Source organism: Zingiber officinale, chromosome 3A (genome assembly GCF_018446385.1).
Source record: "Zingiber officinale cultivar Zhangliang chromosome 3A, Zo_v1.1, whole genome shotgun sequence".
Lineage (NCBI taxonomy): Eukaryota > Viridiplantae > Streptophyta > Magnoliopsida > Zingiberales > Zingiberaceae > Zingiber > Zingiber officinale.
This window is the reverse complement of record NC_055990.1, coordinates 39080442-39152530: the sequence shown is the minus strand read 5'-3', so window position 1 is coordinate 39152530 and position 72089 is coordinate 39080442. Positions and strand designations below refer to the sequence as shown.

General features: G+C 37.9%; 2 protein-coding genes across 2 annotated transcripts; both read right to left on the bottom strand.

Moving 5' to 3' along the window:
- Nucleotides 1-29627: 29627 nt before the first annotated feature.
- Nucleotides 29628-31992, bottom strand: LOC122051759 (disease resistance protein RGA2-like). The gene is made up of 3 exons (XM_042613022.1): nt 30129-31992; nt 29906-29965; nt 29628-29818 (listed from the first exon to the last, which is right to left on the bottom strand). Exons 1-3 carry the CDS (start codon nt 31648-31650, stop codon nt 29811-29813), a joined length of 1590 nt encoding a protein of 529 aa, XP_042468956.1. The 5' UTR covers nt 31651-31992; the 3' UTR covers nt 29628-29810.
- LOC122050363 (putative disease resistance protein RGA4) lies at nt 31977-33419 on the bottom strand. The gene has a single exon (XM_042611270.1). It carries the CDS (start codon nt 33417-33419, stop codon nt 31977-31979), a length of 1443 nt encoding a protein of 480 aa, XP_042467204.1.
- Nucleotides 33420-72089: the final 38670 nt, after the last annotated feature.

Here is a 72089-nt window from a genome sequence, read left to right as displayed (position 1 = left end):
AATTTGAAGAAACCCAAGGACAAACTCAACTTCAACCTATTGAAAATAATAATTCTGAAGAAACCAATCAATCCCTAGACTATGAAGAAGATGAACACACTCAAGAAAATCAACCCCCTAGAACTATAAGAGTCAACCCTAACCATCCAACTGATCAAATAATTGGTGACCCAGACCTAAGGTTTCAGACCAGATCATCCTTTAGGAACCTAAGTCAAATTTCCCTGATTTCAAAAATTAAACCCAAAACTGTAGCTGAATCCCTACTTGATCCAGATTGGATCATCGCTATGCAAGAAGAACTAGCTCAATTTGAGCGTAATGAAGTTTGGGATCTAGTACCACCACCTAAAGATAAGAAAATAATAGAAACAAAATGAGTATTTAGAAACAAATTAAGTGAAACTGGGGAAATTACTAGGAATAAGGCTAGGCTAGTTGCCAAAGGTTTCAGTCAAGTTAAAGGACTTGACTACGATGAGACCTATGCCCTAGTAGCCAGATTAGAATCCATTAGAATGTTACTAAGTTATGCAGCCCATAAGGAATTCAAACTATATCAAATGGATGTTAAGTCTGCTTTTCTCAATGGACTAATAAAAGAAAAAGTTTATGTAGGTCAGCCTCCTGGGTTTGAAAATCTAGAACACCCTGATTATGTCTTTAAGTTAAAGAAAGCATTATATGGACTTAAACAAGCACCCAGGGCATGGTATGAAAGGCTAACATCTTACTTAACATCCAAAGGATTCAACCAAGGTCAAATTGACCCAACCTTGTTTGTTAAATTACTAAATAACGACATATTTATAGCACAAATATATGTAGATGATATAATATTTGATTCAACTAACTCAGACTTTTTAGAAGAATTTATTAACCTAATGGAACAAGAATTTGAAATAAGCTTAGTAGGAAATTGACCTATTTCCTAGGATTACAAATCAAACAAACAAATGAAGGAAATTACATTTATCAACACAAATACACTAAAGAATTACTTAAAAAATTTGGAATGGAAAATACAAAAGAAATAAAAATACCTATGGCAGTAAACACAATCTTAGACAATGACCCAAATGGAAAACCAGTGGATCTAAGGTATTATAGAAGTGCAATAGGTAGTCTACTTTACTTAACCTGATATTTTATTTGCAGTTAGTATGTGTGCTAGATACCAAACCTGTGCTAAAGAATCCCATTTGACTCAAGTCAAAAGAATTTTTAGATATCTTAAGGGAACAACAAATGTAGGAATTTGGTATCCTAGGACCAATAACTTTGAATTAATAGGGTATTCTGACTCAGATTATGCTGGGTGCAAATTAGACCGCAAAAGCACAAGTGGTGGATGCCAACTACTAGGCCCATCACTTGTTAGCTGGTTTAGTAGAAAACAACACTGTGTTGCACTATCTACAACTAAGTCAGAATACATAGCCATACGAGAATGTGTAGCCCAATTATTATGGATGATGCACACTTTAAAAGATTTCAACTTAAAAATCACAAATGTAAAAGTTTTAATTGGCAATATTAGCTCAATCAATTTAACAAAAAAATTCAGTGCATCATTCAAGAACCAAACACATTGAAATCAGACACCACTTTATCAGGGATCATGTTACTAAGGGTGACATTGAGCTCAAATACATTGAGTCCAAGTCAAACTTAGCTGACATATTCACCAAACCACTCCCTGAAAGTGAATTTAGCAATTTGCGTAGAAAACTAGGAATGTGCCTAGTAGACTAGGATTTTCGAATTTCAAAAATATTTTTAAAAATGATTGTTTTCAAATTATAGGTTAAACATGTTTCATTTTCAAAACTTTCCTATTTTTAGATTTTTAAAAATATTTTTAGCCTTAGACTAGTTCAAAATCCTTAGAAAGCATGTACCCATAGGACTAGTTTTTGAGCATCTCACCAAAACCCTAGGCTTACCTTGCTTGTGTTTGACGAACATAGAAAGGGGTGAGATGTATAGGTCACTTGCCTAAGACTTAAGATGCTTATTTCTGTGCATCGATATAAGTCTGGGCGTTAAATACAAAATATACATTAATCAAGTTAAGTTTGAACTTAACTTGACTAACCAAGTGAAAGCTGCTATCTTCTGATAGAAAGTCAGTAACTAACTGGTTAGACATTTGATTTAATGTCAGGTTCAGGGGGAGAAATAAAACTAATTCAGTTTTTCAAATTGAATTTTAAACTTAATTTTGAAAATCAAAGTTTAAAAATCAATCTTCAAAATCAACTTATTTAAAATTGTCAATTTTTTTTAAAATCAACTCAAAATTGTTTGTTTTAAATCACAAACTTTTTATCCTTTTTTACTTAGTCTTTGAAAACTGAACTTTTCAAGTATTTTAAACCATGGTTTTGAAACTAGTACTTTTGAACTTTGAAAATTTGATTTTGGAAAAAGAATTTTACAAAATTATTTTGAAAACTCCTTCATTTTAAAAATTATTTTAAAAGTGTGATCTTACTTTACCAAAATTAGTTTTACCAAACTCCTTTGAAAACTAAAAGTAAAGTTCAAAATCATTTTTCTTAATGTTTAACTTCACTTTGAAAATTATCCTGAATCTAGTTCTGAAAAATTAGGTTTAACTTAATTTTGCTAATTTGATTTGCAAAAACTTAGTGTTGAAAATTATTTTTTTGAAAGTGATGTTTGCAAACTTAAAAATTTTTCAAAGTTACTAAGTTATTAATCAGCTATTTTTGAAGACTTAGCTTTTTCAAGGATTTAAGAAATAAAGGTAAAACTATCTTTTAATTTTAAACTCCCCTAGGTTAACTTAACATTATTTTCTACTTTGTCTGAAGTATGTATTTATGCTTACTTGACATTAGTTCTTTTGATGAATGACAAAGGGGGAGGGTTAGGTGGTTAAGTTAGCTAAGTTAGCTAAACCAATTTGAAAACACAAAACTTAACTTAAAAACCATTTACTCATTTTACTTGTTTTTTCTTGCATCTGTTTCACTAACTTAACCAGGTTGTCATTCCATCAAAAAGGGAGAGATTGTTGGTGCGGGTAGCACTAACGGTCTAACTCAGGTTTTGATGAATGACAAATCAGGTTAAGTTAGTTTGTTGTTGTCTAACACTTTGATCAAGTGTGCAGGAGAAGTCTAGCTAGGTCAACGGGCTGACCGGATAACTGGCACGAAGTCCAAGCGGGTCGACGGGCTGACCGGACGCTTAGGCACGAAGTCCAAGCGGGTCGACGGGTTGACCGGACGCTTAGGCACGAAGTCCAGCTAGGTCGACGGGCTGACCGGATAGCCGGCACGAAGTCCAGACGGGTCGACGAGCTGACCGGATGTCTGGCAAGTAAGTAAGGTAAGTCACTGGAGGGGAGTGACTGCAAGGACGCGTTCCCGGGAAGGGAACATTAGGCGTCGATCCGGCTTAGATCCATTTCGGATATCTAAGTCGATATCGTGACTAGATTCCGGTCTCGGAAAGATGGAATCTAAGTCATACTCTTTTCTATTAAATCATATTACTTTGTTGAACTTTAATTGTGCTAACAATCTGTTTTACAGGATATATATATTTGCCTCGGACTAACTCTATTTTATAGGAGAATGAGTTTTCTGGAAATAGGAGGTCCGGGCACCCGGAAGGGATCCGGGCGCCCGGAGGTCCAGGCGCCCGGAAGCAAATATTATCCATGCCGAGTCGTCGCCACGTGGAGTTCGCTGATTCGACTTGCCACGTCGCACCAAGGCGCCCGGAAGGGATCCAGGCGCCCGGAGCAGCATATAAAAGAAGCCCCAGGGGTGGAGCTTCAACATCAATTCAGAACTCTCAGATTGCTTGCTCTGCTATTTTGCGCTCCAATGATGCTAACGAAGCTCCGACAACGCGCTCTTGTCCTTGTAGTTTTCCTTCTGTTGGTATAGCTTTGTTTTACTTTTTATTAGCATTTCTTGTACTGTCTGTGTAATTATTATTTCGAATTGCTAGTAAATTGCCCAACGAAAGTACTCACGGAGTACGGGCCTTCGAGTAGGAGTCGTCACAGGCTCCGAACGAAGTAAAAACACCGTGTTCATTTGTCTATTTTTTTTAATTCCGCCGCGCTTATACTCGTTATTTTTTGAATCGATATTCACCCCCCCTCTATCGAGCTCTCACGATCCAACACTTTCTTCATGCTATTCCACCAATTAGGAATGCCTCAAGTCTCGATACATGCGGGTCCCGCTTGGGTGGATAGCAAATCGAGAGTGATGAGTCTTTTGAAGTAACTCCTCCCTGACCGGGTGAGATGAAGGTACTGTTGGTTGCTACTCGGAATATCATACCGGTTCCCCTGTAAAAATTTTTTTGTATAAGTCTTGAACCTTTCCTAACAACCTATTGTGTTCTTTAGAAATTAAATTTGGAATCACAAATAGAACTTAACATTATTGATTCCAAATTCAACTTAGATGTTCTTAGAGGTTTAGACATGGATCACAAACGATGCTTAACATTATTAATCCAAATCCACCTATGTTACAAATTTGATTAAATATTTATTTCAGAGATCGGCTTCTAGGTTAAACATGGCGAGACACTAGGCCTTCTTGGGTATGGGATCATCCACCACTTCCTAGACAAAGTCTTTCAACGAAATTCAATATTTAATCTCCTTATAGTAACCCTAGGTTTAACCATTAAGAACAATCGAATCACAAGATCAAAAAGCAAAAGAAATACAAAATCGAAACATAAATTCGATAATCTAGAATCGTTAGCCTCTTATGTTTGGTATTTCAAAATCCATACAAAGAAAAATTAGTATGATGCGGAACAACACAACTAGTTATACCTTTCTTTGTAAACAAAAACCTCTTGATCTTTTATTGTATTCCTCTCCTTCTCTTGGACGTCGTGTGGGCGACGATCTACCAACAAGAAATCCACCTAAGCCTTCTTCTCTTTCTCTAAGCTTCGGCCAGTAAAGGGATCTAAACAAGAGAGCCTCCTTTCTCTTCTTCTTCTCCTCCTAGTAACCGACCACCAAGACTCCTAGAAGAATAGATGCCGCCGACCACAAAGTGGAAATCAAAGGAGAAGAGAGAAAAGGAGAGGGTCGACCACCAAAAGAAAAGAGAGAGGAACAATAGAATAGAGTTATATCTCATGAATGCACCCTCCCCCTCTCTTTTATAATCCTTAGTGAATCCAAAAAAGGAAAGTTTTATAACAAAAATAAAACTTCCTTTAATTACTCTATATTGGCCGGCCACCTCTTGCAAAACCAAACAAGGAAAGATTTTAAACAAAAATTAAAATCTCTCTCTTAAAATATCCCTTTTGTGGTTAGCTATAAAAGAAATGTTTTATAAATTAAAATCTCTCTCTTTTAAATCCTTTTATAAATATCTATAAAAGATAAGATTTAAAAATAAAACTCCTTTTATATCATGGTTACAAAAAAAAAGAAGTTTTGTCAAACAAGTTAAAATCTTTCTTTCATATTATAGATAATTACAAATAAGGAAAGATATCTAATCTCTTTTTTAATCCTTTGTAGAAAATCTATAAAAAGAAATATTTTAAAATTTAAAACTCTCTTTTAAAACCATGTGGATGAAAACATAAAAGGAAAGATTTTATTAAAATTTTATTTTTAATAAAATCTCTCTTCCCTTTCACACTTGGCCAACCCCTTGCTTGGGCACCAAGCAAGGCTTGGCCGGCCCTAGCTCAAGCACCAAGCTTGGCTTGGCTGGCCCCTTGCTTGGGCTCCAAGCAAGGATAGGGGTCGGCCCCTAGCATGGGCTAAGAGGCTAGGCTTTGGGTGGATATACGGCTTTATATAAGAGGCTACAATAGAGACCGAGAGGAGGAATTGATTATGGTCTCTCATTGAACTTGATCTTCCCATGTTCACCCTGAACACCCAACTTAAGTTCATCAATAATAACTCATACCACTAAAGAGCTATCATTGAACTACCGCACCAATCCCAAATTACATTTTGGGCTCCTTCTTATCATGAGTCCGTTAGTCTCCCTGTGTTTAAGATATTGAATGCCTACTAATTAAATGAGTTACTGACAACTCATTTAATTAATATCTAGCTCCAAAAGTAGTACCACTCAACCTTATTGTCATGTCGGACTAAGTCCACCTGCAAGGTTTACATGACAATCCTTATGAGCTCCTCAAGGGGACATCATCAACCTAGATTTCTAAGACACAGTTTCATTCTATAATCAACAACACACCATATAAATAATATCATTTCCCAACTTATCGGGCCTATTGATTTAACGAACTAAATCACACCCTTTGATAAATTAAAGAAATAAATATTAAGTATATGTGCTTGTTATTATATCATGATTAAGAGTACACACTTCCATAATAACAGAGCTATTGTTCTTTTATATAGTCAGTATAAAGAAAACTACCTCAAATGGTCATGCTCAATACATTCAGAGTGTACTAGTGTAATTTTCTAGTCAAGATAAACTAATATCAAATTACACTACGACTATTCCAATGGTTTATTCCTATCCATCTTAGTCGTGAGCTGCTATTTATAATTTATAAGGAACTGATAACATGATCCTCTGTGTGTGACACCATACACTATGTTATCTACAATATAAATTAATTAAACAACTACACTTAGCATATACATGTAGACATTTGACCAATGTGATTCTTTATTTCAAAAATAAATGTTTACAAAAAGCTAGACTTTTAGTATACACTCTAACAATCTCCCACTTATACTAAAAGACTATGTTGTCATAAACGTTACCATACATCTGATTCTCATTCCTTCAATATGCCGATCAAAAGCTTTCGCTGGAAGAACATTAGTGAAAGGATCTACCAGGTTATCTGCTGATGCAATCTTGGTGACAACAAATTCTCCTCGCTTTACGATGTCTCGTATCAGGTGGTACTTATGCTCTATGTGTTTACTCGCCTTATGGGCTCGTGATTCCTTTGAGTCTGTTACTGCAGCGCTATTATCACAATAAATTGTGATGATTTTGGGCAAACCAGGAATCACATCTAATTCAATTAGGAAGTTCCTAAACCATACAGCTTCTTTGGCAGCCTCAAAGGCTGCCACATACTCAGCTTCCATGGTTGAGTTTGAAACGCATTTCTACTTAACACTCCTCCATGCAATGGCTTCACCTCCTAAAGTAAACACATAGCCTGATGTAGACTTACTATTGTCCCTATCTGATTGGAAGTTAGAATCTGTGTAACCCACAGGGAGCAAATCATCTGCTTGGTAAACCATCATATAATCTTTAGTCCTTCTTAGGTAGTTTAATATATGCTTTACAGTAGTCCAATGTCCTTGTCCAGGGTTACTTTGATATCTGCTAACCATGCCCACGGTAAAACAGATATCTGGTATCGTGCACAACATAGCATACATTAGGCTTCCTACAACTGAAGCATAAGGAATTGCTTTCATTTCTTCTATCTCTTTTGATGTCTTCAGAGACATCTCTTTAGATAAAGATACTCCATGCCTAAAAGGTAGAAAATCTTTCTTGGAGTCTTGCATGCTAAAACGAGCTAGGATTGTATCGATATATAAAGCTTGGGATAAGCACAACATTCTTTTCTTGCGATCCCTTATTTCTTTGATCCCGAGAATATGTGCACATTCTCCTAAGTCCTTCATATCGAATTGCTTAGACAACCATACCCTTACTTCCAACAACACTTTGATATTGTTTCCAACTAACAAAATGTCGTCTACGTATAGTACAAAAAAATACCACTACGTTTCCGTTACACTTCTTGTATACACAAGACTCATCCGGACACTGAATAAATCCATACGACTGGATTACTTCATTAAACTGGATGTTCCAAGACCTTGAAGCTTGCTTCAGTCCATAAATAGACCGATTTAGCTTACAAACTAGATGCTCTTTGCCCTTTGTTATGAACCCCTCTGGTTGCTTCATATGGATGTTCTCTTCAAGACTTCTGTTAAGGAAAGATGTCTTGACATCCATTTGCCAAACCTCATAATCCATATGAGCGGTAATAGATAAGAGTATCCGGATAGACTTAAGCATGGTCACTGGCGAAAAGGTTTCCTCATAATCGATTCCCTCTTTCTGAGTGTACCCCTTCGTAACAAGCCTTGCTTTGAAGGTTTCCACCTTCCTATCTATCTCTCTTTTCCTTTTGTAGATCCACTTACATCCAACGACTTTTATACCATTTGGTGGTTCTACAAGCTCTCAGACTTTATTAGAGTACATAGATTATATTTCATAATTCATCGCTCTTTGCCAAGATACTACATCTTTATCTTGGAGTGTTTCATCATATGTCTGGGGATCAGGTTCATGTTCACCAGGGATCAAGTCCGATGACTCTCCCAAAAGCATGAATCTCTTAGGTTGCCTCATAACTCTCCCACTACGACGAGGCATTGTCTGTAACTGTGCATCATTTGTGACACGTGTTGCAGTTTCTTGTGATATTTCATCTTGTATTGTTGGTACTAGACTAGACGTGCCCTCTCTAATTTCTTCTAGAACAATTTTACTCATGGGCTTATGGTTCATTACATAATATTCCTTTAAAAATCGAGCATTGGTGCTAACAATGATCTTCTGATTTTTAGGATTATAAAACAAACCACCTTTCGTTCCCTTAGGATATCCTACAAATAGACAAACTTCTGTACGTGATTCCAACTTGTAGTATCTTCTTTTAGTACATGTGATGGACTACCCCATATCCGAATATGACTCAGACTAGGCTTACGCCCGTTCCACAATTCTATGAGAGTAGATGGTACTGATTTAGAAGGTACCATATTCAGAATGTACACTGCTGTTTCCAGAGCATATCCCCAAAATGAATTTGGTAATTATGAATAACTTATCATCAATCTAACCATTTTCATAAGAGTCATATTCCTTCATTCTGCCACACCATTCTGTTGGGGTGTACTAGGTGCAGACAATTGGGATTGAATCCCGGCCTCTAATAAGTAATTCCTAAACTCTCCAAAGAGGTATTTGCCACCACGATCAGATCGTAGTGTCTTGGTACTTTTACCATGTCGTTTCTCCACATCAGCCTGGTACTCTTTGAACTTATCAAAGCATTCAGACTTGCAGTGCATCAAGTAAATGTATCCATATCTCAAATAGTCGTCTATGAAAGAGATAAAATATTCGAAACCATCTCTTGCCTGGATAGACATAGGACCACATAAATAAGAATGAATCAGTTCTAACACATTTTTGGCTCTATACCCTTTGGCCTTAAAAGGTCTCTTGGTTATTTTACCTTCTAAGTAAGATTCACAAGTTGGAAAGTTTTCCAACACTAATGAACCCAAGAGTCCATCGGTTATAAGCCTTTGAATCCTACTCAAGTTAATATGACAAAGCCTTAGATGCCAAAGATATGTTTGGTTCATATTTGAAGGTTCCTTTCTTTTATTAGAATTAAAAGATGTGTTGTTAATTTCCATTTGTTACTTTGTGGGAGAAATTAGATTTAGAGTATACAAATTTCCTACTAATGTATCAGAACAGATAATAACTCTATTTTTCTTGACAACCACTTTGTCATCAAAAGAAACAGTATATCTATCCAAAAATAGTTTAAAAACTGAAATTAAATTCTTTCTAAAACTTGGTACATAAAGACAATTTCTCAAAATCAAAATCCTATTCTTATCAAATGATAAGTAGATGTCTCTCACTGCAATAGCCACCACTTTCATAACATTGCCCATGTAGACTGTTATCTCTCCCTCATATAGTTGTTGGGTTTCCTGGAACCCCTACAATGTATTGCAGACATGATCAATGTGTTGGTGGGGTTAGCACTAACGGTCTAACTCAAGTTTTGATGAATGACAAAGTAAGTTAATTTAGTTTTGTGGTTATCTAACACTCTGATCAAGTGTGCAAGAGAAGTCCAGATAGGTTGATGGGCTGACCTGATGTCTAGCACGAAGCCTAGCTAGGTCGATAGTGGACAATATCATGCAAATGTGGAGATATCTAAATTCTTTTCGATCCTACAAGTGGTATCAGAGCCTGGACTGCCAGAAGGTTTAACCACCGACTGCGCACAATAGCCATGGTCTGATTAAGCCATGTGGGTATAATATTACCTTGAACAAAGAAAGTGGGAGCTCCTATCTTCGAATTAAGAAGACCAGACACCAGATAAGAAAATCCTAGTAGGTCGGATGGACCGAAGGGCAGGAAGACCTGGTGGGTCGAAGGATCGGACTTGGGAAGCATGTGGTCCTTTGTTTGAGGGGGGGGGGGGGATTGTTGGATTTGCAAAATTGCAAACATAGTCCCACATTGTAAAACACATGGGAAAGATCATGAGTTTATAAAGAGAAAAAATATCTCCATTGACATGAGGTCTTTTGGGGAGAGCCTAAGAGCAAAGTCATGAGGGTCTAGGCTCAAAGTGGACAATATCATGCAAATGTGGAGATATCTAAATTCTTTTCGATCCATTAATTAGTATCAGAGCCAAGTTTTTGTTTCATCATTTTCATTGGCTATAAAGTTTGAATTTTTCGTCGATTTATTGTTTGTATGTTAGATTAAGTTTTCCTAGTATAATACAATTATTTGATCCTCGAAATTTTTTGTATAGAAAATCTAGGAAAAGACTTGATCTTCTATATAGTAATGATTTAATAGATTGGTTTGGTCGACCAATATATTACCAAGTCTAAAACGTCGAACAGAATTGATAAAAATTGATTAAAAATTTTTCTTAAATAATTTCTCAGTCTTAAACTCGTGACTACGTTAATTATCAATCGATTAAAATTATTTTTAATCGATTGATTATTTACTGTTTCAATTAATTTTTTTTTTAAAATCGATTCGATTAAATTTATTGTTAATCGATTACACGGTTTCAACAAAATAATGTTCATTAAAAAAACAAATACTGTTTCAAACATGAAACAATTAAAAAAACGGAAAAACAAACTGTTTCGTTGAAACAGTAAAGAGAAAAAAATTATTTAATTATAGAAGTTAAATAATTAAGAAATTAAATAGTATTAATTAATACTATTTAATTATAGAACTTAAAGAAAATTTTAATTTTATAAGGGAAAGTTCTATACATAGTCATATAGTCACATATAGTAGGCTTTCGAATCGATTGGGATAATCGATTGGATCATACCAATCGATTACCATAAGATATCAATCGATTAATAAGTCTAATTTTATATTGTTAAGGTTGATTAAATAATTTCTCTTCGAATTAAGTTCCTAGTATTTTCTTGGGTCTATCTACACAATGTGCTACTAAGTTACACTAATGTGTCGGCCTAAAGGAAGACACCTTAGGTAAGTTTAGTGTATTTTATGTTGGTAGACGTATATCAATGTTAAAAGTAATCGCCCTAAAGGAAGGTTACTTTTATGCTAGATATATGCATAAGATAGCCTACAACTATAGAACAAAATATTATTTTGTTCAAATCATGCACACAATATGTTGGCCCAAAGGAAGGCATATTATGTGGCCGATTAAGGTTGTTGTAAGCTATGGACCAAAATATAACTCATATAAAGTATCATATTATGCGCACAATGGGTCGACCCAAAGGAAGACATATTGTGTGACCAATTAAAGTTTGAGTTATATTAGAGAGTATCGCTAACAAATAATGTGTCGGCCCAAAGGAAGACACATTATATTGTACTTGGTATCTCATAAAGAGCCCATTTATATGCATTTAAAATTTTATTTTATTTGCATAATTTTATATTACTTAATATGTTCTTGGCTTTAGTAAAATCGTGAGCTTAAATAAATTTCTCTCTTTAATTTCAGTGCAATCTGTAACTGCCAGCATTAATAACATCCCAATACTAACTGGTTTAAATTTTGCTGAATGGAAAGAATACGTAACCGTAGTCTTAGGCTGCATGGACTTGGACTATGCATTAAGAAATGATCGCCCCACACCTTTGACCAATGTCAGCACTATAGAGCAAAGGGCTGAATTTTAGCTGTGGGAGAAATCAAATCGCATGTGTCTGAGTATCATGAAGCTTTCCATACCGGCACCAATAAAGGGCTCAATAATAGAGGGAGAAGATGCTAAGAGTTTCCTGGACCAATTAGCAGACCGATTCACCTCAAATGAAAAAGTTGAGACTACCACACTTCTTACGAAGTTGGTAACCATGCGGTATAATGGTAAAGGAAACATAAGGGAGTACATTATGGAGATGTCCAATATAGCGACAAGTCTGAAAGCACTAAAACTCGATATGTCTGAGGGTATGTTAGTGCATTTCGTCTTGATGTCTCTGCCTGCACGGTTCACTCCTTTTAAGATATCGTATAATACTCAAAAGGAAAAGTGGACATTGAATGAGCTTATTGCTCAATGCATGCAAGAGGAGGGGAGACTAAAGATTGAGACATCTGAGAGTGCTCACATAGCATCTGGTTCTCAAAGTACGAGCAAGAAACAAAAGAGGATCAACAACAAAGGAAAAGGAAAACAAACTGCAGATTTTGGAGGCAATGACCATAAGGAGCACAAGAAGCAGGATAAGGAATCCACTTATTTGTTTTGCAAGAAGAAAGGTCATATGAAGAAAGACTGCCTCAAGTACGCTAACTGGCGTGTAAAGAAAGGTAAACTTCTCAACTTTGTTAGTTCGGAAGTCAATCTAGCTATTGTACCCACTGACACTTGCTGGATAGATACCGGTGCTACTACACACATAAGTGTCACTATGCAGGGTTGTCTCAGGAGTCGACTTCCACTTGATAGTGAAAGATACATCTATACAAGAAATGGAAAGAAGGCTAAAGTCGAGTCGATTGGTGTTTTTAAGTTTTGTTTAGGAACCAATATCTTTCTGGATTTAGAAAATATATTTATTGTACCGTCTTTTTGATGGAATTTAATTTCAATTTCTTGTTTGGACAAATCGGGTTATTCTTGTTTATTTAGAAATAGAATTTTTAGTATTTTCTTTAATTCAGTGTTGGTTGATAAGCTTTATAAATTGAACACATTTACTCCTACAGTCGACAACGTGATAATGCATAGTATAGGTACGAAATGTAAATTAACTGATGAGAATTCTTCCATGTTGTGACATAGGCGTTTAGGACATATATTCAAACAACGTCTAGAAAGGTTAATGTCACATGGAATTCTCAATTCTCTTGATATGTCAAACTTTGATGTCTGCATAGAGTGTATCAAGGGGAAGACCACTAACAAAAAGAATAAGAGGGTTAGTCGTTGTAGTGATGTTTTGGAGCTAATACATACAGATATTTGTGGATCATTCCCTAAGGCATCTTGGAATGGACATATATATTTTATTAGCTTCATAGATGACTATTCCAGATTTGGCTATCTGTACCTTATTCATAAGAAATCACAGTCTTTGGACATGTTCAAAATTTTTAAAGCCGAAGTTGAACTTCAACTAGGTAAGAAAATTAAAGCTGTTCGATCCGACCGTAGAGGTGAATATTACGGTCGATATGATGGATCAGGTAAACAACGTCCAGGACCTTTTGCAAAATACCTTGCTGAGTGTGGAATTGTACCTCAATATACCATGTCTGGTACACCCAGTCAGAATGATGTAGTTGAGCGTCGCAATCGAACCCTAAAAGGCATGGTAAGAAGTATGATGGCTTTCACTTCTCTACCAGAGTTCTTGTGGGGTGAAGCACTAAAGATTGCAGTTTACCTACTTAATAGAGTACCTAGTAAGGCAGTAACTAAAACCCCATTCGAGATGTGGACGGGTAAGAAGCCCAGCATTAGACACTTACGCGTCTGTGGTTGTCCAGCTGAAGCTAGGCCTTACAAGCCTAATGAAAGGAAACTAGACTCAAGAACGGTTAGCTGTAATTTTGTAGGATACTCTGAAAAGTCAAGAGAATATAAATTTTATGATCCCTCTAATAGATCCTTCTTTGAAACGGGAAATGTCAAGTTCACTGAGGACAGTGGGAGTGATAAAATCAGGAAAATATCTTTTGAGGAATGCGATGGCAATCCTCCTATGGTTACTACTAGTGCGATCAGTAGCGGTATGGTTATCATACCACACATTATGGGTATCACACATCCAGTAAGCGTAGTGAACCAAGATATTCCCATGATATCTCCAATGCAATTGGAGGAACCTGCCATTGAAATTGAAGTATTGCCTCATATTGATGAGCAAGTACCTCAACCACCTCAAATACAAGTGTCTTTAAGGCGATCTACAAGGGAACGGAGAAGTATGAATTCTCGTGATCATGTTTATCTCCAAGAGCATGACTTTGATATAAGGTTGGAAGGTGATCTTACATCTTTCCAAGAAGTCAAACAATGATCTGATCCTGAAAGGTGGATTGACGCCATGCAAGAAGAGTTGAAGTCTATGGCGAGCAATGACGTTTGAGAGCTTGTCGAATTGCCTGAAGGAAAGAAGCCCGTTGGTTGTAAATGGATATTTAAAACCAAGCGGGATTTAAGGGGTAATGAGTATAAGGCTCGTCTTGTTGCCAAGGGATTCACTCAGAAAGAAGACATTGATTACAAGGAGACTTTCTCACCTGTGTCGATGAAAGACTCCCTTAGGGTAATCATGACACTTGTAGCTCATTATGATTTGGAGATACATCAAATGGATGTAAAGACTGCATTCCTCAATTGAAACATAGAGGAGTCTATATATATGGTGCAACCAGAGAACTTTGAGTCTAATGACTCAAAACACCTAGTATGTAGATTAAAGAAATCCATTTATGGTTTAAAACAGGCATCCCATCAGTGGTCCTGGAAATTTGATCAAGTAGTTACCTCATTTGGATTTAAAGAGAACCCTGTTGATCAGTGCATATATGTCAAGTTCAGTGGGAGCAAATTTGTTATACTTGTTTTGTATGTGGACGATATATTGCTTGCAAGCAATAATAAGGGTATGATGCATCAAACCAAGTCATTTCTATCTGGTAATTTTGAAATGAAAGATCTTGGTGAAGCATCCTTTGTTTTAGACTTACAGATCTATCATGATCGTTTAAGAGGTATTCTTGGACTTTCACAACAGGCCTATATTGAAAATGTGCTTATAAGGTATGGTATGCAGAACTATACACCCGGTGATACACCTGTGTCAAGAGGTGACAAGTTCAGCTTGCAGCAGTGTCCACGACTTGAACTTGAAATAAAGGAGATGGAGCAATTCCCATATGCATCAGCAGTGGGAAGTCTCATGTATGCACAAGTTTGTACTCGACCAGATATAGCATTTATAGTGGGGATGTTAGGCAGATTTGTTAGTAACTCAGGATCGTCACACTGGAAAGCGGTAAAGAGAGTGATGCGGTATTTGCAAAGAACCAAAGGATATATGCTCACGTATCGGAGATCAGATCATCTGGAGGTGATTGGATATTCAGACTCCGATTTTCCTGGATGCTTAGATAGCAAAAAATCCACTTCGTGATATATCTTCATGCTTTCTGGAGGGGCTATATCTTGGAGGAGCGTTAAACAGACGTTAGTAGCCACTTCTACTATGGAGGCAGAGTTAGTAGCATGCTACGAAACATCCAATCATGGGATTTGGCTACAGAACTTCATCACAACATTACAGATTGTTGATGGTATTGACAGGCCACTGAGGATCTACTGTGATAACAAGGCCGCAGAACTTTATGCCAAGAACAACCGTAGTTCGTCGAAGTCTAAACATATCGACATCAAGTTTCTAGCGGTTAAAAAAAGAGTTCAAAGTTGTCAGATTATGGTATAGTACATCAGCACAGATTTCATGTTGGCCGATCCACTCACCAAAGGCTTGGTGCCTAAGGTGTTTCATGCGCATGTTGTGGATATGAGAGTTCTTCTTATGGAAGAAGAACTCATCTAGTGGGAGTCTGTATTTATCTTATTGCTTTATATTTGATAATAAAAACAAACATTTTGTTTTGATTATTGTCGTACTTAAAGTTCAAAATACTAATGAGAATTTATATGTTTGTTTAACACTCTGACTGTGATATCCTCATTTATTACTGCTGTTTAGCATTTGGTGTTTGTAAATATGATAAAGATTCCTTTTGGAATCGTAAAGTTGATCATGATTTGCTATTGCAGTTTAGCATAAAGTATTTTACAAATATGATCTAACCTCTTTTGAGGTCATCTTAGGACCAATTGGAAATTGACATGTATTGATCACATTTCATATAATTTCCACTCTACACATCCACATCTTGATCTATGTCATTAATGATATTGGTATTGTGATTACTGTTGGGGCTTGTTACGATCATATACAGTAGCTATGACTTCTTTAGTTCTATACCAATAAAATTAATGGACTAGATTGTTTACAGGGGTATTTTATATCAATAAAGTTTGATATTAACTAAAGTTTTACTTGTATTTCACATACAACTCACATATAGCCCAAGTGGGAGATTGTTGGATAAAATTATCCCTATTTGGTGGACTTATTTGTAAGTTGCACACGTGAATACGATCCGAACCCTTTAAAGTGATCTAACTTATGTCTAGTGGGTTTCGGGTAATTAGATGTGGATCTCATATGTGTAGAACCTATAGTCCTGCATCTATTATCATCTATTTGCTGATAATAGATGTTTAATATATATGGATTTATAGTCCACATCTATTATCATCGATGGGCTGATAATAGATGTGCACTATATAATGGGTTGGTTCCCAGAGGATTAGGGTAATCTTGAGGCGTCTCTTCGTTCCCCATTGACGAAGGGAATCCGACGCCGTCAACCCTAACTCCACATTTAGATATCCACACGAACATACTCTGTCCGTCTCACGAACTCACGATTTGGAGAAGAACCACCACTATGGTGCTAGCCACACATGGAGGTTCGGTCATGAGGAAGGATCAGCCAAGAGGAAGAAGAGGAGGAAGAAAAATTCTCTTACACGAAAATGAATGAGAAAACCTTTTGTACTCATCCAAGGAATACCAAAGGTCATTTGGCTTTTGATTTTCCTTTGATTAATGATCCATTAAACTCTATTAATGGGCATTAACCCTCTTGTATCTTTTGATCTTCCTTCATGAATTGATCTTAATCATCTTTCATGAAGAGTCTTTTGGTTTTCCTCTTTTACTTGGTGAAAATCCAAATTGACTCCATGAGTCTAATTCGAATTGGACTAAATTCAACAATTGAATCTCATTGAGTCTAACTTAATGAGTCTAATTCGGATTAGACTTAATCCAATGATCCATCATATGAACCCATGGGTCATTTGTCTTTTTATGTTCCTTTTAGTGGGTTGGATTATTATATTGGATGAACCAATAATCTAATAACCTAATAAGCCTAATCATCTCATAATTGACTCTTAGAGCTAATACTAACACTTGCTAATACCTAGGAGGGGAGCACCAAAGAGAGCATATTAGAATGATGGGAAGGGAGTTCCCCGGCACAACCACTTCAACGCTCAAGTAAATCTCTAGAGAAGGAGAAGGAGAAGGAGAAGGAGAAAATAATCGAAGATGAGTTGTGAAGTTAGGGTTTTGTGTTTGTTCGTGTGCATACATTTGCTCGTAGAGATAGGATAGCTTTTATAGGGTGACTGCTGATTTTTCATGTTCTTCATGTGTCCTGAGTGTTTCACGTTCATTACCCACGTTATCGGAAATAAATGATGATTGTAACCCATTTATTTCGGAGTAAATGACTACGTTTTTCACAATCTTCACAAATAACGATTACGTTGTCCATATCTTAAGTGACTAACAGTTTTATCGCCTTGATTTATTGAAGCCACCTTAGTTAGTCAGGGGCATTTTGAATAGAGCCAAGAAGTCGAGACTGATTGGAGCTCGAAGTTGAGCCTGATTGAAGCTCAAGTAGAGAGATGAAAGGGGACGCCTGAAGCCTGAGTCAAGGACTTGGGCCAACTGAGGCAATATTCTTGAGAAGTTGCTCAATAGGTGCTATAAGGTAAAAAAAATTAATATTCACTTTTATAAAAAAAAAATACTACACACAAATCACTATTATATTGAAATTATTTAAATATCATCAAAATTATTTTAAATTAATTAAAATTACTTAAAATAGTTGTAGTTAAATTATAAAGTCTAAACTAGAGCTGTCAAATGGGCCAACTCGCAACGGAGCGGGCCAACCCACCAAAAACCCAACATCTGGCGGGACGGGGCGGGTTAATCCACCATCCCGACGGACTATAAAATCTACAACCCGACCTAACTCAAGGCGGGCTACGGGTTAGATGAGTCAACCCGTGGGCCTATAAAAAAATAAAAAAAAACAACCGACGTAGATAAGCTTACTGAGTCTGACTGTCTGAGTGCGACGGCAAAGTCCTGGTCGTAGGATGCAGCCACTCCTCCCTTACAGCAGTTAGCAATCTGCTGGTTGTAAGGGACCCCTCGGACTTTGGGAGCAGGTCCACCATGGTCGGAGTTCACTTGCAATACAACAAAAATGAGGGATATTCATATTTCTCTTGAACTTGGTGCAGTCTCCTAACTCGGTAACTCCTTGGTCTGTGGTCTGAGCAATGAACACCCACCACACACTGTTAGTAACTTTTCTTAATTTTACTTCTTATTGATGCCTCATTCTATTTTTAGTTTATTTAGAAAACTGAATTGCAAAAAGGATTAGATTGATCCTAAGTACTAACCACCGATCAAGATAAAGATGAAAAAAAAACACCAATCAACATAAAAACACTAAATTTCCAAATTCCAAATTTTCAAAGAAGACTCCATATTCAGAACCAGATTCTTCACTCTTCAATGACTACAAGACTTAGACTATAACACATAATAATTAAAAGTTAAGATTTAAGAGATTACATAGCAATAACCAAAGTACCAAACACACTATAACACTAACACATAATAATTAAAAGTTAAGACTTGAGAGATTACATAGCAATAACCAAAGTACCAAACACACCATCACCATGACATCAGTCACTACACTACATAGTAATTAAAAACATAAAATAAAATTGAAATGGAAAGTTCAATATCTCTAAGACTCTTTGAATGGAGGAACCTAACCAAATAATATAATATTTTTTAAATTTCATCAATAACATCATCCAGATCAAATCTTTTCCTTTATCTCCTTTTTCTTCATCGATATCCTCTTCTAGAGTATTTGATTCTTGCATAGATAATGATGTTTTGATACTTTTATTGTCTTCATTATCTTTATCTGCATATAAAATAAACAAATATGAAGATAATTTAAAAAAATAAAATAACAATAAACTAATATATCAACTAAGTCAAGAACATAACTAAAATAAACAAAATTACCAATATCATAACCATGTAACCAATTGCAAATGCAAATAAGAGATTGTACTTTTTCATGAAGGGTGCAACTTCTATACTTGATAAGCACACGAGCACCAATGGAAAAAGTTGATTCTGATGCAACAGTAGTTATAAGAATAGATAAAACATCACATGCCATTAGTGCAAGAGTTGGATACCGATGCTTTTGATTCTTCCAATACTCCAAAATATCCAAATCTTGATAATATGCAAATTCAAGTTTTGGCTCCTCCAAATAGAGATCCAATTGAGATTTTCCAGCACTTGTAATTGTTTGGCTCTCATATTTCATCATTTCCTACATTAATTGGAATAGTAGTGACAAAAAATAAAATACAAGAAAAAAATATTAGATTACTTACATCAAAGATTCTTTTGTTCTTTCCTTTAACTCCAACACTTTGCGAAAGTGTATGTGTGGTAGATTGTGGTTGTGAATAACTTGTCTGGTTAGTATCAGAATACTAGTCAAAAAGCTTATACAATTTTGTCTTCACAAGATCCATCTTATTTTTGCATTTAAGAAAATCACTTTCAACCTTTGAATAAAAAAGCTCCAACATTGAAAGCTTTATTCGTGGTTCAAGAATAGCTCCAAATGCAAGCACCATGCTATATTGAGTCCAATACTTGTCAAACTTCTCCATCATTCTTTTGTTAGGATGTATACTAAAAACCTAGCTTTTGGTATAAATATTTATCTAGAAATAAGAATCACATTGGTCAAATGTCTATATTTATGATAAATGTAGTTGCTCAATTAATTTATATTGTAGATAACATGGTGTGTGGTGTCACACACAGAAGATCATGTTATCGGTTCCTTATAAATTATAAACAGTAGCTCACGACCAAAATGGAAAGGAACAAACTATTGGAAGGTCATAGTGTAATTAGTAATTAGTTTATTTTGACTATATATTTACACTAGTACACTTAGAGTGTATTGAGTAGGACCATTAGAGGTCGTTTCTTTTACACTGACTTTATAAAGAAATAAATACCTCAGTTATTATGGAAGTGTGTGCTCTTAATCCTAATATAATAACAAGCGCATATATTTGATATTTATTTCTTTAATCTATCAATGGGTAAGATTTAGTTCGATAAATCAATAAGCCTGATAGGTTGGGAAATGATATCACTTATAGTGTGTGTTGTTGATTATAGAAGGAAACTGTGTCCTAGTAATCTAGGTTGATAATGTCCCCAAGATGAGCTCATAAGGATTGTCATGTTAAACCCTACAGGTGGATTTAGTCCAACATGATGATAAGGTTGAGTGGTACTATTTTTGGATTAAGATATTAATTAAATGAGTTGTCAGTAACTCACTTAATTAGTGGACATTCGATATCTTAAACACAGGGAGACTAACACACTCATAATAAGAAGGAGCCCAAAAATGTAATTTGGGATTGGTGCGGTAGTTCAATAATAGTTCTCTAGTGGAATGAATTATTATTGATAAAATTAAGTTGTGTGTTCGGGGCGAACACGGGATGCTTAATTTTATCGGGAGACCAAAACCAATTCCTCCTCTCGGTCCCTATCGTAGCCTCTTAATTATAGAGTACTATACCCACCTATACCCACCTTCTATACCCACCTAAAGGGGGTCGGCCAAGCTAGCTTGATCAAGCTAGGGCCGGCCTAAGCATGGTTTATGGGTGGCCGACCCTAAGCTTGAACCCAAGCTAAAGGGGGCCGGCCTTAATAAAATTAAAAAGAATTTTAATTTTAATTTTTCTTATGTGGAAGATATAATTTATTGGAGAGAATTAAAATTAAAATATCTCTCTTAAAAGGATCTACAAAAGATTAAAGAAAGAGATTAGATCTCTTTCCTTATTTGTAGATTGGAAAGATATTTTATTTTCTCTTTGTAAAATTATTCACATGTTGAAAAATAAAATTATAGAAATTTATTTTTATTAACCATGAAGGGATTTTTGAAGAGAAATTTTATTTTTTAAAATTTCCAAATACAAATAAGGAAGTTTTAATTTGTTGATTGAAACTTGTCTAATTTGTCTCTCTATGATGTGGCCGGCCATTATAAGTTTAATTGGGAAATTTTATTTTTCTCAATTAATTCATGTCAAGGAAAGTTAAGGAAATTTTATTGTAATTAAATTTCCTTATTTGACAAGGCTAAGGAATATAAAAGAGGGGGTTGGGGTGCCTTCATGAGACACAACCTCTATTATTTTTCTCCCTCTCTTATTCCTTGGTGTGGCCGGCCATCCTCTCTTCCCCTCTTCCTCTTTGTGGTGGCCGAAACCCTCCTTGGCTTGGAGCTCTTGTGGTGGCCGGATACTACTTGGAGAAGAAGAAGAAGAAGGAGAGAAAGCTTGCATCTCTTGGAGCTTGGTTGGTGGTTTTTCTTCATCCTTGGTGAAGCTTTTATTTTGGACGAACCTAGCTAGGAGGAGAAGAAGGTGCATTGGTGGTTTCTCATCTCAGAAGATCGTTGCCCACACAACGTCCGAGGTTAGAAGAGGAATACTGTAGAAGATCAAGAGGTCTTTCTAAAAGGTATAACTAGTAATTTTTCCTTTCCACATCATACTAGTTATTTTTGGAAATAATACCAAATACAAGAGGCTTACGATTCTAGTATTTCGAATTTATTTTTGATGTAGTGTTCTTATATTTTCTTCTTTTCCTTGTGATTTGATTGTTCCTTTCGGTTAACCTAAAGTTATTTTAGGAAATTAAATATTAGCTTTCCATAAAAGGTTTTGTCTAGTCGGTGGTGGTTCCTCCCATATCCAAGAAGGCCATGTGCCTCGCCACGTCAGTACTGGAACCAATTATGGAAATTAATATTTAATGGAATTAATAACTTAAGGTGATTTAGATCGAACGTGTTAAGTTCCGCAGGAGATCCAAGTCAAAACCAAAAGGAACAAATAAATTAAACTATGGATCAAACGTGTTAAGTTCCGCAGGCGATCCAAGTTTAATTTAAAAGAACACATGGTAGCTAGGAAAAGGTTCAGAACTTTGTACAAAATTTTTGTACAGTGGAACCATTAGGTTTTCCGAGTAGCAACCAATAATTGGTATCAGAGCTAGGGTTTTACCTCTGTGTATTTGGTATTAGTTTAATTATGCACATGTCATACATAATTTAGGCAGGTTAATAGTAGGATGTGCTAACTTTGTGGATGCAGGATCCAACTATTATGGCTTTTAGTTATTATGTGTGTGATTGGACCCTTAGACATGTTAAGGGCATTTATATGTGTGTACATGATTGTATTATAAAATACAGCAGGAGCTGTATTTAGTTTTATTAGGATTTTATTTTTGATGTAGATACATGTACATTCCTTTTATAGAATATAGGATCAAAAATGTAAAATTCTATTTATGTCGCGGATCGAATCTTGCAAAGCGTGGAACCTTCTGAGGACCAGAGACATAGCGGAACAAGGAGCAAGATGGATGCGACAACTAGACCCGGTGGCGGTGGCCAAAGATGGCAGCAGCTAGGGTTGGCGACACACGCAGGACAGCAATAGATAAAAGCCATAATAGTTGAAAATTAGTTTTTCTATTTATTGTTTTTTATGTTGTGTTGTGTGTGCTTGTTAGTATGCATATTAAGTAAGCAAGTATAGTCAAAATTCCTCACTTTAAATAACTAAGTGGGAGAGGAATTTATTTTTTAAATAAATTCCACGGTCTCCATTACTGGTTTATAAGTGATGCAACAAGCTTGCGCGTTGGCTCTGAGTGCCTTCCTCCATATCGGATGAGCTTGTTTGCGGATCACTAGATTAAACTTCCATTTTAGATGACTATAGGAAGTTAATTAAGAGCGTGTGATCTTCCCCATCGGAAGGGGCAAGTAATGGACTAAGTGTCAAGTAATGGTATACACTTAGGCACGTCTAATAGTATCCTCCCCATCGAAGTCACTGCTATTATTTGTGTGACCGAAGAAAACCAACTATTAATTTGTCAAAAAGATAAGTTGACAGAATAATAAAATTAAAACCCTCTCTTACAAATGTTGAGTTTTTGTATACGTCCACACTATCGTGGCATACAAAAATTCACGGTGTATGAGGTAATTTTATTTGTCAGGTTGACGAGAAAATAAAATTAATGGGAAAAACTCCTCTTACAAATGTTTAATTTTATATACGTCCACACTATCGTGGCATACAAAATTTACGGTGCTTGAGGTAATTTTATTTGTCATAAAGATTTATTGACAAGATAATTAATGGGCCTCTTATAAATGTTTAATTTTGTATACGTCCACACTATCGTGGCATGCAAAATTCACGGTGTTTGAGGTGTTAGTGAATTTAAATAATATTGTTTGAGGAATCAATGTTATTTTAAATTCAAAAGTTTTGACCAAATATTTGATCAAAGAAAGATCAACTATTAATTTTATTCGTCATAAAGTAAAGTTGACGAGATAATAAAATTAATGGATAAAATTTCCTCTTTGATTTTGTATACGTCCACACTATCGTGGCATACAAAATTCATAGGGATTTTAAAAAATTGATCATGACCAAATATTTTTGTGATTCTTAGGATTTAAAATATTTGTCAATCCCCTAGCTGTTATACTATAGAAAAGACTTAGTAGTCCCAATTGTAATGATTGGAAATAGGACTTGGACATTAAGGTAGACTGTCTTCTTAGAACTAAGAACAATTTAGGTGTATTTAATTCATTAGTTGAATCATGTCTAGTTGTGTTATCTACCAGAACCTAGAGTGTAGATACAGATGTCATTAATCATGTCTGCAATTCATTGCAGGGTTCCAGGGAACCCGACAACTAAATGAAAATAAAAACACCGTCCACATGGGCACTATTGCAAAAGTAGCAGCTGTTGCAGTGGGAGAGGTTTATTCTCTAATAGGAATAAAATTTGGATGATTAGAAATTGTCTTTACATACTAAGTTAAGAAAGAACCTGATTTCAGTTTCTAAACTATTATAGAATAGATGTTGTGTCTATTTTGATAACAAAGTTGTTATCAAGAAAAATAGGGAAGTTATCTATTCTGGTATATTGGTTGATAATTTATAATCCAATAACTCCCACGATACAACAAATGGAAATTAGTAACACATCTTCTAACTTTAAGAGAAAGCAACCTTCAGAAATGAATCAGTTATATCTTTGGCATCTAAGGCTAGGTTATATTAACTTGAGTAGGATTCATTGGTAGCTGATGAACTTTTGGGTTCATTAGTAGTGGAAATCTTTCTAACCTGTGAGTCTTACTTGGAGAAGAAGGTGCATTGGTGGTTTCTCATCTCGGAAGATCGTTGCCCACACAATGTCCGAGGTTAGAAGAGGAATACGGTAGAAGATCAAGAGGTCTTTCTAAAAGGTATAACTAGTAATTTTTCCTTTCCTCATCATACTAGTTATTTTTAGAAATAATACCAAATACAAGAGGCTTACGATTCTAGTATTTCGAATTTATTTTCGATGTAGTGTTCTTATGTTTTCTTCTTTTCCTTGTGATTTGATTGTTCCTTTCGGTTAACCTAAAGTTATTTTAGGAAATTAAATATTAGCTTTCCATAAAAGGTTTTGTCTAGTCGGTGGTGGTTGCTCCCATATCCAAGAAGGTCATGTGCCTCGCCACGTCAGTACTGGGAACCAATTATCGAAATTAATATTTAATGAAATTAATAACTTAAGGTGATTTGGATCGAACGTGTTAAGTTCCGCAGGAGATCCAAGTCAAAACCAAAAGGAACAAATAAATTAAACTATGGATCAAACATGTTAAGTTCCGCAGGCGATCCAAGTTTAATTTAAAAGAACACATGGTAGCTAGGAAAAGGTTCAAACCTTTGTACAAAATTTTTGTATAGTGGAACCATTAGGTTTTCCGAGTAGCAACCAACATCTTTTACACATACAACTTATCAACTTATCTTCATTTGATAAGTTTTCCTTTAACAAAACTTCAATCTTCCAAACTTGCATAAAATTCAAATTTGATGTAGGATAAGAAGAACCAGAGATCAAATTAGTAGTGTCATAAAATGACTCAAGGAACTCACATATGTTTTCTCTCCTCTTTTCCACTCTTCACTTGAAGGACAATATTCATAATTCTTGTCATTGAATTGAAGAGAAGCAAAAGTTTTTTTTTTATATTTGATGGCACTATCCAATATTAAATATGTTGAGTTCCAACGAGTAGACACATCTAATCGCAAGCCAATACTAGTATCAATGTTACCAACTACTTATACACATTCTCCAAACTTTTTCATCCTAGCCTCTGAACCTTTAACATACTTGACCGACTCTCTAATTTTATTCCAAGCAACAGTAGTCACTTTCAAACCTTCTTGGGCAATGAGATTCAATATATGAGCAGAACAACGAATATTAAAAAAATTCACCGTCACACAATAAACTATCATGCAAAGAGAGTTGCACTTTCAAATAAATTTGCATATTATCATTACTAAATGCATTATCCAATATCAAAGAGAAAACCTTTTTGTCAATTCCCCATTCCTTCAAATATTTAAACAATTTTGCAGCTAATTCAACTCCTGAGTGTGGAGGGGGCATATGAGAAAAACTAAGTATTTTAGTAGTCAACTTCCAATCATTATCAACAAAATGGGCAGTCAAGCAAATATAACCCTCACTAGTGCACACTGTTCACAAATCTGAAGTTAAACAAACTCTATTATGAACCATAGTCAAAATACACTTAAGCTTTTCTTTTTCCTTCAAGTAGATTCGGTTAATATTAGCAACAAGAGTATTTCTAGAAATGCAAGCAAATCAGGATTTATGTACTTCATCCAAGCTCTAATACCATCATACTCAACAAATGAAAATGGTAAATCATGTCTAATATAATGATTGCACAAGCCAGTAGCTCACGTGAAAACTTTTGATTTATTTTCTTAGACCGCATCTTCCCATCTTGATCAAGAACCATTTGTCGTATATCATGGAGCTTTAATTTGTCGCAAATTTTAAGATGACGCCACAACGTAGAAGTTCCATATTATTTACCCCTACACTTATATTGTTTTTTTACACCCAACACATTCAACTTTATCTATACTATCAATCTCTTAATTTTATTAAAATACACCCAAATATCAGAAGTTTCTTTAGACCTTTTAATTGACCCATTGTCATTATGTTTAGCACTTTCTAATTCATCACCTAAAATAATAGTTTGCTTTTGAGAACTAGAGTTCATTTCAAAATCAATCTAAAATACAATAAATAAATTTAGTTTATGATAAAATCAATCAAACAAGAACTCTAAATGTCAATAGAAAAATAACCTAAATTTATTTTTTTTATGTTAGCCCTATTGATTGCAAAACAAATGCAAAACAAATCAATCCAAAGTCAAAATACACAATGACACAAGATATGTTGAGTATCAAAAGAGAAAACTAGTAATATGGTATTGCATAACAAATGCTAAACATTAGGGAGTAACCGAGTAGGGACTACGAAAGTACGACGACACTAGTGGGAAATAGAATGAAATTAGAAAAGGAAGTAAAAAATCTTACCGCAAACAAAACTTGGAGGCTGCAGAAGTTGTGGGATTCGAGTTGGGAGATTAGCGATTGCCGAATTAATGGAGTCAAGCTCGTCGTCTATCGGAGTTGGACTACCATCTGTCAGTTTGTTTGCACTCTAGTTCTCTGACTCTCTGCAGGTTTCACGTGGCTACGGGGAGTCGGGGACTCGGGGAGACACTGAGGCAGACACGCGTGAGGCGGAATGTCGTTCTGCTTCCCGGCCATGGGGAGACACTTGCTAACGGCCGCTAATGAGGCAGACCCATAGGTGCGTGCAAGGCTATGACTCTGGGAGTGAGAGGTAGGCGGAAGGTGGTGTCGGTCAATCAGTGTCGCAGCGAACAAAGACGGTGTCGGTGTCATGGCGAACAAAGGTGAAGCGTCAAGTGAAATTGTGAAAATAGAAATAGGATTTTAAGTTTTAATATTTATGTTTTATAATTATTGCTACAGTAGATTAATAATTGGAGAAGAGAGTTATAAAGAGAGTAGATTAATAATTGGAGAAGAGAGTTATAAAGAGAATGTAGTATCATATTACCCTTAATTAATATTTATAAGTACTAATATATTTAAAAATATTCATTGATATTTTATCTGGCCCCCGGGTCAACGCGAGCCTGCTGTGAGTTGGCTCGCCCAGACCTATGACCCACGTGAGCTAACCTATTTAGGTCCACCAGATGATGGGTTGATAAATTTTCAACTCAATCCATTTAAATTATTCGACGGGACGGACCAATCCGACTGACCCAACCCAAATTGACGGTCCTAGTCTAAACTCTTAAATCATTTAAAATAATTATAGCAGATACTCGATAATTTTTACACATTGCAATAGCTACCGATAGCTATTGCAACACCATTGGATAAGGAGTTTTCTAGGAATAAAATTCCTGGTGGGATGCCCTTTTATTTTTTTAAAAAAAGCGGGCTCTTTTGATTATTTGCATAATTGAAGACTCTTTTGATTTTTACTCATAATTTTTCTTCCAATTAATAAAGTATTTTTCTTATTTAGACTCGCACAAAATTTGGAAGCTCGTTGCTTCTTATGCTAACTTTTCCCCTACATTTTTGCCAGGTTACAAAGAGAGCATGAGAAGAACAAATAAGAAAAAGAAAGTATAAGAAGAAAATTGCAGTTCTAACTCACACCGTAATGTTCACTCCCTCCCAATAGAAACCAAAAAAAGTGAATGTATATTGACATTTTTCTGTTTCTTTTCAATATTTTTGCTGAAACGCCTGTCTTTCCTAAAGTCATTCAGTTTTTGTGAGGAAAAGAAAAATAGTGCATTAATCGCCAGACAAAATAAATGCTGATATTGCAGCTAGCACGCCAACAAATGGTTTAAAGGTCGCTCCCTTTTTCCAGTACAAATGAATCCGCCATTAATTCCACTGTGCAGCCTCCACCGCCCCCACCAGTCATCATTCTTTCTTTCCCCTTTGAAGATTATTGCAAAATAAACATTGAGAAAATGAAGGAGATGCAGTTGATGGGAATGAGGGGAAGAAGGCAGAGAGGCATCTTGGCATTTGTGCTGAGAAGTGAAATGGAGACGGGAGCTGCACTGTGAGTGGGAGTTTGGATGCGTAGAGGGATGAGATGGAATGATTTCGCCATGATTGTTAGATGTTGTGTGGTTGCTAGAAGGCAATCACTGGGTTTTACAGAAACTTATTTCTAAAAAAAAATTTTATAAATAATTTTTATTTAACTTGACCATAATTGGAATTAAAATACTTCAACTTCTAACGTTTTTGTTTCTTTTCGTATTTTTTTTTCTCAAAATGGATTATTGAATGGCATGCGAAAATAGTCTATCAAAAGTCACTGTTAAAACAATACTTTCGGTAATCATGCGTGGTACCATTAATGAATTAGGATTGGATGAGTTTCTTGGTTGGATGGTTGGTAAGGCCAACCATGACCAGATTTTCAATTTCATATTATTATTTATCAGCTATAAATACAGATCCTCCACCGTCCTTTCAAACGGTAACAGGGAAGAGTTGCCCGGGGCTCTAGTGGTAAGGTATATATTGATATCGTCACTCGGATATTTACAATTAGATTTTTACTTATGATAAATTTATAATAATATTTTTTTAAAATAGGACACGTAATCAAAGGATATTAAATTTCTTGATTGTCTGTAATAAATACTTACTGATTTATTCTGGTGTCTAATAAAAAAATTTTATGGAACTAAACCGATCACCCAGACTATCTGGGTAATAGGAAAGAGTTTCTTGTCCTTGCTTCCCGTGGAAACTCTATTCTCCATTATCAAAATATATGTTTTAATTTTAGAAGTACATTTTGAATTTAGATTGAGTTTTGATTATCTTTTTAGTTTGATATTTTTTTGCAAAGTTTTTTTTTCCTAATAAAGAGACACAAGTGCCGATTTTTTTTTAAAAAAAGTTATTGCCTTCGTATTCGAGTGTTCGAGTATGCTAATTAATTTTAATCATGGTAAAAGAGTTAAATAAGACAATCACTATGTTAGATTGACTCGTGCAATCTAGGTGACTCGATCAATCAAATTGGATGATCCAATCAAGCCAATTGGTCTAGTTAATTGATTCAGTCAAGCTGATTGAGTTTATCAATTTCATGAAATCGATATTACATTCACAAGAGGCAATAAAAATAGTGAAAAGTTCAAAAATGATTTCATTTTTAAAATAGTCCCACAGCCAATCACATATCTTTTGTTTTCAACCATTCCAATTATGCGCAAAGTAAAGTTAAAATAAATATTTAGTAAAACCCCTGACAAGCGATCTAGGAGTACGTAGAACGAATTGCTCTGCTTCCTTGCTGTCAATTGCAATTATATCTCTGTGGATTAGTTTGAACACTCAGTTATTTTTTAAATAAATAAGCACATTGTAAACCAAGAAAGAAACAGATTATATCGTATCTTACCTCTCGATCTTGTACGATCGACTCTGAAGAACGGACCACAGCATTGAGTTTCGTAGATCACTGCAACAATAATAGTAAGACAATATAATGGACATAATTAAATTTTTAAAATAATAAATCTGAAAGACTGGCATAATAATTACTTAAGTTTGAATAAAAGGAATAATTATTTTTTTCTTTTTATCAAACTTTGAATTTTCAACTGACTGATTTCAGTTTGTACCTCTTGTAGAAATATCAATACGTGGCACATGTGAAAAGTTCGGCCAATCTTCGCCTGTCTCCCTTTTGCATCTTCTTTCCAGTTGTAGGGAACACTCATCAATGAACAAAGAGTTCAACAAATGGAGGCCCTGAAGACTCCTTGGAAGCGATTCTAATTGACGGCAGTTGCGGATTGATAGCTGATGAAGTGATCCGAGATGTTGTAGCCATTCAGGTAAGGTCTTGAGGTTGGGGATATCGCATATGTGTAGATCTTCTAGCACACTGGTTGATGGTGCTTCTGTCATCAAGGATTCCAATTCATCACAACAGCAAATACTTAAATTTGCCTGAATGGATCCAGATATCTTCATATCATAAGAAAAATGATGTGAATCACTTATCCACAATTGTCGGAGCGTGTGTAAGTGTTGTAGTTGCCCGCCTAAATTTACTTTCTTGCCACAAATCTGAATGTCGAACTCATTCAGTGAATTCAGGATTTCTACAGGTATTTCTGGCTGCAGTGCGTTGCTGTCAACATTTTTGAAACAGAGATATCGAAGAGAACTAACACGTTCCACTTCTAACGGGAAGGATGCCAAATTGTTACATTCCTCAATGGACAATGAATGGACCATTGTTAGGAGCTGCAAATCATCCATAGGAAGAGATTCGAGTTCATTGCAGCGTCGAATTTCCAATTCCTTTAGGAATGTGAGGTTTCTTAAACAACCACTTGGAAGAGATCTCATGCCCTCCATGTCCTCCAGTATGAGATGAGAAAGAGAAGTCATTCTTCCAAAGCCTGAGACTAGGCTCTCATTGCAGTTACGTAGATTAAGAAGTTCAATTCTTGGAAGCCTTGGCATGTTTTTCAGTTTTGGACAATTGCAAATCTCCAATCTCTTCAGTAAAGGGAACAACTCATTGACACGGCCTTCATCCTCGGACCATTCCTCTAAATTCGATATCCTTATCAACTTGAGTTCTTGGAGGGAAGGAAAGCCACCGTGCCCATGTAACTCAACACCAATGTGTTGCACTTCATGCATTGTGTCTATGACAAGGCTTCTAAGAAATTGGAGATCTCCAAAATGAGGAATATGCTGACATTTATAGCATTTTTCAATATCAACTTCAACCAACATTGGTAGTTGTGACTCAATCAACCATGTTGGAAATTGTTGGCTCCCGTAATTGGATACCTTCAACTTCTTTAAATTCGTGTTGGGGCAAAGATCTTCCAGCATGCTCATGTCATTAGTGTCCGAACAATTAAATAATAAGGATAACTCATTAAAATCTTTATTCTTCAAAATTTTTCTTCCACCACAAGAATAATTAGTGAAATTCCCAGAAAATTTGACTTCCATTTGTCCATGAAGCTTCAAATCCTCAAGTTCGATAATTGAGCATGAGCCCGTTCTATTCCCGGCAACAAAGCATGATAAACTTCGAAGATTAGTCAGCCGTGACAACCCAGGGGGCATGTGAGTCAAATAATCACAATCGCAATGAAGATAGCAAAGGCTTTGCATATTTCTTAATTTTTTTGGTAACTCTTGAAGGGGATTCTCGGTGAGATTGAGATATCGCAGATTCTGGAGACGAGTAATGGCGTCAGGTTGAACTTTAATCTTATTCCTAGACAAGTTAAGGTACCTCAAATGTATCAAATTTTCAACTGATGTTGGCACCTCTTCTATAAAATTTTCACTTAAATCTAACACCCGGAGGAATTTCAATTTTGAGAGGACAAACTGACGCAGATGGAGCTTATCATATAAATGACATTTTCTCAATAATAGGGTACGCAAGTACAATGGCTTCTTGAGTAAAGAAGTGTTTGAAAATTTTGCATCTTCTATGCATAAATGGTAGGTTCTGAATATCCTTTATTGTAATATTGATCTTTAGATATTGATCGTGCCAGGTCATGCATCAAATCATGCATTGTGGACTCGGTTACATGACGGCCATCATCGCACTTCTTTGAAGGTAGAAAGCATGACCTCAGTACTAGATCATCAAAGATGCTGTTGCCAACTGTTTCGGCATCAAAATTGCCTTCTGAAGATACAAAACCATTTGCTGCCCACATCTGAATCAAGTCATCCTTTTTCATCGCATAGTTCTTTGGGAATAGGGAGACAAATGCAAAACACTTCTTTGACCATGGAGGGAGAGCGTCGTAGCTCAACTTGAGCACAGCTAAGAATTTCTGGTCCTCATCTCTTAGCTGCCCAACTTCACTGTTCAATACAGAGGACCAATAAGTTTCATCTCGAATGCTATGGAGCGCGCTGCCAAGAGATACGGCAGCCAAGGGCACACCGGCACATTTCTCAACAATCTTTTCACCGATTTTCATCAAATTCTCATTTGGTTCTGCGTCTCCAAAAGCAAATTTCCGAAACAAGGACAAACAATCATCCCGGGACAACTGCTGTATTTGGTGGGTATTGAATTTGCCCATGATCGAAGAGACCTTTTGACTACGGGTAGTCACTAAAACTGTACTTCCTCTTGCCCCGCATGATAAGGCTGCTTTCAGCTCCCTCCACAGTAATGCATCTTCATTCCATACATCATCCAACACGAGCAGAAATCTCTTCCCTGATAGTGATAAGACTGTTTCTAGTCTCCCCCTCACTAACTCTGGTTCTGAGATGTCGACCTTTGCATCGACAGCCAATTCTAAAATAGACTTCATTATCTCTGTGGGTTTAAAATTTTTTCCAACAACTTTCCAGTACGTGTTAAAATGATCTTTCACCCTCTTATCATTGAAAACATGCCGAGCGAGTGTAGTCTTCCCCAGGCCACCCATCCCAACGATGGCGATGACCTTCAATGTACCACTGCTGCTTCCTTCATCATCCGTTAACATGTTGACAATCATCGCCTTCTCTGTTTCTCTCCCTATAACAGCCAAGCTATTGTGCGCGTGGATCTCTCCGTAGGCACTTGGGTTACTGCCTTGTGACAAATTTTTAAGGATGGACTTTTCCAGCAAAATAGAATCTAGATTCTCAGTTACTGCTTTTATCATGCCACTTATCTTACTCTTAAATACAAGTTGATTATTATTAGAAGAGAAGAAATCGCGCACCGGCCTGGAATATGCTCTTGATCTTTGCTTCCGCAAAGCTTTGGTGTCGTAGTAATCCACGACATCCTCCACTTCGTAGGCCAAGTGTTTGAGCTTTCTAAGCAAGTTCTTCACAGCGGCATCCATCACAGGGCAGGCCTCAACATCTTGGATCACCATGTCGATAATTGTTGACAACTCCTTGAGCTTCTCCATCCTCCCTTGAATACCAACTAATTCTTTGAAACATTAGCCATGCCTGCGAGTTGGAAAGATGCACAAGTTGTTTGTCCGCTGTGAATGCTGCTGCTACCTTTGGAGGAGAGGAGAAAGCAATAATTGAGGGGAGACGAGAAGCAATAATTTGCGAGGAGACAACTTCTTTGTCTTCGGGCTAATAGCTCGGGTGTCTGTGTTTATCATCAATTATTCAATGGTAATAGTTATATGTGATTTATCTTTTCCCGTGTTGATTTGTGTTAATTTGGGAACAGATTAATAAATGTATTGGGACGAGCTAATATCTTTTATCATCACAATGACATTGATATGTCAACATTATACTCAGCTGAAAAATAATTTTATTTTTTTTTAAAAAATTAGTTTTTATCTTTTTAAAAGTAATTATTTAAGGTTTAGAGTTTAGGGACAGCTTTTTTTTTTTTTTAATATATTATTTAAATCGATTATTAATAGATTGGACTAACTTCCACCCGCTCACAATGACATTGATAAGTGAACAACATTATGATCGGTTGTAAAATAATTTAATTTTCGTGGGACTGACTCTAAGGGTGCCGTTGATGTGACAGTTTCACATTTTTTTTTGCAAAATAATTTAATTTTTAAAAATTATTTCCTATTCTTTAAAAAAGTAATTATTTATATTATTTAGATATAACATTGCTTGAGAAATTTTAATTACATAAATTGAACCATTTAGAAATGCATAAAAAAATTACTTTTGTACATGTTACTACACAAAAAAACATAATTTTAGGGACGAATTTAGGGACTAATTTTCTAAAAATTTTCATCGTAACATTTTTTGCGACAAATTTTGTGATAAAAATATATTCATCACAAATCAGTCGTTGTTAAATTTTGCAATGAAAAAAATAATTCGTCACAAATTTTGCGACGAATTATAATTTTCGTCACAAATTTTGTTGCAAATATACACCGTATAACGTCTTTAAATTTGGGACGAAAATATATTTTCATCCCAAATTAGGGATAAATTCTGATTTGTCTTGAATTTGGGACAAATTTTGGTTCGTCCCAAAATGTGAGTTTACCTACATTCCCAATGTTCATCCCGAATTAGGGACGAATTTTGGTTCGTCCCTAATTCGGGACAAACAAGATTCGTCCTGAATTCGGGACAGACCAAAATTCGTCCATAATTTGGGATGATGAAATTTGGGAAATCAAGGTAACTCGGATTTGGGGACGAACCCAAATTCGTCCCAAATTGGAGACGAATTTTGATTTGTCCCAAATTCGGGACGAATCAATTCGTCCCTAAGAACATGGTGCGGGATTTTTGGATGAACCCAAATTCATCCCAAGGTTCGTCCCAAATTCGGGATGAACCCGTATTCGTCCCAAATTCGGGACAAACCCAAATTCGTCTCAAATTTGAGATGAACCTTAGTTCGTCCCAAATTTTGTCCCAAAATAAAAAAAACAAAACTTCTCTATTTTTTTAAATTTTCTTTATCCTATTTACATATCAAATATATCATTACATAATCTGATCTATAAATCTCTTATCATTCCCATATTTAAATTTAAAATATATTAGCCAAACTTCAACACACATCATATTTATACACATCCAAACAAACAAAACTACACATCCCATATCTAACATTCAAATATGTCAACTTAATACACATCATATTTATACACGTCCAAACAAACAAAACTACACATCCAAAAAACTACACATCCCATATCTAACATTCAAATATGTCAACTTAATACACATCATATTTATACACGTCCAAACAAACAAAACTACACATCCAAAAAACTACACATCCCATATCTAACATTCAAATATGTCAACTTAACACACATCATATTTACACATGAAAACAAGAAGTAGTTTGGTTCAACAACTCATAATCCAAATAACAAATACATTAAAGCATCTAAAGCATAAAATAAAATACTAATCGTCATTCTTCGGGAGGTTCGTGCGCCCTCTTCCATTCTTCGTTCTTCTTTTCTTGCATCAAATTACAAATGAATAATAACTAACATTTATAACAAAAATATATATATAAAACATATCAATGATATCATATTGAAATAAGACATCTAAAGCTTATGCAACTAACTTTTCAATGCCATGTCCCCTTGCCTTTATCTTTGCTTTTCTTATTCTTTAAATTTCCTTATGGCTCCTAATGGCTACAAGGAAATCTTGGTTATTCTCTTAAAGATCAGAGAGGGGTAAACAAATCAATCAAAGTGGGAAATAAGTTTGCTTCAATTATCTTAATTCCTTTTCTTTCATCTCTTCAAAGTGAGCTTCAACTTTGTACAAAACTCACTAACCATTAGAAGATCACTTCAACATAATCAGTGAAGTTTCATAGCCAGAAGAAGCAAGAAATCCATGAAAAATTAACCAAATAAATCTAGAGGAAGTAAAATAGTTGGAATGCAGAATTTTAACATAAAATGATTTTTACACCATTAATACAGCAATATCATAAGTTCATACCAGCAAGAATAAAAAAAATCCACTATTGTAATCCAATGTTAAAAAATGTAACTACAAAAGATTTTTTTTTTCTTATACACCTATATATTCTTTTGTTAAACATCTTGTCCAAATCAACTGTGTCCTCATCCTATCACCATGCTATATTATGCATTTAAAATTATTCATCCAATTGATCTATTTGATAGTGCAGATATTCTCTTACTTAAGGATTTCAATAATGAATGCATATGATTTAACTATTTAGTTTTTGTGACACACTATATGAATTATCAATATCTGGATATGATGTGTCCTAATACATGGTTATCATAATATATCAAAGACTTAGATAGCAAAAAAATATCATTTTTCCTTATTTGCATGGAACATACATGAAATAAAACTTTTAATTAAGCGTAATAAAAATATATAGATCATGCAATAAAAAATACATGTATCAAATGTTTATGACATAATAAAAGTATTAAAACATATATAACTAAATTTGCATAGATTAGTAATAGGCAAATAAAAAATATAAAACATGGCATAACATGCAAAGTATCAAGGTAAAATAAAAATTTAAAAGGAACTATAACAATACATGCAAAAGAAATCTAATATAAAATTTACCATAAATTAACTAAGATTCACCACCATCGCCACCATCATGATCACCATCGCCACCATAGATCATGTAATCAAAAATACATGTATCTAATGTTTATGACATAATAAAAATATTAAAACATATATAACTAAATTTGCATAGATTAGTAATAGACAAATCGAAAATATAAAACATGGCATAACATACAAAGTATCCAGGTAAAATAAAAATTTAAAAGGAACTATAACAATACATGCAAACAAAAATCTAATGTCCCAAATCTCTGTTTTTTTTAAATTAAGAATAATGTGATAAAAATGCGGATGCATGACCTAAACATCTCGGAATGATATGAAACGAGTTCCTATGTGTTCATATCGATCTCTTGATCACAATGATGACCTCAACACATTTTTTCGCACAATATTTTGAGGTTCATAAATTTTTAAATCAACAATTAAAAATTTTATTTTCCAAAATTTAAAAACCTCAAAATATTAGGTAAAAAAAATTTCATGTCATCAATGTGATTAGAAGATTGATACGAATGCATAGGAACTCGTTTCGTGTGATTCCGAGGTCTTTAGGTCATGCATTTACATTTTTGTCACATTTTTTCTGATTTAAAAAAATAGAAATTTGGGACGAACTTTGGAGTTCGTCCCAGAGCTAGGACAAACTTCAAAGTTCGTCCCAAAATTGAATTCCCTTAAAAATTCAAAATAAATTGTTTTAAAAAATAAAAACTAGCCCTAGAGAGCTCGAAATGACATGAATATGTACTCATATCGATCTCATGACCACATTAGTGGTCTCAAATATTTTTTCCTCCTAATAAAATTATATCTATAATTTTCTAATATCAAAATTGTTAGACCCCGTAGTAGTTTTGATGTGATCAACCAAGTTGGTTAGGTCCTGCTTTGTGTTTGATCCCTGTTTCTGAGTGCGCAGAAGCTTAGGAGCGCAGGAAGTCGAGCGGAAGACGCAGCTAGCGAGAAGGACGGCACGGGAAAGGAGCCGACGGGCTCGGTGCGTCCGAAGGACGAGAGAGCTGTGGAAGAGTACTCCGGTGGAGCGAGAAAAACGTGCGCGACGTTCAAGGGACGAGAAGCTGGACGGAAGCCTGCTCGAGGAGAAGGCCGGGAATTGGGTTCGGGTGAGCCCTATTTCGGTTGGCCGCAATCACCCAAAAGAACGGAGCTTCGGAAGCCAAAGTGAAGAAGAAAAAGAGACAAAAGAGTCTGAAATTACTGTAGCAGAAATTACTGTAGCAGGAACCTTGAAGGCGCCTTAAACATATTCAAGGCGCCTTCAACATTGAAGGTGCCTTGAAAGGCTTGTTTAAGGCGCCTTGAGCTTGATCAGTTTGACCGTTTGCGTTGCAGATAAACTTTTATCCGCTGACCGAGCTGGAGGCGCCTTGAACCTTGTTGGAGGCACCTTGGACTCTCGGAATAAGATTTCCAGGACCTATATAAAGGCCCCTGGAGCTAGGAAAGGAACAACAACTCAAGTATCCAACTTGTAATCAATTGCTAGCAACTAAGTGAGCGTTCTAAGTGTAAAAAAGGCTTCTCCGCCTACAGTAAAGGAGATTCTGCTAGTGGAGCTTTTCATCGCCCTGAATTAACAACCTCCTTGGTTGTAACCAGATTAAATTCTGTTTCTGTTTCTTTTTCTTTTTCTGTCTCCTTAATTTAGTTGTTATTTTTGTTAGGATCGTTCGTATTCGGCTAGAGAGGGGGGTGTGAATAGCCGCCCCAAATCGTCGCGTTTCTTTCTACAAACTAGGGTTAGCGCAGCGGAAATAAAAACAAGAAACGAAGACAAGAAATCAAACCTCAATACACGTCGATGTAACGAGGTTCGGAGATGAAACTCCTACTCCTCTGCGTGTCCGTAAGGTGGACGAAGCCTATCAATCCGTCGGTGGATGAGTCCCCGGAGAACCGGCTAATATATACTCCTTGTGGGTGGAGAAACCTCGCCACAATAACTCTTGCAACAGCAAGATAAAAGTATACAAAATACAAAGAAACACAAGACAATATGAATGTAAAACAAACACGCTTGCCTTCTCGTCGACTGGTTGAAGCAGCAACTTCACGAGACGCCTAAAACAGCAGGAACCCAGTCGAAGAAGCTCACTCGAAGCTTCGGAACTCAACAAAGCTCAAGAGCACACTAGGTAGGAAGAAGAGGAAGAAGAACTAAAGGCGAGGCAGCTCCTTTATAACTGCGAAGAAAGCGAAGAAACACGAAGAAATCTGGCCGTTGTGTCGCATGGCGGCTAGTACTGAATCGATGCGTGGACCGATCGGGCTCAATGGATCGGTCCACGCCGATCCTATTTCTAAGCCTTCGCTTCCGTCACGATCGGTCCATGGACCGATCGAGAACCTCTGATCGGTCCACGGCCGATCGAGAACTCTGATCGATGCGGGACCGATCGGGCTTTGTGATTGGTCCCCGACCGATCAGCCCCTCTGCGCCTCGCTCTTGTTCGGCTTCGATCGACTCTTGATCGGTCACCGCCGATCGATCGTTATCCTACGATGAGCTCGATGTATTCTGATCGGTCACCGACCGATCGAGAATATTCGAGTATCACCGGATCGATCACGGATCGATCCAGTTCATGGTTTTCGCCCAAACCAAGTCCAAACCAACATCCGGTCAATCTTGACCTGTTGGTACATTGCGCCTAGCATCCAGTCACTCCCTTGACCTGCTAGGACTCCCCGCTAAGTGTCCGGTCAATCCCTTTGACCCACTTAGACTTTTCTCTCCGTACCAAGTATCCGGTCACTCCTATGACCTACTTGGACTTCCCATCACCAGATGTCCGATCACCCTTGATCCATCTGGATTTTCCCTTGCCCGGCTTCACTCACCAGGACTTTCACCTAGTTTCACTCACTAGGATTTTCACCTGGCTTCACTCACCAGGATTTTCACACTGCCTAACATCCCAGTTAGGACTTTCTCACTGCCTGGCTTCACTCACCAGGACTTTCACACTACCTAACATCCCAGTTAGGACTTTCTCACTGCCTGGCTTCACTCACCAGGACTTTCCAACTTGCCAAACTCCCTGTTTGGGCTTTCCCCGTGCCAAGTCTCCATACTTGGACTTTCCGCGTGCCAAGCTACCTGCTTGGACTTTTCCCCGTGCCAAGTTTCCGTACTTGGACTTTTCCAGTGCCTAGTCTCCATTCTTGGACTTTTCGCGTGCCAAGCTCCCTACTTGGACTTTTCCCGAATCAGGTCAACCAGGTCAACCTTGACCTAAGGTTGCACCTACAATCTCCCAAACACCTATTCTTGTCAAACATCAAGAATACAACTCTCTTCTCGTCAAACATCGTCAAACATCAAAACACAACTCGAGTCAGGTCAACTCGAGTCAGATTAACCAGGTCAACCTTGACCTAAGGTTGCACCAACAATTTTCTGCTGCTTTTTCTGAGTTGAAATCCGATGAGGGTATAGTTTATTTTTGATTTCATCAATTCACCCCCTCTTGCCGGCCTCTGCTGTAGCAACAAGTGGTATCAGAGCCTGATCGCCTCAGAAGGACTAATTGCCAATTGAAGCACTACGATCAAGACGATGGCCGGAGCGAACATCCATCCCCCGAAGTTCGACGGAGACTTCGCCACATGGAAGCGCAAAATGGAGGTATTTTTTAAAACAGATTTTGATATTCTTATTACAATGAAATATGGTTTTGCAGCGCCGAAAGATAAAGAAGAAAACACATGGAGCAAGAAGGAGCAAGCCGATTTTGTTGCCAACGGAAAGGCTAAGTTCCATCTACTCAGTGTACTGCCACCTCAGGAGGTAAATCGGATCGGAAGCTACGACTCCGTGAAAGATCTATGGGAGAAATTCCTGGAGCTTCACGAAGGTACCTCCGAAGCGAAGCTAGCCAGGCGCGACATCCTCCGGAACCAGTTGACGAACCTCCGCATGAACCAAGGCGAGAAGGTAGCGCAGCTACAAGCAAGGATCAAAGAGCTGATCACGCAACTAACCAATCTTGGAGAAGAGGTAACCAACCGGGACTCTATCCGGTACGCGCTCAACGCCTTCCTGAGAACTCCCGATTGGGCTTCCTTAGTAGATGCTTACTACATCTCTAAGGATCTCGAGGTAAGTACATTGGAACAATTGTTTTCAACCTTCGAACTTCACAAATCTCGACTTGCAGAAAATCTAGTAGAGAAGTCGAACCTCAACATTGCCCTACGAGCCGAAAAGGACGATCCTGACTCCGAAGCGACAATCGACGAAAACGAAGCTGCATTAATGGTAAGACGTTTTAATAAGTTTTTTAACTCTAACAAATTTAGATCGCAGTCAAGTAAACATCGTCAAAAGAGAAGGACAGTCCGTTGCTACAACTGCAACGAAGAAGGGCACATCAAGGATGACTGCCCAAAATTGAAGAGCAAACAGAAGGATAAGAAAAGAAGCAAGAAGCCAGCTCGAACCAAACACAACCTAAAGGCCACGTGGGATGATTCGTCATCCTCCAAATCGAAAGTCGAAGAATTCTCGGGACTAGCACTGATGGTCAACCATCAGCTAGAAAAAACGCCTAGCTCAGAGATGAGCATCGATGAAGGGGGAGGAACGTCATAAGAGGAAAGTTGCAGTGAAGGGGGAGCATTACCGAGTCAGGTAAGTAAGGTACGTAATCTAACCCCGACTCAGTCCTTTAAATTTATAAAAGCACTTTCTAAAGAGTTAGATAAATTTGAAAAGGAAAATGAAAATTTAAAATTAGAAAAATACAAAATTAAAAAATGATATTGAAAAACTGAAAAATGATGCATGCTTAAAGAAATTTCCAAATTCAAAAATTAGAATTTATGGTAAATTAAATTGGTACATTAGAAACCATCAGGGTCAACTTAGAAAAGTACCAAGAAACTATGTACCCCCTAAATTTTTGAATAACCATATAGGAAGGAACCTCTATTGGGTTCCAAAATCTGTGCTAAATTAATTTTTTTTAATTAAAAGCTTTAAGAGAGAAAATTAAACATTGAAATTCTTTATGGAAGCTTTGTCTAAGGAAGTGGTTGTTGCTCCAATAACCAAGAAGGTCTAGTGCCTCGCCACAACCTGGAAGCTAAAATATTGAAAGAAAATGTTTAATTAACTTTCTGAAAAAACATTAAAAATAAGAATTAAATAATGCTTTGAAAGTTTATCAAACATTTTTTTTATTTAGAAACTATTTTTGAAAATTCTAACTTAGAATTTTTTTTTTGTTAGAAATTTATTTCCTGGAGAAATTCTAAATAAATTGGACATAGAAATTTTTTTTGGGAACATTCAAAAAGTTTACTTTGGATTTTTTTTGTTAACTGACTTAGAAATTTTTTTAAAAATTCAATTTAAACTTAGAATTTTTTTTTGTAAATTCTAAAAAAAATTCATTTTTGCTTAGAATTTTTTTTAAATTCAATTTAACTTAGAAATTTTTTTCTAAAAAATTCATTTTTGCTCAGAATTTTTTCTAACTTAATAATTTGATTAGTATTCTCTTATTGGTACCCCATTTTTGCTGTGATGAAAGGGAGAGAGAAAGGTACAAGTTTATTAGAAAGGTACAAGTTTAGGAAGAGTTAGGAAAATTAAAATTTTACCTATTTTTTTCAAAATGTGTTGCTTGCAATTTTATTTATTGCAAAACTTATGCTTAACTTGCTAGTTTAGTAATTTTTCTTTAAAATTACTTTTTATGTCTATTTTAACCATAACTTGAACTTGGGTTGATGCACATCAAAAATGGGGAGATTGTTAGACCCCGTGGTAGTTTTGATGTGATCAACCAAGTTGGTTAGGTCCTGCTTTGTGTTTGATCCCTGTGTTCGAGTGTGCAGGAGCTTAGGAGCGTAGGAAGTCGAGCGGAAGACGCAGCTAGCGAGAAGGATGGCACGGGAAGGGAGCCGACGGGCTCGGTGCGTCCGAAGGACGAGAGAGCTGCGAAAGAGTACTCTGGTGGAGCGAGAAGAACGTGCGTGGCGTTCGAGGGACGAGAAGCTAGACGGAAGCCTGCTCGAGGAGAAGACCGGGAATTGGGTTCGGGTGAGCCCTATTTCGGTTGACCGTAATCACCCAAAAGAACGGAGCTTCGGAAGCCAAAGCGAAGAAGAAAAGGAGACAAAAGAGGCTGAAATTACTATAGCAGAAATTACTGTAGCAGGAACCTTGAAGGCACCTTAAACATATTGAAGGCGCCTTAAACATATTCAAGGCGCCTTCAACATTGAAGGCGCCTTGAAAGGCTTGTTTAAGGCGCCTTGAGCCTGGTCAGTTTGACCGTTTGCGCTGCGGATAAACTTTTATCCACTGACCGAGCTGGAGGCGCCTTGAACCTTGTTGGAGGCGCCTTGGACTCTCGGGATAAGATTTCCAGGACCTATATATAAAGGCCCCTGGAGTTAGGAAAGGAACAACAACTCAAGCATCCAACTTGTAATCAATTCCTAGCAACTAAGTGAGCGTTCTAAGTGTAAAAAAGGCTTCTCCGCCTACAGTAAAGGAGATTCTGCTAGTGGAGCTTTTTATCGCCCTGGATTAACAACATCCTTGGTTGTAACCAGGTTAAATTCTATTTCTGTTTGTTTTTCTGTCTCCTTAATTTAGTTGTTATTTTCTGCTGCTTTTTCTGAGTTGAAATCCGAGGAGGGTATAGTTTATTTTTGATTTCAGTAATTCACCCCCCTCTTGCCGGCCTCCGCTGTACCAACAAAAATGACTTTAACATTTTCAAATCTAACTCTTTGTTTTTTACTAACTCATAGGTTCTATAAATTTGATCTATTCAATTTAATTATGGAAAATTTTATTAGGTCTTTGAGTTTACTAATATGATCATGAGATCGATACTAGCACATAGAAATTTGTTCCATGTCATTCCGAGCTATATAGGTAAGTTTTTATTTTTTGTAAGATTTTGTTCCATGTCATTCAGGTAAGTTTAGATGCATTTATTTTGGAACAAATTTTTAATATTCGTTACAAATCTGGGACGAATGGAAATTCGTCCTAGATTTGCGGCAAAATTAAATTCGTCCAAAAAATTAAGATAAATTTATTGACTTTGTGACAAAATTATGTTTGTTGTTATTTTCCCACGATTATTTTTTCGTTGTTGTTTTCGTTGCTAATTAGCGACGATTTAGTTATTCGTTGTTAAATATATGGTAAATTTGCAATGAAAATAATTCGTTGTAAATTTTCATACCCAAAAAACTGGTTTTTTTTTTGTCAGTGTATCCAAAATATCTTTGACTATACGGTAACATTTTTAAAAAATTACTAAGGGTCAAATTTAATTATTTGAACAAATAAAAATACTATTACATTATTAAGAGTATATCTATAACAAAAGTATTTTTTTAACGAAAAGGCAAAACTATTCTTTTAAAACTAAAGAGGATAACACAATGCTTTTTTTTTTAAAAAAATACATTTTTTTTTGTCATATAGGAATATTTTACATGGAAAAAAACCAATATTTTTCAATTAACGTTGCTATGTTTTTTAATAATTTAAAAAGATTTTACTGTCACAAGATTTGATTAATGCTAAAATATTTCTAAATTTTTTATTTTATTATAAAAATACTTCGGAATAATAATATATATATATATATACCATTTATACCGCTCATTTATTGAAAACCTCTAATCTAATCTGAAAATTTTTAATTTCTAAATTATATTTTAAAGTTAAATAAATTATTAAAAATTGAAAGAGGAGAAAAAAATAACTATCAGATTATTCACTTGAATTTTAATGTACAATACCTAACTCATAGCCCAATATTTCAATTAATATATAAAGTTACTAACTTATCAACGTCACCTTCTTAATATGAGCAGATCCATTATAGTGATTGGAGGGATTTAATGACCCCCACCTGCTAAATAAGTAGGGACTATTAAATCCCTCCAATCACTATCTCTACTAGAGGATCCCGCTTGTCTTAATACAATTATAATCTTATTATTTCCTTTCATTAACTCAACTAGAAAATCACTACTCTAATTAGATTAAACTTAGGAAAGTTTTTAAAATTATTAACTTTTATCCCTAATAAAACATGTCAACTCATCAATCCACTAACACACTAATATTTTAGTAGTAATCTCTTCCTTAAATTGACATTACAAATGTAACAATCTATTTAATAAAAATGGAAACTTTAAACTCTTTTCTAAACTTTTAAAATGTAAACAATTTGAAAGGCTTTGTTAGTATATCAATAATTTGATTTTCTCTTTTCAACCATATAGTATTGTATTTTTTTAAAATTTTATTATTGAACTATTATCAAGATTTAAATCCCTTCTCTGTGAAATATAATTTTTTAAACATTTTCTTTAGTTTTTTTTTCATAAATTCACTTTATACCAATTGTCTTTAGGAAGATCACATTTTTTTTTTTCAATTTTTATAATTTCTCCATTTGATTCTTTGATAGCCACATCAAAAATAGTAAAAATAGTATAGTAAGTCATAATTTGAAAATAAAGCAAAACACTTAAGTGGATCATCACTTTTATCAATTCCAATTACCTTATAATTAGACATACATATTAGTCAGCTTCGTACACGTTGTGACTTTTATGATACAGCTTAAACTAGACTTTGATACTATTCGAATATTTTGAGTAATTTTCTCATGTTGCTCAATCTCTATAAGTTATTGTATTTTTTCGTTATCATCAAAATCTATCTGAACATTTTCATATAGCATCAAGATTGCTATTGATTTTCTTTATAGAAAGATTTAGAAGTGAGTTTAAAACTAAATCGAATTAACTGAATCGAAACGAGTTGATTTTTTTTAAACTAACCAAACCAACCAATTTTTTCATAAAAATTGAAAAAACCAAACTGATAAAATATTAATTAAATCGGGTTATAAAACTGAATCAAAACTAAATTAATTGATTTTTTAAAAAAATAAAATTCTGAAAAAAATCAAATAAAATTTTAAATTATTCATTTTAACTAAATATTTGTTCTCTTAAACGATTATAAAATCTATAAATTTTTGATGTATTACGTGTATTAAGAAAAATATATTTTTCATCTTTATTATTTAACTTCTTTTTCCTTTTATCTAGAATATTAGACTAAACAGTACATCTAAAACTCCAAAAATGATCTATCAGATTTTCTTCCCCTCTAAGATTTCTCTACATCTTTTATTTGAAAACACATATGAAATGCTTGATAATTAATTTATTAAAGAGATGCTAAACCAATACAATGATTCTCATTCCGATTTCTATTCCTAGAAAAAAATCCTCTCAGTCATGTAAAAAAATATTGATAATATATGATCCGTCAATGTACTATTTTTAAATTAATCATTTATTAAAAAAATATTCATTAATCTACCACGTTAAAATTCCATCCTCAAAGGGAGAGGAGAAACAACACGTGGTATTTATCTGCAACATAGTTAAAGGTAGGGCTGTAAACAAGCCGAGCCGAGCCGAGCTTTGGGGTGTTCAAGCTTGTTTGATAAGATAACCGAGCCGAGCCGAGCCGAGCTTAAAATGAACCAAGCTTTTGAAATGAGTGTTCAAGTTTGACTTCGTTTATTTTTTATGAGCTTGAGCTTGTTTGAAGCTTGGCTTGAGCTTGGTTCGTTTAGATGTTATCAAGCTCTCAATGCAAGCTTGGCTTGAGCTTGGTTCGAGCTTGGTTCGAGCTTGGCTTGAGCTTGGTTTGAGCTTGGTTCGTTTAGATGTTTTCAAGTTCTCAATTCAAGCTTGGGTTGAGCTTGGTTCGAGCTTGGCTTGAGCTTGGTTCGTTTAGATATTATCAAGCTCTCAATTCAAGCTTGTTTGATTGTTTGAAACCTTAATTGTTTGATTGGTTATTAAGATTGATAATTTAAATTTATTTATTTATTTTATTTTATTGTTTATTTAGCATATTGAAAAGAATTTTATTAATAAATATTGTTCGTGAACATTGTTCACGAACGTTGTTCACGAACATTAACGAGCTGAACACATATGTGTTCAAGCTTGTTTGTTTAGCTTAACGAGTTGTTCAAGCTTGTTTGTTTAATTAATCTAATGCATATTGAACGAACATAAATAAGCTCTTACCAAGCTGAATACCAAGCTTGTTCACGAACGCTTGGTTCATTTACAGCCCTAGTTAAAGGGATAGGAGAAACAGTCCTGATACATGCCTCTAATTAATAACTAGAGGTTGATAAATTTATTATACTAAAATAGAAAATATTTAAGGGAAATTTTTTTTCCATTCCTTTAAACTGAGAGCAGATTTGTTGGACTATTTTTTTTTTTAAAAAATGTGTCATTTATATTTGTGGTTGGATTGTCATCGCGATCGTAATTATTTGTGATTTCTTTCTAATTTCACCGTTCCTATTAAATTATATATCTATAACAAAAGTATTTTTTTTTAAACTAAAAATCGAAAGTATTCTTTTAAAACTAAAAGATAACCATTACAATACTTAAAAAAAAAGATAATGCTAAATATTTCTAATTTTTTTATTTTATTATAAAAAAACTCCTGATTGAAATATCGATTTTATATTTTTAAATTACCATTTAAATCGCTCATTTATTGATGAAACCTCTCATCTAACTTGAAAATTTTCAATTTCTAAATTATGTTTTAAAGATAAATAAAATTATTCAAAATTGAATGAGGGAAAAACATAGCTATGTTTTTTTTGATAATTTTTGACTCAACCATACAATTTTGATTGAGTTTCTTTTATTTTTCTATCAATTTGATTTTATTTGTTATTCAATTATTCATGAGCATAATTCATTTTATCATCATGAGTGGTCTCACATAAGATTCACTTCAATTGATTAGTGTTCGATTGGATGAAAAAAAATATTTATATTAGGGATATGTTACAAAAAAAAATTTACGGGAAAAATTTATGTGGGGATATGTTTCAAGTGTGCGAGTTCAACCTATGGACATTGATCCAGTCCAAAATATGAGTCAGAGGGACCGCCGAGTGAGGTGGATGGAATGTTGACCGAATCGCGACTTCCCGAAGGGGGTATGCTGAGATGACTTCTATGTTGACCAAGTTTTCAGAAGTCCTCTGGTCAATGCTACCTCCAGCCAAGGACCGGGTTACCCCAGTCCCTGGTACCCCGAGACTCGAGACAGATCCAACGAATATATAAGTAATGGACTGAGACATATAATAATGAAATGAATGCAGAGTGAGTACGAAGAACGTACCCTGGCCTAGGGGGCGCCCTCGGATGGGACGCTGCTCGAGTTGTTATGACCAGGAAGAGCAGACGATTATGGGCAGGCTGGATCTGACGGTGAAGAGCCGGACATGGTGGCATGAAACCAGATGTGACCTTGGCACGTAGGCCGGACTATGACATCAACATGTAGGCCGGGATAAGACACCGACACGCAAGTCGGGATAAGACGTTGGCACGTAGGTCAAGACATGACACACAGACAAGAGCAGTGCATAAGTTGGAACACAGTGCACAAGTCAGATCCGCACAAGGTCAGAACACAATAACGACACAAAAGCTGGGAAGAAAATAGTGGCACGCAAGTCGGAGGCATACGACGATGAGGAAGCTACACCGGATAAGAGTCGGAGTCTTAAAGACGGCGACAACTAGCCGTAATGCGGTAGGGGCCGCTGCTGCGGCATGAAGGGTAGGGCTGTAGTGAGCCACCGTGGCGCCCCAATGTGCAGACGGCGAAGGAGACGAGATGGCCAGATATGGCACTGAGAGGTTCAGACAGCGAAAGAGACGAGGTGGGGAGCGACGCTTTGTCGCTGGATGCGCTGGCAGTAGCTAGGGAAAGAGGAAGAGGAAAAGAAGAGGTGTTGACGTCATGTGCAGCGCGTCGGCGTGGTCATCGACGAGCGGCGAAGGCGACTAGGTGGCATTAGCGTAGAGAAGATGAGGCGTCAAGAGCTCGGCAGGAAGGAGAGCCAGGGGCATGCCTGACCGACAGTGATGGTTGGTCGTTGCGATGAGGAAGCAAGTGGGAGCATTGTCGGAGAGCAGCTGTTGATCTTGGTGTCGGTCCCTTGCGCCGGCGGCATGCTCCCGTGCGACGGCAGCGACGCAGGAGGTGGAGAGAAGGGAGGAGGGGGTGACTGGAGGAGGAAAAAGAGGGGAGCAGCCGGCAGCCGGCGTCCTCGTCAGTGAGGAGCGTGGGAGGGAAGAAGAAGGCCTCTCCTTGGTTCATGTTGGCGGCGGTCCAAACACCAAGCATCCCCCCTATTGCAGTGCCTCATTTCCCCTCTTAAAGCCCTTACCAGTGAGAAGACCAAAATGCTCCTGCCTTTCCCTCCTAATTTCTTTTCTGCCCCTAAACCATCTCCGTATCACAAGCCTCCCCTTCAAGTACAGTCGAAGGAAGCGCAAGTTCGACTGACTAGACCAAGCCAAATGAAAAACAGGATCGCTACTGAATGCATAGTCATATCGCGAGGCCTTGTTGGAGTGTATACTGAAAGCCTAAGCTTTGTAAACATTCATTATGAATAAAGAATCACATTTGGTCAAATTGTCTACATTTGTTTGTAGTTGTTCATTTAATTTATATTGTAGATAACATAGTATGTGGTGTCACATGCAGAAGATGATGTTATCAGTACCTTATAAATTATAAACAGTAGCTCACGACCATAATGGAAAGGAACAAACCATTAGAAGGTCGTAGTGTAATTAGGTATTAGTTTATCTTGACTATATAATTACACTAGTACACTCAGAGTGTATTGAGTAGGACCATTTGAGGTCGTTTCTTTTATACTGACTTTATAAAGGAACAAAGACCTCGGTTATTATGGAAGTGTGTGCTCTTAATCCTAATATAATAACAAGCACATATATTTGATATTTATTTCTTTAATTTATCAATGTGTGAGATTTAGTTCGATGAATCAATAAGCCCGATAAGTTGGGAAATGATATCACTTATAGTGTGTGTTGTTGATTATAGAAGGAAACTGTGTCCTAGAGATATTAGGTTGATAATGTCCCCAAGAGGAGCTCATAAGGATTATCATGTTAAACCCTACAGGTGGACTTAGTCCGACATGACAATAAGATTGAGTGGTACTACTCTTGGACTTAGATATTAATTAAATGAGTTGTCAGTAACTCACTTAATTAGTGGACATTCGATATCTTAAACACAGGGAGACTAACACACTCATAATAAGAAGGAGCCAAAAAAAAAATGTAATTTGGGATTGGTGCGGTAGTTCAATAATAGTTCTCTAGTGGAATGAATTATCACTGATAAAATTAAGTTGTGTGTTCGGGGCGAACACGGGATGTTTAATTTTATCGGGAGACCAAAACCAATTTCTCCTCTCGGTCCCTATCGTAGCCTCTTATTTATAGAGTACTATACCCACCTATACCCACCTTCTATACCCACCAATAGGGGGCCGGCCAAGCTAGGGCCGGCCTAGGTGTAAATTGGGGTGGCCGGCCCTAGCTTGAACCCAAGCTAGTGGGGGCCGGCCAAATTAAATTAAAAAGGAATTGTAATTTTAATGTTTATTATGTTTAAGAAATAATTTATTAAAGAGAATTAAAATTAAAATATCTCTCTTATAAAAGATCTACAAAAGATTAAAGAAAGAGATTAGATCTCTTTCCTTATTTGTAGATTGGTGAGATATTTTATTTTCTCTTTAAAAATTATTCACATGTTGTAAAATTAAAATTATAGAAATTTCCTTTTATCAATCATGAAGAGATTTTTGAAGAGAAATTTTAGTTTTTAAAATTTCCGGAAACAAATTAGGAAGTTTTAATTTGTTGATTAAAACTTGTCTAAACTGTTTCCTCTTGATGTGGCCGGCCAATATAGATGAAATTGGGAAATTTTATTTTATTTTTCTCAATTAAATCATGTCAAGGAAATTAAGGAAATTTTATTGTAATTAAATTTCCTAATTTGCCTAGGCCAAGGAATATAAAAGAAGGGGTGAGGGTGCCTTCATGAGACACAACCTCTATTATTTTCTCTCTCTCTTTTATTCCTTGGAGTGGCCGGCCATCCTCTTCCTCTCTCCCTCTTAGTGGTGGCCAAAACTCTCAAAGGCTTGGAGCTCTTGTGGCGGCCGGATACTACTTGGAGAAGAAGAAGAAGAAGAAGGAGAGAAAGCTAGCATCTCTTGGAGCTTGGTTGGTGTTTTGTTCTTCATCCTTGGTTAAGCTATTTGTGGCCGAACCTAGTTAGGAGGAGAATAAGGTGGTTGGTGGTTTCTCATCTCGGAAGATCGTTGCCCACACAACATCCGAGGTTAGAAGAGGAATACGGTAGAAGATCAAGAGGTTTTTCTACAAGGTATAACTAGTAATTTTTCTTTCCGCATCATACTAGTTATTTATAGAAATAATACTAAATACAAGAGGCTTACGTTCTAGTATTTCGAATATGATTTTCGAAGTTGTGTTCTTTTGTTTTATTTTTCCTTGTGATTTGATTGTTCTTTTCGGTTAACCTAAAGTTATTTTAGGAAATTAAATATTAGATTTCTATAAAAGGTTTTGTCTAGTCGGTGGTGGTTGCTCCCATATCCAAGAAGGCCGTGTGCCTTGCCACGTCAGTACTGGGAACCAATTATGAAAATTAATATTTAATGGAATTAATAACTTAAGGTGATTTGGGTCGAACGTGTTAAGTTCCGCAGGAGATCCAAGTCAAAACCTAAAAGAACAAATAGATTAAGTTTTGGATCAAACGTGTTAAGTTCCGCAGGTGATCCAAAATTTAATTTAAAAGAACACATGGTAGGCTGGAAAAGGTTCAGATCTTTGTACAAAATTTTTGTACAGTGGAACCTCTAGGTTTTCCGAGTAGCAACCAACAGGCCTGTCATATAACGTCGAACGAGCAGCTGTGGCGATGCCGAGCTGAACAGGGGATGGAAAGCTGAGCAGACGACCAAGCAAATGTTTAAGGGGCGATCGATCAAATCAAAGTGTGTCAAGCTGAATAACGTATGAAATGTCGAGCTGAGTGACATAAGAAAAATACATGCCAAGTAAGCGATCGATCGAATGCCGAGGGACACCGAGGGATATTGAGAAGACAATCGAGCGATGCTGAGAAGAGCGATCGGGCGATTATGCAAATGCCAAGCGAGAAGTAAAAAAACAAGTGCCGACCGGGCGATGAACGAGGGGCAAAGCGACGAGTGAGACACGAACAACGGGTGCATGACATAACAACAAAAGAGATGCGGACGACGAGTGCAAGGCGGAACGACGAGTGAGTCGCGAGCTATGAATGTTGGCCATGCTATGAGTGTCGAATAGAGCGGCAACCGACCCAGAATTTGATCGAACATCTTAATGGTACTTTGGAGATGCCAAGCGGATGAAAAGATGTCGACTGTTCATATAAACGGAACAAAGTGGATGACCAAGTAGTGTCAAGTGGGAGATCGAAAAATGCTGACCGAGTGATAGGACGACTACTGAGTGGGTCAAAAGACAATGGGCGAGCGGTGTCACACGCGCAACCAAGAAAATGTCATCCGAGCGACAGTAAGCCGTGAGCGTGATCGAGAAAGTGTCGACCAAGTGACAGTAAATCGCGACCGGACAATAGAGAGACTGATGAACGAGCAAAACCGTGAGCACGACTGAGGAAGTGTCGACCGAGTAACAGTAAATCGCAACCTGGCAATAGAGAGATTGATGGACGGCAAAGCTGTGAGCGCGACTAAAAAAGTGTCGACCGAGCAACAAATGCGGGGTAAAGCGATAAGTGAGACGTGAAGGACGACTTCCGGGCAAAGCGACAAGCGAGGCAAGAGCGGTGAGTGCCGGGCAGAACGACGATTGAGACACAAATGGTGAGTGCTGGGTAGAGTGGCGAGTGAGTTACGAACTATGAGTGCCGGGCAGAGCGGCGAGTGGAGTGAGTGCGATAAGTGCTGGGTAAAGCGACAAGTGAGCGGTGGGCGCCGACCGGGAGGTCGTTGGGCATGAGAGCACGCTCACTTATAACTCGCATTGAGGCGAGAGTTTGGAGGCGTGAGAGCATGCTCACTTATAACTCGCACTGAGGCGAGAGTCTGGAGCCTGATTGGGAGGTCATTGGTCATGAGAGCAAGCTCACGTATAACTCTCACTAAGGCGAGAGTTTGAAATCCCGACCGAGAGGTTGTTGGGTGTGAGAGCATGCTCACTTATAACTTGCACTGAGGCGAGAGTCTGGAGGTGTGAGAGCATGCTCACTTATAACTCGCACTGAGGTAAGAGTCTGGAGGCGTGAGAGCATGCTCAATTATAACTCGCACTGAGGTGAGAGTCTGGAGGCGTGAGAGCATGCTCACTTATGACTCGCACTAGGGCGAGAGTCTGGAGGCCTGAGAGCATGTTCACTTATAACTCGCACTGGGGCGAGAGTCTGGAATCCCAACCAAGAGGTCGTTGGGCATGAGAGCATGCTCACTTATAACTCGTGCTGGGATGAGAGTCTAGAATCTCGACTGAGTGGTCGTTGGGCGTGAGAGCATGCTCACTTATAACTCGCACTGAGGCGCTTCCATTTACGACGCTTCCATCTCATTCGAGAGATCATCGATAGAGGAGATGTGAAAATTTATAGAGTATCCACAGAGGCTAACGTCGCTGATCCCTTGACCAAGGCTTTGGCACAAAGAAAGCATGATGGTCACACTAGGTAGTTGGGTGTTAGAGACTACCCTGATTGACACTAGTGCTAGTGGAAGATTGTTAGTGAGAGCCCTAGAGCCGATCATGTGATGATTATTATATGGACTCGATGTATCATATTCCTATATATATATTTATAAAGATATTTCTTTATGGTTATTATACTTACTTGTATTGGTGCCAAATAACTAAGTATAATAGCGCCCTTGAGTGGAAGGTTCTTATCTATATCAATCAATTGGTTGAATTGATAATAAGATGATATAGAGAACACTACTCTTAATTATTCCTAGTCAAGTATTAATATTCAGGGACAATGTTAAAGCGATGAGACTAGTATGTAGGTCAACTCGATGACTTGATCTCACAAGTCATGGATATTAGATATTAAATTGACACATGTGTATGCATTGGAGAATGTATACTGAATGACCTGCCATGAGAAAGTATCGTGGATCGTTATATGAGTGTCATATACTTTCTCATGTGACTATTAGTATGACTATCAGTCCTTGGACCTGAAGTCACCATGGTTCCCTACATAAGGAGTTACATACTTTGGCTTCCTCAAACGTCACCCGTAAATGGGTGGACTATAAAGGCGACTACTGGGTATGTAACAAATTATGGGAGGGATGTGAGTGATGTAGATGAGATCTATCCCTCCTATATGACGGGAGTGATATCATGATTCTTGATAGAGTGAGACCACTAAGTGCATGGCCATGCCCAAATAAGTCAATATGAGATATTGAGCTTATTTGATTAGAGTGAGTCTACTTGGAGTTCAAGACATAAATTGATTAGAGGATGACACGGTCTATGCCTCAATTGATCAATTTAGATGTCAAGGATAGAAGGACATTATCACATATTGTGAGAGTCACAATTAGTAGTCACAATGGTGATGTTGGATCTCAACATTCTTGTAATTTGGGTAGTAATGATGTGTTACTAGATACCACTCATTACTTATGTTTCTAAATGGGTTTAGGAGCATTACCAACGTTACAAGAACCTATAGGGTCACACACAAAGGGCAGTTAGATGGAGATTAGGTTCATATGATGAACCAAGAGGATTAGGTTCATGTGATGAACCAAATTGTATTAAGAGCAATCCAAATTAGACTAATTGAGTTGGACTCAATTTGATTCATGTGCCGAATGAGTCTAATTTAGACTATGATTCATTGAGTCAATTTAAACCAATGAATAGAGATTCATTAAATTAAATTGATTTGAATCAAAGGTTAGATTTGATCAACCATGGGAGATAAGAGGTCAAGTTTGACTTGACTTGAGAGGGAAGATGAAGGGTCAAGTTTGACTTGACCAAATGCCACTTCATTGTGACTTGGCATGGGTCGGCCAATGATGATGTTCTACATCATCAAGGCTACATCATTGTGTGCCACCTCATGAGGAAGACCAAGATCCATGACTCTTGGTATTACATGGAGGTATTAAAGCACCAATAATGTGGCTGACCACATTGAATCAAGGCAATTCAAGGCTTCTTCTATCTCTCTTCTTCTTCTTTTCTCCCTCTCCTCCATTGCCGAAACCTCTCAAGAGTGCTAGCACAATTTAAGTGATTTTCTCCACCTTTTGCCCGTGTGGATACGTGTAGAGGAGTGTACACTTGACACTCTACGAGATCCGACAACCGTTTGGACGAGCGGGATAAGCGAAGGGCATCGCTACAAGGGTAATACCTTTTTCATGTTGATCTAAGGTAGATCTAGTGTAGACAAACATGTACATGAATAATTATTATTTATCTTCGCACGGATCCATGGCTAGCTTCGAGGTTTCCGCAACGCAAAAAGCGGTTTTTGCGGCTCGAAAGTCTAACAAGGTAAGATTCTGGAGGTGTGAGAGCATGCTAACTTATAACTCGCACTGAGGCGAGAGTCTGGAATACTGACCAGGGAGTGTTATGGAGGCCTGACCAGTATTTGATCTAGAGACCTAACCAGGAATTGATATGGAGGTCTGACCAGGACTAAATCTGGAGGTCTAATCAAGAATTAGTCCGGAAGTCTGACCGAGAATTAGTTTATAAGCTCGACCGAGAATTGGTCTGGAAGCCCGACCGAGAAGTAGTCTAGAAGTCTGACTAGTACTTGATCTGGAGTCCTAACCATAAATTGATTTAGAGGTCTAACTAGGACTTGATCTGGAGACCTGACCAGGAAACAATCTGAAGGCCTGACCAAGAAGCATTCTAGAGGCCTGACCAGGAATCGATCTGGAGATTTGACCAGGACTTGATCTGGAGACCTGACCAAGAATTGGTCTGGAAGCGCTATCGGGAATTGGTCTAGAAGTACGACCTAGAATTGGTCTGGAAGTCCGTCGTAGAGATCGTTACCGATACTCTAATCTGAGACTTATGGTGATACTCTGGTTCGAGACCAGTGGCGATAGCTCGACCCTGAATGGGGGAGGATAAGCTTTAAAGTTCATAGAAGCGTAGCTCGTAACAATATGAGGGAGCAAAGCCTTTATCATACCTGATCGCGAAGTGGTCTCCACTGGCTGAGGACCTGACTTGATTCCCCAACTCCGAAATGCCTGTGAAGTCGGTGAGAAAAATAGTGGCGATCCCTTGACTCCCAAATATCCGCGGAGTCAGGGAGAAAATAACCTGAGCCTTGACCGTCAAAGGGAGTGAAGTCTATAGCCATATAAGGGAGCAGAGTCAGTAGCAATAAAAGGAAGCATAGCACTATAGGTGAAGGGAGCAGAGCCTGTAGATGTAAGAGGACGCAAAACAGGTGGAGGATGTAGAACATATAGTAGCAATAGAGTGAAGCGCCTATAGCAGTAAGAGGATGCAGAGCCCCATGGTGAAGGCTGCAGAGCCTGTAGCAGTAAGAGGATGCAGAGCCCCATGGTGAAGGGTGCAAAGCCTATAGCAGTAAGAGGATGCAGAGCTCCATGGTGAAGGGTGCAGAGCCTATAGCAGTAAGAGGATGCAGAGGCTCATAGTGAAGGGTGCAGAGCCTGTAGCAGTAAGAGGATGCAGAGCCTCATGGTGAAGGATGCGGAGCCTATAAGACACCTGATCGGGGAGCTGAGCCCCTAATCCCTGATCAGAGAGTAAGGCCCCTAGCCTATAATCAAAGAGTGAGACCCTTAGATCCTGATCGGTAAGTTGTACTGCGAGTCACTGATCGGGGAGTTGTGTCCCTAGTGTATGAGCAGTGAGCGGTGCCCCTATTGTCTGATTGGGGAGCTGGGTCCCAAGTGTCCGATCAAAAATCAAAAGCCCTAGTCTTTGATCAAGGAACTAAGATCTTACTCTCTGATCAGGGAGCTATAATAGCTCCTATAACCATAAAAAGAGAGAAGAACCTGTAACGTACCTGATCGAGGAGTTGTGCCAATCGGCTATGGGTTTGTCTCGGTCCCTTGACTTCCAAATACCCGTGGAATCAGGGAAAAAATATAATGGAAAAACTAACCTGTCAGCCGGCTAAAGCTCCAACTCAATCCCTCGACTCCTGAATACTTGTGGAGTGAGGGTAGAAGATAATATGTCTATTGGGATCCTCCGGGACTGTGATAATGGTAGAGAACCTCCCGACGTCGTCCATCTTCACGTTCCAAAACAAGTGGAGAAGATTCCCACATACGACGCCAAATTGATCCTGTCCAAAATCTGAGTCAGAGGGACTGCCGGGTCGAGATGGCCGAATATGGCGCTGAGAGGTCCAGGCGGCGAAGGAGACGAGGTGGGGAGCGACACTTCGTCGCTGGATGCGTGATAAGCCAAAAATTGATGTGTGTCACGAATAGGCTTATCAAATTAACAATGTATATCCACTGAACCCCTTAACTACACAATAATATTATAATAACCAGTCTAGCATCGAACCTCGAGGAACCAACGGTAAGATGTAATCTAGGATTGTCAGTTATTCCTATTTTTGGGATTTTTAATATGAAAATGGGGAAGTTTAAGCTTTGAATCTAAATCTAACAATTGAAAAGCAAGCTAATAAAAAACTTATCTAATGCATAATTGAAATCTACCTAGGTGTCACCGATTAGTCCAATACGCATTGTCACACTACGTAATGAATCTCATCTTTAACACAATTTAACTACCAATGAAATAACAAGACTTAAATAAAATCTAATCTTAAGCATAGAATAAAATAACAAGACATAAGATAAATCTGATCTAAAGCACCAATTTAAATCCTAACTTAAACTTAACAACCTAACAATTAACTAAGCTCAAATTAAACAAAAATTAAACTTCAACAAGAAATAATGCTAGATTACTTGTTAAAATCATAACAAACATCAAAAGAAATAAGTTCTAGCTACAAAACAGTAATAAAAGGAACTAAAATGGTAAACCGTTCCAATCTCACAACCAATCTAACCAAGCAACACACTCTTGCCGTCACACAAGAGGTCGGAGATGAGAACGCCCAACTCCGATCCTCAGTGAAGATTCTAAGCTACAAATCAGCTCCAGGTTTGCTCAGCCACACCGGCGGAATGCCTCCGGAGAACTAGAAACAACCCGGAACCCATAAATGGCCAAAAATATAAAAATTTGCAATCCGGAATCTCTGGATCTATGATGAAATTGCGGATGATGGTTTGCTGTTGGATGGAGCTTAGGAACACCGGAAGAACGCCGCCAGATGTTTCTGATGGGAATCAGAGTTGCCAATTGGAGGAACGTTGCCAAATCTGCGCTGGAACAGAGAAATGCAGGGAGAAGAATTCCACCAGAGGGAACGCCCATCGATGACTCAGATGATTGGAAGCAGCTGCCGTGAAGCTCTCCACTGAGGTCGAAGCTTGAGAGATTGATCGGAGAAAGAAAATGGGGTCAGAATCTCACTAGAAATGCTGCGGAATGCGACATTGTGCGGAGAGATCGACGAAGAGAAGACACTGTAGCTTCTCGTTTTAAATCAGATCTTAGATCTAAACAGATAGCTGTGAGCAATTCGAGTCTTGATCAACGATGAGAAGTCGCTCAAACTCCGATCCGAAGGTGCTGATCTTGATTAAGGGTCTGGATCTACCCTCCCTTAGGTCAGATGGACCAAATCTTCAATGGATGGTTTAGATCTGTCCAATCTTTGATGAATTGTCCATAATGCTCCATAGCTTGATCTTCTCGTTTAAACTCCGATTCGAGCACAAATTCGGTTCGAATTGATCCAAATCCATGATCCTTTCATGCCTACAAAATAAGAATCAAATATTAGCATCAAATAACACAAAAAAATAAGATAATTTGTAATTAAGTCCAAGAATAAAGACAATGCATGAAATGTGATGCAAATATAGGTTTTATCTATGAACTTAATATTAAACCATTCATGTATGAATCAAAATAATACAATAAAATCATGATTATCAAATTCCCCACACTTAGTCTTGAACATCCCATGCAAGTAAAGAAAACTAAAACTCATCTCACAAGAAATTCCCTAGTAATACCTAGAAGATAGTAAAAGGGATTTAACTAAGACCATCTAAAGATCACAAACAATCATGAATACAATCCAAACAATAATCAGTAGGTATGGTAGTTTCAATCCAATTGAAAAATTAAGCAAGATGCAATCTCACAAGGGATTTACCTATTCTATCTCTCACACTCAAGCATGCATATAAGTGGAGCTCACTCAACGTAACTCACAACATTTCACTACCATAAGCTTGCTTATTTTCTAATTATCCACCACAATAAACATAGCATACATGAATCAAAAGGATTTTATCATGAAGAATTAAAATGGAATAAAAAAGAACAAGTGAAGTGAATGAAATAGACAAAAGAAAAGAATTCAATGAAAAATTAAGAAGATAAGAGTATTAGAGGAATATACTTGATGAGTTGACCAATTTGATGTAAAAAAAGATGAATACCATTTGTCATTACCAATTCAACATATCAAGCTAACCTCTCCTTCAATTTGATGACTATCCAAAATTCTTGATACTCTATCTCCATACTTGATACTTTTTATTTGCCACCTTTTTTTTTTCTCCTTCACTGTTTTTCTACTCAATTCCAGCACTTGAAAATCCAAATAATCTCACATCAATTTATGAATAAGAATTCCCTCCCCCACACTTAAAACATTGGCCATCTCAGACAATGCAACAAATCATGCCATCCAAATGGTTGGTATACCTCTAACTACTGTTTCCTCCTTTATTCTGCAGGTTTTTGACAATTCTATTAGGTTCAGTTGCAAGCACTCCACTTTGCACCTAAAAATCAATTTTAGAACTAACATTGAAATCTACATTTCTGGTTTTATTGGACTAGTACTATTTAGAACTCAAGTGACCAAGCAATTTGATTCAAAACATCAATTTCAACAGGACCCTACAATTCTTCACAAAACGTGCAGATATCTTTTGCAATGAACTGCACTTCTATCAATTATATTTCCTAGAACTTGGTATCCAATAGCAGCAATTTTAGAAATTAATAGATTATTTTCTGAACTCGAAGGGTAAATAATCAGCTAACCAAATTTGAAATTCAGTGATTATAGCAACCCAAATGAGAGCATCACAACAGTATAACCTCATGGCAATTGCATCCACTAATTGAGTCAAGAAAACACCAGCAGATGATCACAGATTGCTAGGAAGAAACCACCAACAATACAAAGTTTCCCAAGCAGTTCAGTTCTACTTTATATATGCAGATTTTCTTCCCAGTAATCAGATCTATCCATGGTTGTTACCACTGCCCTCTCTATTTTAGACTAGCTTCAGGCTCTACATAATCATGGAAATAATGCAAAAGGCAAAGGTAAGGAACTAGCAACAGGCCTGAAAACAAAAGGGTCCAACGATATGGAAATTGATACAAAACTGGCACACATAAATCAGAAAGTTGCAAAGAACTTAATTTGCTTGGTTAAAAACTCTCAGAATTCCTTCCTTCCTCTGTTATTAATATATACAACCCAACTTTCCACTTCCAGAATTCTACCTATTCTAAAAATGAATGGACTTCCAGCATTTCTGAAATTTGTCCTTCACTGATAAGATGCTTGGATCAATTTTTTGGTACAAAAACTACTTGCTACTAATCAATAGTTCTAGACTCTCATCAAATGCAAATTTAAACTTTCCAGTTTAGGTTTCAGAAATTTTGATTCCAGGGGCTGCAAATTCTGAATTCTCAATTTCTTATAGTGCAGTATCCTGTGCATCTTCACTTCAGTGTCGAACTAATCTTAATTTCCCTATTAAAATTCCAGAAAGTCACTGATTACAACATTGAATTGTGGCTGGCCAATTCCAAATTCCGCATTCTTAGAAATGCATGCTTCAAATTATAGTAATCTTGGAATAAAAGGGAAAATAAATTTATATTAAAAGAGAAAGAACTCCACTTGACTTCTATGCCGATCAGAAATCTTCATCAGAAACTTGGCACATACATGCAATAGCTGATACCTCAATTGTAATCCTCAAATTCTGATTTCACTTCCTGAATTCTGACTTCTTACATTCTGTCTCCTTTTATTATATCAAATACAACAAGAACTCAAAGAATTGAAGCTACCACAGATGGCTACTAAAGCTTAGAAATCCAGTTCAAATTCAAGCTTAAGAGAAATAAATTTAATTGGTTACATCTCTTGAATTCCATCTTCAGCAATCTAGTTCTACTGCAACTACCATTTTCCAGCCTTCTTCCAATTCTTCCTCAATCCTTCTTTGTTACAGCAGAGAGAGATCTTAGTAAAATCTTCACCAAGAACATTTCCGGAATTCAGATTCATTAAGAACTCCAAAGGTTTAAAATTCCAGCATTCAGATTCCTTTCCTCTTTGTCATTCTGCAAACTTCACAGAGAACACATCATTCCTGTAATAGCTTAATTTCCCCTCATATTGAATAGATTAAAAATAACTCAGTTTAGCTCCCAGAGCAACAAACTGGTGTTCTGCACTCACTACATCTCAATATAATTTTCTGATCATATTAACAAGAAAACATCTCCAATGCCACCTTCCTAAACAAGCTACTTTACTGATTTTTTGTAAAATTGAGTAGTTTCAGAAAACCACTTCATTTGAGTTGCATGTTTTGATCCATGGAAAGCTCGGAAAGGAAGGAACATCAAATGAAAATATAATGATAGCATGTTTTTGCTAATCAGAAATTCGTATCAAAAGCTTTGGAATGATTGAAACTTTAATTCGAAGCATCATTAGTTTGCATAAATCAATTTCCAACATTGATTAGCTATTGTATTAAACTCCTTTCTTATCTTACTTTTGCAGCGAACACTCAATACCACTAAGCTAGAGATGTGCAACTCTATTGCATTAGTGACAAACATCAGCAGTGTCACAGAATTAAAACTTCCAAAGACAGTTTCAGAAGCTCAGCAATCTGGTTCAGCATCAAACCTGAAGTTACAGAATTCACTTGGTTATGACTTCTGGTTGATAACCTGTAATCAATTTGGCACACAAAAATTGAAATGTGCTACTTGTGTATTAGCCAAATAGATTCCTCTTTTCTTTTCTTCCAACAGAAAAGTTTCAGAATTCAAAAGTTGAAGCAATTCCAGCTTATCTCATAAACAATTCTGTTAAACACAATTCTACAACTTCTGCATTCGGGTAGCTACTGATTTTTTTTCTTTTGAACCCAAACTCCTTCATTTCAGTTCTTCAATGATCTACCATTATAGCTTTCTCATTACTTCTGCTTGTTTCCAGAAGCTTAGAAATATCTTCACAGACTCCAAAATGCAAACCAAAATTTCTACAATTCCTGAATCTTGCAGAAATATACTCTTCATTTTGCCAATTCCTGAATCTCTATGGACTATAACATTCAATTACTCATTAACAATTAGCTTGAATTCAATCCATTTGGCTAAAAACTAAACTCCAAAAATTGGCACAGAATACTGTCCAAAGATTAGAATTCAGCAACTTCATTGGGTTTTCAGCAACTTAAGATTTTTAGAATTTATGTAACGACCCGACCCCTTGGCCCCTTGGGTGGCCCAACTAGCGGCCCATTTGGCGGCCCCTCGGTCCCTTGGGTAGCCCAACTGGCGGCCCAACAGACGACCCCTTATGTCATCGACCGACGACCATCAGGCGTGTGCCGTTACTCACAAGGTCTTTCCACTCCTGGCTAGTGGATTTTTGCCTTCCCCAGGATTCGAACTCTAGATCTCCAGGATAAATACTAGAGTTTATGAATCCTGGTAGCCAAGTGAGCGCCCAGCCCCTTGGCCCCTTGGGCGGCCCAACTGGCGGCCCCTCGGTCTCTTGGATGACCCAACTGGCGGCCCAAATGGTGACCCCTTATGTCGTCGATCGACGACCATCGGCCATACCGTTACTCACTAGGTCTTCCCACCCCTGACCAGTGGATTTTTGCCTTTCCCTAGATTCAAACTCTAGATCTCCATGATAAATACTAGAGTTTATAAATCCTGGTAGCCAAGTGAGCGACACCTTTTTATTGTAATGACCCGGCCCCTCAGCCCCTCGGGCGACCCAACTGGCGGCCCATTTGGCGGCCCCTCGGTCCCTTGGGCAACCCAATTGGCGACCCCTTATGTCGTCGACCGACGACCATTGGGCGTGTGCCATTACTCACAAGGTCTTTCCACCCCTGGCCAGTGGATTGTTGCCTTCCCCAGGATTCGAACTCTAGATCTTCAGGATAAATACTAGAGTTTATGAATCTTTGTCACTTGGCTACCAGGATTCATAAACGGCACACGCCCAATGGTCGTCGGTCGACTACATAAGGGGTCGCCAGTTGGGCCGCCCAAGGGGTCGCCAGTTGGACCGCCCATGGGGCCGGGTCATTAAAATAAAAGGCGCCTTTTTATTGTAACGACCCGGCCCCTCGGCCCCTTGGGCGGCCCAACTGGCAGCCCCTCGGTCCCTTGCGACCCAACTGGCGGCCCAACAGGTGACCCCTTATGTCGTCGACCGACGACCATCAGCCGTGCCGTTACTCACTAGGTCTTCCCACCCCTGGCCAGTGGATTTTGCCTTCCCCAGGATTCGAACTCTAGACCTCCAGGCTAAGTACTAGAGTTTATGAATCCTGGTAGCCAAGTGAGCACCTCACTTGGCTACCAGGATTCATAAACTCTAGTACTTAGCTTGGAGGTCTAGAGTTCGAATCCTGGGGAAAGCAAAAATCCACTAGCTAGGGGTGGGAAGACCTAGTGTGTAACGACACGATCGATGATCATCAGTCGACGACATAAGGGGTTGCCTGTTGGGCCGCCCAAGGGACCTAGGGGCTGCCAAATGGGCCGCCAATTGGGCCGCCCAAGGGGCCAAGGGGTCGGGTCGTTACAATAAATAAATTGTCACGCCCTGGGGAAGTCTCTGCTAGAAGAAATTTCGGCAGCATCTCCCCTGTACAGGTGACAATCTTAAACTTTATACATTGCCCTCAGGGCCACATATACCTCGGCCAATACAGCCGGAACAATAACAATAATAAAATACAACACACAAGCATCCATGCAGTTTAACAGTATACAAACTAAGCAATGATAAGGAAAACTCAAAAATAATCCTACTCAACTACACTCATAAAGCTCAAATCATGACGAAATAAAATCTACTCACATCTTCTGCCGTCCGGGCAGGCATGTAGTAAAATGTATCGAACAAAAATCCATTGACAATAAAATAAACCATATAGTATCCAAGTGTCAAAACTAGAACAAGTCTAGATAGTAATAAGAAAACCAAAAGATAAAACACACATCCTCGCAACCTGCAGGGGACTAGCGATTCGAACTCTCCGGACAGCCTCAACCTGAAAATAGCAATGGAGGAGGGTGTGAGTCCAACACTCAGCGAATACCTAGTTGACATGCATAGTAAACAATAACCAACAGAATAAATATGCGTACAATCTCCTAGATAGAAAATGCAAAACTGCAAAGTAAGGAGAAGCTGTACTAACCAGAACCTGAGTATAGGGACATCAAGGTCGTCAGACCAAAAGTATCGTAAACCAGTATGCATATCAAACAATGCATCCACCAAATACGCAGCATATAAAGTGCAGCAAACACAAGCAATAAATGCATCATGCATATGATACCAATGTAGGTCAATCATATGCATCCATCCAACATGCAACAAATAAAGTGCAGCAACCATAAGCAATAAATGCATCATGCATATGATGCCAATGACATGTCCTGGTCACCCCTACTCTCCAGTTAGCCGTCTCACACACGATGGTGAGACTGAGTGGGTAGGGCTGTGACAACCGTGCACTCTGCCATCACTGCTCCTGATGAGTGACCGAGTGGACGGGATACTGTTAGAGTACACCTATCCTCCTACCCCAAATCATAAGTGTGGGAGCTCAATGCTCTCATCTCCCTGAGACAATCCAGTGGAGGGACCCCTGACGTGCTACCACGCTGCGTCACGCTACCCATGAGTGGACCAGCAGAGCACCGAAAGAGCCATCACTACACCCTGTCTGATATACCACTAACCCGTGAGTGGTGGTGTGTGCAAATCCATGTAACTGGCGATGAGCTCAACAATAATGGAGCTGCCAGTCGCTCAGCATGCAATCATGGTGCATGACACAAAGCAAGCAAAATCCTGACCATATCTATCTCCACAAATGTGTACCCAAATACGTGGATTAAATAATATGATCTAGGTACACAGGTCAGGTATACTATCTAACCAGTCTGATATATATATCATAAAACATAGCATGTCACTACCTCCATAACATACATAACAAACAAGACATGAACGCTAAACAGGTAACAATCAAAACATGCTCGGAAATAAATAGTGACATGCCGATGCAGATATAAACATATTTAGTACTACTTGTTAAAATCTACTAAACAAATCAACAAGACATATCAAAATAGATAGGCCAAGGTACCCACCTCAAATAGAAAGGTCCAATCCAATCCGAATCTGACGTCGAGATGCTCGTCTCGCGTCAAAGTCCTGTGTCCATCAATATATATTTTTATTTAGCTAAAATTCATAAGAATTTAAATAGCTAAATAAAATCCACAAGACTAAATTAGGAAAAACCCTAATCCACACAATCTCAATCAATACACCCTAATTAAATCCCATGGCCAATTAGAGTTAGTTACCTTAACCCTAATCGACATGATCATTTACCCTACCTAAATTAACACTCCTTGCTAACATAACTAGCAATCACCTATAAAATATTTCAAATTCTTATGCCGTACCTCAAATCACAGCTTTGTTTTAGAACAAGAAGTTGCTGGATGGAAGTGGCTGTAATGTTAGGGTTGTTCGCCATTGTAAGGTGGCTGCCGGACCCAAGAACAACCCACAACACACTATACTTGCTGGAAACTTCACTGCTTGAACAAAAAGAGGATCAAGCAGTCAACAACACATAAGATCAAGTGCCCGATTCACTAATTAGAGCAACTCCCTTACCTTTAATATCACCGATCTGCTGTAAAGAAAATAGTGGCCCCTGCAGTGGAGAACTAGGGCACAATGACAACACGGAGAGAAGGAATCCAACTAGGGCACAACGACAACACGGAGAGAAGGAATCCAACTAGGGCAGAGGAGATGCTTAGTCGCCAGCTCTCTGTTCCCTGGCGTCGTCAGCGTCGGAGAAGAGAACGAGGACTTAGGGCACGATAGTCGGGGGGGGGGGGGGTCAGCATCGGCCTGATTGGCGTTGACGACCGGTGTGGCGCAGCGAGACCACGCTGCTAGGGCACAAGGGAGGAAGGCAGTGCCAGTAGATGTCGGGCGGCGCTCAAGTGCCGGCGAGGAGAAGACGTCGGCGGCGCGTGACTCAGAATGGATGAGGAGGAGATGAATCGATGCGAGAAAAGGGAAGAAGAGGATCGGCATGGCACGACTTTAATCGCGAGGCATGTGGCAGTTTGCAGCTCGGAGAGGAACAGTTAGGGCACGCGTGAGGGGAGAAGGAAACGACGGAAGAGAGAATAAAAGAAAAATAAAAGAAAAAGGAAAAAAATACAACTTTTCTTCACTAAAACGAGGTACCTTAAACAGGCTTTCCCGAGGCCCCATTTTTATTCCCGTAAACTTGTCCACACGAGCTCCAAAAAATTCTAGAAATTTTCTTAAAATTTCAGAAAATTCCCTTATTATTATTCGCCCTTTTTCGGTATTTTATATTCTCCCTCACTAATAAAAATTTGGTCCCCAAATTTCGTTATCTACCATCAGCAAGTACTAACAACAGATAAAAGTATAAATGCTGAATGGTAATAACTCACATACCTCATGTGAAAAGATGAGGGTATCAAGCTTGGATCGTATCCTCGAGCTCCTAAGTGGCCTCTTTGTCCGAATGATGTTGCCATCCGACTTTAACTAGTCGGATAGTCTTGTTCCACAGTTGACGCTCCTTCTGGTCCAGAATCTGTATCGGAACCTCCTCATAGGTGGCGTCAGGCTGAAGGGAAACTGATATATCAGACAACACATGAGCTGGGTCGACTATGTATCTTCACAGCATAGATACATGAAATACATCGTGCACGCCTGCCAGAGCCGGTGGTAGCGCCAGACGATAAGCTACTGCTCCAATCATCTCCAGGATCTGGAAAGGGCCAATGTACCGCAGAGCTAGCTTACCTCTGAGGCCAAATCTCTTCACCCGTTTCGTGGGTGAAACTCGCAGAAAAACATGGTTGCTAATAGAGAACTCCAGGGGTCTGCGTCTCTGATCAGCATAATCCTTCTGGCGATCCTGTGCCTTGGACATCCTCCGTCTAATAGTACGAACCAACTTTGCCTCCCGCTGAGCTCTCTGCGGTCCTAGCAGCTGGGCCTCCCCAACCTCGTCCCAGAGGGTGGGTGCCCGACAAGGCCTACCATACAACGCTTCAAACGGTGCCATCTGGATAACCGAATGATAGCTGTTGTTGTAGGCGAACTCAACTAATGGTAACTGATCCTCCCAACTGCCTCCGAAATCCAATACACAAGACCTCAGCAAGTCCTCTAGAGTCTGAATGGTCTGCTCTGCCCGTCCATCTGTCTGCGGATAGAAAGCTGTACTGAAACAGAGCTGAGTGGCAAAGGCCTATTGCAGACTTTGCCAGAATCGGGACGTGAACCGTGGGTCTCTATCTGAAATAATACTCAATGGGACACCATGCAATCTGATGATCTCTCGGTAATACAGATTTACCCTGGTGATGTTCTGCTCGCCTATGATGGAACGTTGCATATCCCACCAGATATCAGCCTCATCTCATAAATGGAAAGCAGCCAACTTTGCTTTCACCCACTCGGAGCAAGCCATGTAGAAGAAGGTCCGCTCCATGGTCTCTATCTAGGGCTGACCATACTCGGATCAGTCTCTCCTCGAAAGAGTGTGAATTGACTCTTCATCGACTCTGCTAGTGCTCGGATCCGAGCTCGTGCCGCGATAATATCAGTGAGGGGATAGGGATCGTCATGGGAACTGGTCGAATCCCTAGAGCCGGTGCTACAGGTAGTACCACTGGATAGACTGGGGGAGGTATCCCCGGTGTTGCCGCATAAACTGGTCAGGTGCCAGGTATGCCGGTGGTACCCCTGGTTGTATCGTAACTACGGTAGGGGTGGATACAATGGGTGCAGCCGAGGTAAGTACCTCTAAAAGAGTCATCGGGGTCTGGGAGCCCAACGGACCCGTAGTATCTTGAGTCTGTCCCTGACCAACAGGCTCAACCCCCATAGATGTCTCTGGCGACATAGCTGCCAGGGACTCCAATGTCCTCTTACGTGGTCGTCCTGCACCACATATCAGCGCGGAAGCACGTGTAGAACTCCTCATATCGGTTCAAATATAACACAGATATTATTACATGTATCAACTATAAAATTAAACATCATACCTATTTACCGTCTGGAGATGTTCTGTCGCTGTCCAGTCCCCCTTTATCACCTCGAAACTCAGAAACGAGGAAATCCATACAAATCCAAAACGGAATTTTGAAACATAACCATAACAGAAATCCGTACAAATCTGAAAATAAATACCCAAGTTTACTAGCAAACTTGGGCTAACCCAAAAATCCATATGAATCCGAACATACCCAGTTTGACTCGCAAACTTGGCTCTAATACCAAATAAATTGTCACGCCCCGGGAAAGTCCCTGCCAGAAGAAATTTTGACATCATCTCCCCTATATGGGTAACAATATGAAACTTTATACATTGCCCTCAGGGCCACATATACCTCGGCCAACACGGACGGAACAATAACAATAATAAAATACAATACACAAGCATCCATGCAGTTTAATAGAAAACAAACTAAGCAATGATAAGGAAAACTCAAAAACAATCCTACTTAATTACACTCATAAAGCTCAAATCACGACGAAATAAAATCTACTCACCTCTTCTGCCGTCCGAGCATGCATGTAGTAAAATGTATCGAACAAAAATCCATCACCAATAAAATAAACCATACAGTATCCAAGTGTCAAAACCAGAACAAGTCTAGATAGTAATAAGAAAAACCAAAAGATAAAACACACATTCTCGCAACCTGCAGGGGACTAGCGATTGGAACTCTCCGGACAGCCTTAACCTGAAAATAGCAATGGAGGAGGGTGTGAGTCCAACACTCAGCGAATACCTAGTTGACATGCATAGTAAATAATAACCAGCAGAATAAATATGCGTACAGTCTCCTAGATAGAAAATGCAAAACTGCAAAGTAAGGAGAAACTGTACTAACCAGAACCTGAGTATAGGGACATCAAGGTCGTCAGACCAAAAGTATCATAAACTTGTATGCATATCAAACAATGCATCCATCAAATACGCAGCATATAAAATGCAGGAAACACAAACAATAAATGCATCATGCATAGGATGCCAATGAAGGTCAATCATATACATCCATCCAACATGCAGCAAATAAAGTGCAACAACCATAAGCAATAAATGCATCATGCATATGATGCCAATGACATGTCCTGGTCACCCCTACTCTCCAGTCAGCCGTCCCACACACGATGGTGAGACCAAGTGGGTAGGGCTGTGACAACCGTGCACTCTGCCATCAATGCTCCTGATGAGTGATCGAGTGGACGGGATGTTGTCGGAGTACACCTATCCTCCTACCCCAAATCATAAGTGGGGGAGCTCAATGCTCTCATCTCCCTGAGACAATCCAGCGGAGGGACCCCTGACGTGCTACCACGCTGCGTCACACTACCCATGAGTGGACCGGCGGAGCACCGACAGAGCCAACACTACACCCTGTCTGATATACCACTAACCCGTGAGTGGTGGTGTGTGCAGATCCATGTAACTGGCGATGAACTCAACAATAATGGAGCTGCCAATCGCTCAGCATGCAATCATTGTGCATGACACAAAGTAAGCAAAATCCTGACCATATCTATCTCCACAAATTTGTACCCAAATACGTGGATCAAATAATATGATCTAGGTACACAGGTCAGATATAGTATCTAACTAGTTTGATATATATATCATAAAGCATGGCATGCCACTACCTCCATAACATACATAACAAACAGGATATGAACGCTAAACAGGTAACAATCAAAACATGCTCGGAAATAAATAGTGACATGCCGATGCAGATATAAATATATTTAGTACTACTTGTTAAAATCTACTAAACATATCAACATGACATATCAAAATAGATAGGTCAAGGTACCCGCCTCTAATAGAAAGGTCCAATCTAATCCGAATCTGACGTCAAGATGCTCGTCTCGCGTCAAAGTCCTGTGTCAATCAATATATAGTTTTATTTAGCTAAAATTCATAAGAATTTAAATAGCTAAATAAAATCCACAAGACTAAATTAGGGAAAAACCTAATCCACACAATCTCAATTAATACATCCTAATTAAATCCCATGGTCAATTAGGGTTAGTTACCTTAACCCTAATCGACATGATCATTTACACTACCTAAATTAACACTCCTTGCTAACATAACTAGCAATCACCTACAAAATATTTCAAATCCTTATGCCTTACCTCAAATCACAGCCTTATTTTAGAACAAGAAGCTGCTGGATGGAAGTGGCTGTAATGTTAGGGCTATTCGCCGCTGTAAGGTGGCTGCCGGACCCAAGAACAACCCACAACACACTATACTTGTTGGAAACTTCACTGCTTGAACAAAAAGAGGATCAAGCAGTCAACAACACATAAGATCAAGTACTCAATTCACTAATTAGAGCAACTCCTTTACCTTTAATATCACCGATCTGTTGTAAAGAAAAGAGTGGCCCCTGTAGTGGAGAACTAGGGCACAATGGCAACATGGAGAGAAGGAATCCAACTAGGGCACAACGACAACACAGAGAGAAGGAATCCAACTAGGGAAGAGGAGATGCTTAGTTGTCGGCTCTCTGTTCCCTGGTGTCGTCAGCGTCGGAGAAGAGAACGAGGACTTAGGGCACGGCGGTCCGGGGGGGGTCAGCGTCGGCCTGATTGGCGTTGACGACCGGTGTGGCACAGCGAGACCACGCTGCTAGGGCACAAGGGAGGAAGGCGGCGCCAGTAGATGTCGGGCGACGCTCAAGTGCCGGCGAGGAGAAGACGTTGGCGGCGCACGACTCAAAATGGATGAGGAGGAGAGAAATCGACGCGAGAAAAGGGAAGAAGAGGATCGGCATGGCACGACTTTAATCGCGAGGCGTGTTGCGGTTTGTGGCTCGGAGAGGAACGATTAGGGCACTTGTGAGGGGAGAAGGAAACGACGGAAGAGAGAATAAAATAAAAATAAAAGAAAAAGGAAAAAAAATACAACTTTTCCTTGCTAAAACGAGGTACCTTAAACAGGCTTTCCTGGGCCCCCATTTTTATCCCCGTAAACTTGTCCATACGAACTCCGAAAAATTCCCGAAAAATTTCTAAAAAATCCAGTAAATTTCCTTATTATTATTCGCCTTTTTTTCGGTATTTTACTATTTAAGCCTTCCTTCTCTCTAATCAAGCCATACTCTTTAATACCCATTTAGCTTCCAGTAAATGCAAGCTTGAATTCCATTGTTTCCCGATCAGATAGCTCAAAATGTACAACCACAAACATTTCAAAAATTGCAACAGATCTTGGTTTGACTTCCTTTTAACTATCATTAGTACTTCATATCTGCATATCAGCAGCCTTCTAATAGCCTATTATATCAAATCAATTTCGAATCTAGATCCATAATGTTCAAATTTCTAGCACATCAACATTACTGCTTCTGCAGAGAAACTGTTTGCAATTCCAAACAGCAGCTTCCCATTTCCAATTTTTCATTTCAGTTTCTCAAGCTTAAAAAGATCATAAGAAGCTGAAATACCATATATCTATGCATTTTGTAAGGCTTCACATAAACTTCTCAATCGTTTAAATGTTGTTTCTGATTTTTGAGACATCTTGATATAGAGTCACAACACTTTTCAGTTCTACAGCTTTCCCATTGTTGTTCTGGAATTGACTTGATATTTCTCTCACAATTGCACTAGAAGGTGGCACTAAAAGGACTAACACTCAAGTAAAACTTCATTAGGTGCTATCATCCCATATAAATACATACAAAGTTCAGTAGCCCTGCAGTGCCCTTACTGATTTAAAAACTGAAGTGCAGCTTCTGCATTCATAGCTCTTCCAATTCTGTAACTCATATTCCAGCACAAACTTAGGAATCTGCTTGTCCATTCAACTTCATAATCCATCATCCAAAAATTCAGTTTCCACTTCCATGATTGGAACTCTAAATTTCCAGCAACTTCAACTCCAGAACTATAGAAACAA

Bases quoted from the DNA above. Each gene is read 5' to 3' on its own strand.
- LOC122051759 (XM_042613022.1), bottom strand. From the start codon at position 31,650: ATGCAAAGCCTTTGCTATCTTCATTGCGATTGTGATTATTTGACTCAC. The intron at 29,966-30,128 runs GTACAAACTGAA...TTATTGTTGCAG, and splicing joins TATTGATATTTCTACAAGAG to TGATCTACGAAACTCAATGC.
- LOC122050363 (XM_042611270.1), bottom strand. From the start codon at position 33,419: ATGGAGAAGCTCAAGGAGTTGTCAACAATTATCGACATGGTGATCCAA.